The 71,580-nt window shown below is 38.6% G+C and overlaps 4 protein-coding genes across 4 annotated transcripts; all 4 read right to left on the bottom strand.

Annotated features, from left to right (window-relative positions):
- Window positions 1-603: 603 nt before the first annotated feature.
- LOC106912111 (matrix metalloproteinase-9-like) lies at window positions 604-17,237 on the bottom strand. Its single transcript, XM_088007404.1, has 13 exons — window positions 16,857-17,237; window positions 16,370-16,608; window positions 3,902-4,050; window positions 3,666-3,794; window positions 3,405-3,578; window positions 3,125-3,298; window positions 2,864-3,037; window positions 2,364-2,519; window positions 2,105-2,276; window positions 1,887-2,026; window positions 1,654-1,804; window positions 1,451-1,554; window positions 604-1,346 (listed from the first exon to the last, which is right to left on the bottom strand). The coding sequence occupies exons 1-13, from the start codon at window positions 16,992-16,994 to the stop codon at window positions 1,240-1,242; spliced, it is 2,007 nt and encodes a 668-aa protein (XP_087863530.1). The 5' UTR covers window positions 16,995-17,237; the 3' UTR covers window positions 604-1,239.
- Window positions 17,238-26,608: 9,371 nt separating this feature from the next.
- Window positions 26,609-35,945, bottom strand: LOC106912965 (matrix metalloproteinase-9-like). Its single transcript, XM_088007405.1, has 13 exons — window positions 35,507-35,945; window positions 33,209-33,447; window positions 32,135-32,283; window positions 31,899-32,027; window positions 31,627-31,800; window positions 31,347-31,520; window positions 31,085-31,258; window positions 30,586-30,741; window positions 30,324-30,495; window positions 30,106-30,245; window positions 29,873-30,023; window positions 29,655-29,758; window positions 26,609-26,737 (listed from the first exon to the last, which is right to left on the bottom strand). The coding sequence occupies exons 1-13, from the start codon at window positions 35,642-35,644 to the stop codon at window positions 26,631-26,633; spliced, it is 2,007 nt and encodes a 668-aa protein (XP_087863531.1). The 5' UTR covers window positions 35,645-35,945; the 3' UTR covers window positions 26,609-26,630.
- Window positions 35,946-44,987: 9,042 nt separating this feature from the next.
- On the bottom strand, window positions 44,988-50,554 carry LOC106928273 (matrix metalloproteinase-9-like). Its single transcript, XM_088007549.1, has 13 exons — window positions 50,096-50,554; window positions 48,731-48,969; window positions 47,667-47,815; window positions 47,431-47,559; window positions 47,158-47,331; window positions 46,878-47,051; window positions 46,614-46,787; window positions 46,114-46,269; window positions 45,855-46,026; window positions 45,637-45,776; window positions 45,404-45,554; window positions 45,198-45,301; window positions 44,988-45,094 (listed from the first exon to the last, which is right to left on the bottom strand). The coding sequence occupies exons 1-13, from the start codon at window positions 50,231-50,233 to the stop codon at window positions 44,988-44,990; spliced, it is 2,007 nt and encodes a 668-aa protein (XP_087863675.1). The 5' UTR covers window positions 50,234-50,554.
- An 11,553-nt stretch (window positions 50,555-62,107) lies between these two features.
- Window positions 62,108-67,533, bottom strand: LOC106913372 (matrix metalloproteinase-9-like). The gene is made up of 13 exons (XM_088007548.1): window positions 67,077-67,533; window positions 65,708-65,946; window positions 64,787-64,935; window positions 64,551-64,679; window positions 64,279-64,452; window positions 63,999-64,172; window positions 63,735-63,908; window positions 63,233-63,388; window positions 62,974-63,145; window positions 62,756-62,895; window positions 62,524-62,674; window positions 62,318-62,421; window positions 62,108-62,214 (listed from the first exon to the last, which is right to left on the bottom strand). The coding sequence occupies exons 1-13, from the start codon at window positions 67,212-67,214 to the stop codon at window positions 62,108-62,110; spliced, it is 2,007 nt and encodes a 668-aa protein (XP_087863674.1). The 5' UTR covers window positions 67,215-67,533.
- Window positions 67,534-71,580: the final 4,047 nt, after the last annotated feature.

The raw sequence follows: 71,580 nt of genomic DNA, 5'->3' as shown, positions 1-71,580 counted from the left end.
TAGAATTCAGAGCAAATACTGACCTTTGTACTACCAGCACACAGTAACAAACGCCAAGTACGGCGTTCTTCAAAGGACACACTTTACAAAGTTCCACAATCCAAAGATATAGTCCTTCCCCTGATGCATCTGTCTGAAGCATAAACGGTAGGTTGTAATCCGGGTAACCCAACACTGACACAGTCGTAAGTCTGTGCTTTAAGGCCAGTAATGCCTCCTCACATTCCTCTATCCATAAAAATGGTGGTTCAGAAACCAGGCCTTTTTTTCCCCTCTTTTCTTCATTCTTGGGTCACCACCAGTGAGCCGATATAAGGGAGTTGCTAGGACAGAGGTACCCACTGACATACCACCTGTAGTAGCCAGCAAACCCCAGAAATTGCAGCACCTCCCTGCGGTGTGTTGGCCTGGTCCAGTCTTTCACTCTACAAATCTTTTCTCGGTCAGTCCGGATTCCCTCAGCAGATACCAGATGACCTAGGTAGTGCACTTCTTTTCTCATTTGCTGGCACTTTGAGGGTTTAAGTCTTAGACATTGTTCCCGGAGCCGATCAAACACCATCTTGTTTTATGAACTCCACCAATTTCCACAACACGATGCTCCCACCACCATAATTAAAGTATTTGCAAATGATAAAGACTCTGACAAAGAAAGAATGTTCTCACAGAATTTTTATTGCATTGAAAGCCGAAATTATTCATTTTATAAATAATTTTAATTAAGGAGACACTGAATGTCTTCCAGTGCAGTTTATGGCTTTGAAACCATTTTCAAAAAACTCATAAAACCACACAAAACAAATAGGCTCATGACATAAAATAATAATATTAGATGTTATAAATTCCAAAAAATAAAAATATTTGAATACTGACAAGGGTCTGAACCAGTCAGATATTAATTTTTTTTTTTTATCTTGAAAGATTGTGTTGAAGTTACTTGTATGGGTCTCAAATTATAGGCCACTATGGTCATCAGTTCACAGCATGTTAGACTGAGTGCAAACAATGGTTAATTGCCTTCTGGGCCTTTGACTTGCATTCAGTCCAATGCTGTATGAGTAATAATCAGCCAAATTCAATAGAAGCTTGTCGTTCACGTTGCATAAAGCACATACATCATACCAAAGGCATGATGAACAAACACTGCATCACATTCTTTCAGACACCTGCACAAAGAAACATTTGATTGCTCCAGCCTCACTGCCCATCTGTGCATGTATCTCAGTTGTTATTTCTTGATTATTTTGGGCATTCAAGAAGATCGTATTTCACATTGCCGGTGTGGTCCACCTCCCTGCGAGAATTCAGGCGCCAGTAGAAAAGATCTCTGCAGAAATAAATGTTGCCTGAAAGACAAAACGTTGATGTTACAATGACCACAATGTATGCCATGTTTTGTTGACGTTTGTGGATTTGGTTTCCTGAGCGTTGTGGTAGAAGGTATGTTTACCTTTGTGCTGGAACACATCATGAGCATCATTAGGGACCCCTGCAAAGATGGTGTCTTTATATTTGGGGTATCCTTTGTCAATCATTTGGGTCTTAAGATCAATCCTGTAGAGATCAGAGATAGATTGAGATCTACTGTATGTCCTTTAACAGGATGGGTTAATCTACAGATTTTGTCTAAAAAAGTGGTCAATTTCTACTCACCTCCAAACGTTTTCTCCACTGAAGAGAAGCACTTTGCTCTTCCCTCTATACAGCGCTCCCTGCACCTTCTGTACACTTGGGGGCAAACCAAGCTTCTCAATACTGTGGGGACCTAGCACACTGCTTCCTGTGTACACCCAGAACCTGCTTCCTAATGTAACAATAAAATATGATTACAACTCTTTGTCTAACATTTCAGTGCTCTGATAAGCTCTTGAAAGAACACTCCTTACCTGAAAAGAAGTATATTTTTGTGGTCTGAACATCCTCAAAGGCAGAGTCAATGACAGCAGGTAGAGCTGGCCAACTCTGAGAAATGGAAAATGGTCCCGTTCGACCTCTGTCTGTCTTGCTTGATACCTCCCAGAAATGCCTGTCAACCAGAAATGCAAGATTAGCACCTCAATAGGTTATGTTTCTAGAACATAAGTAGAACTAGCTATTTGCTTACCCATCTTTGAAGAAATGCAGATGTTTCTGAATCACAGTGATGGTGTCAAACATGAGCATCTTGCAGGGGTCTTTGGTGGGATCTACAGTGGGTGACACTGTCACGACAGATGAACTAGTCGGATTAGGTATTACTGTGGCGTTGAGAGTAGGACCAGGGCCTGTTTTATTTCCTGCAAAATATGGGAATGTTCTTTAAGGCAAAGTTTTCATGTGTTTGACGAGATTCATCGTGAAAGAGTTCTGAGTGGTCCGCTCACTGTAGAGGTACTGAATGCCATCAATGTCGTCCTGATCCAGGGATAAATCCTCCACATAGCTGTACAAAGGGTACATGAGAGCTCCTCTAATGTTGGAGTGATCCAAACCCAGGGAGTGTCCGAACTCGTGGGCAGCCACCTGGAACAGGCTATAACCTGGAAGATAGCAGGTTAGAAATTTTACCATCTCATAAAATGATAAACGCAGAATAAATTTTTGCATTCATGTTGCTCACCCAGGTCAGGACAGAAACCCGATTTCTTGTCTCTATCATAGTTGTCAGTGGTGGCACACCACAATTTTAAGTCTGTCCTCCCGTCAGTCGTACATTCGTCGTATGGTATCCCCCGAAATACAAAAGGAAAGTGGCAGGGATCTCCATCTGAGTTTGTCATAATTACGGTAGGATCTGGACAAAAAGAGACAAAATAACTGTAGTTAAACAAAGCAACAAGCCACTGTGGTAGGACTTTCACATCTTGTGTTTTCTGTTACCCACCACGGTTCTGACAGAAACCCCATCTCTGGTCTCTATCATAGCTGTCAGTGGTGGCACACCACAATTTGCCGTCTGTCCTCCCCTCACTAGTACATGAGTGGTATTCCCTGCCTTGGAACACAAAAGGAAAGTGGCAGGCATCTCCATCCGAAGTTCCTCCAATTACAGCAGTGTCTGGACCAACAGAGACAAAAAACTGTGGTTAAACAAAGCAACAAGCCACTGTGGCAGGATTTTCACGCATTGTTTCCTGTTACCCACCACGTTTGGGACAGAAGCCAAATGTCTTGTCTGTGTCATAGTTGCTAGTGGTGGCACACCAGCGTTTTCCATCGATGCGACCGTCGGAGGTGCAGCTCTTATACATCTTACCCAGGATGGTGAAGGGGAAGACACAGGGGGCTCCATTCGCGTTTCCACCAATCGTGAACGAGACTGTGAGGATTACAGTTGAAAGCGTAGTTGGATGATTTCCAGTTTTCCTTCACAAGCTCATAAACATAATGGATAACTTCAGTCTTGTCATTTTTGTCATGCTTACGTTCACTTGGGCAGTTGCCAAATTTTCTGTCTTGGTTGAAGTCGGCTGTGGTTGCACACCAGGGCACGCTGTTGTTTGCACCTTCAGTGATGCAGGTGGTGTACGATTTCGTCCCGTAAGTGAAGGGGAAGTGACATATGGCACCTCCCGCATTGCCACCGTAAGTCTTCACCACTGAGAAGACAGATTGGAATGTGTTAAAGGAAAGAACACCAGAGGATGGAGGAAGGTTGAAGCACGTGATTTCTGAGGTGTAGTTACCATTTCCTTTTCCTAGAGTCCAGTCTTCGTCATCATCAAAGTGGGCGTCCCCCAGAATGTCCACACCTGGACCAAAGGCGTGAGCTAAAACCCCATCCTTACCATCAAAGGGAAGTAGATCGCCGTGGTCTAAAAAGAAGATGAAGCAGCTCATCAATGTTTGATTTTTAGAATTCAGCTTCTTAATTTGTTAGAGTGCAAATGTTTGACTTAGAAATGTAAAAAAGAGCACATACCAGCTATTTCAAAGGAGATCATGATGTCTGCATCGCCTTGAAGAAGGCGGGTAAACGTCAGAGGAGTGACATCACTCCACACCTTGAATGCTCTTGCAAAGACATCATCAATCAGTTTGCTGTCCATGTCAGAAGAATAGTTCAGGATCCTGAAGACACAGTGAACTCAAAATTACTAGCTGATCCAGTCTGATTGAAACTTATCAATACTTTTAGTTAGGGCTGTGTAATAATATCGATTTTGCGATATATATCAATATTTTCTTTCCTAGAAAAAAATCGATATTCATCTGCAAGTATCGTAACATCCAACTGTCACCTTGCTCACTCACTGCTTGCTTAACCGGGAGAGTGATTAGGTCATCAGGCTTAGAGTGATTCCTTCAGATGTTAAGTGTCAAAGTTAAAAAGGTATCAAACTATTCAGAGCAGGGTACTTGGTACACTTTACAAATGCATGTAAGCTACTGTTTGTACTGTTGTTTTCTCACCATTTCTTTGATTCATTTTGCCCAGCTGTCGACTTTAAGTCTGTGTCCATGTCCAACCAGAGCCAGGTATTGTGTAGTTGGTGCTTTTAATCAGTTTTCAGTTAAATTAATTCAATCCAACTCTATAACGGTCACAAAATGTCACCAAAATCACTGTCCCTCTAACATCTTTCAGAAAATCACAAAGGTGTATTGAATTGTATAGTTTGCTGATATATCGCATCGAATAGCAGAATATCGTGTATCATATTGTATCGTGAGATTATTGTATCACTACAGCCCTACTTTTAGTCCAGGTCGGTACCAAAACGCTGTTCATCAAGGTCCTCGGATGTCCAGTTGAGGGATCCAGGTCACGGCACCAAATTGTCGTGGAAAAAAATTATTACCTAACACTGTTCAGGTGAAATCACTCAATCAGGCTTATTCATATATTGTGCACAATACAGAGAGTTTGTGGGACAATCAATAATGAAGCAGTTCTGGATGGAAAACTCTGCCAGGCAGAGTCAACACATGAGTTTTATATCAAGGATAAGGAATTCAAAACAAATGGGTGAGACAGTCTGGTTCTTCACCTTTCACGGTCTCGCTGCTTCGCGGATTTTTTTGTGCAGTTTTTTCAAAGTGCATTGTGTTCTGCGTCCTGATTAGCTAAACAGTCTCCGAGCTCCTTCTCTACCTGTGTGCCAATAACGTTACAGTATTTAAATATAAGCAGGGGTGCTGCCAGGAATCTTGGGAGCCCTGACAAAAAATTAAATTGGGCCCCCCTCACTCAGCTGTTGTTACAATTTCTTGTGTCTATCTGACTCATCAAAAGCATCACAATTTCAAAGGCTTGCAACTGCCTTGCTTTCTTTGGTCCAATGCAGATAACTAGTACAATATTTACTGCTCATGAATTGTACATGTAAGAGTAAAATTTAGTCTGCATACAGTTTGCAAGTAAGTTGTTTAATTTTTTTATATTACTTTTAGATTACTAAAACTAGTAACATCATTACTAGTAATATTATAATAGTAATTTTATTCTCTTAGTTTTAGATTACTGAAATGTCTCTCCCCATGAGCAACAGTCAAAATATACATGAAGCAATCCAGACTTCTCAAAAATGCTATATAGTTGCATTTTATTCAAGCTGCAATATATAACTTAAATAAAAAATATGTTTTCTTCATATTTATTAAAGCTGTCACCATGTTGTGACAGTTTGTTTTGAGATAGATTCTGTGAAAACAATCAATCTCCTCCACCTCCTTCCTGAATTACTATTACTGGTTAAAATAATGCACTGTTCTGACCAAAACAATCAATCAGAACCAGTAGGAGGGTCTTAGCACTGTCAATTATCCTCATTCACTCACTGCTAAATGTGCTAATGATGGAGAAACAACTTATTGTTACAGGAAAATCATTTATCTGCTATCACTGGTAGCTACACTCTTAGAAATGGCTATTCCAAAATACGGTAGGACAGGGGTCACCAACTCCAGTCCTCGAGGGCTACCATCCTGTAACTTTTAGATGCGTCTCTGCTCAAACACACCTGGATCAAATAAACTGCTCGTTTCCTGCCTATTGCAGAGAGGAATGAATGCTGGTGAGGGAATTCAGACATTTTGGAGCAGAAGTGAATCTAAAATTAACAGGATGGTAGCCCTTGAGGACTGGAGATGGTGACCCCTGCGGTAGGATATTGTCAATTTGATGTCTTCTTCTGTTGTCACAATCAAGACTGACAACTGGCAGTAAACTACCGCAAAATAATTGTACAATATAGTGTTTTTCCTAGGCAAGATATTTTACTTGTATTTGCATCTTAGAGAACCAGCATTTAAATATAATATTAAACAGAAAGAAAAAAAATACTTTCCATAACAAATCTTTAAGGGAATGAATTGAAATATACAGAGCATAATCAAAAATGTTAGATTACCAGTGTTTGTGTTGTATGTTAAAAATACAATGCTAATTACGTTAGTCAAATTTAAAGGTAGGTTTGTCAGTTTCCCTAAAGAAATGGTGTTGGATAAAGAGTTGCTCCCACAGTTGCAACGTATCTGTGACGTCACGTGTTTGCCCTGGAGACAGCAGGCGTCTTGTCTGGAGCTTATCATAACAAGGTAAGTTCCCCAAAGCTATTAGCATGCTCTTTATGTTCTCTCTTTAATGGTGATGTATTGTCTCAATGTTTGTAACTCCCTGGCGGACATTATACCACAATGTATGCTGCGTTTATACTGTTATGTATTCTGTATCTCAATAAAGATCTATTTTAAAAAAACAAAACAAAAAAAAAACAAGGTAAGTTCCATGTTAAGACCATCATGTTTTTGATTTTGATTATTTTTTATGAATGCATTAACTTTCTGTTTGCGCAAGAGTATCAACTTATGCTTAACGTAAGTTTTTTGTTTGGATATTGTGGTACGACTGTTCAGTACAGGGGATCTCAAGTCCAGTCCTTCAGAGCTGCTATCCTGCAACTTTCAGATGCTTCCCTGCGCCAATTAACAGACCTGAATCAAATGAAAAGCTGGTTAGCAGGTCTGTTCAGAGGTCGAAGGAGGAAGAGAGGTTGAGGAGAGTGACTGTGAAGCTCACGGAATTGACAGAGCAAGATTGACCCAAAAAATTGCTGATCTTGGCGGTTGGCATAAACTGGTTTGTGACTGGACTGCTATGGCCAGTCAGGTTGAGGATGAGGGGGATGATGAAATGAATTTTGGTGACTGGACTCCACAGTACGTGGTTGTAGAGGATCAGGAAGAGAACGAAGTAGAAAAGAAAAAAAGTTTGTTAGAGGCACAACGTAGCAAACGGAGTCTAGAAGAAAATAGTTCAGATGAAAATAACGCAGTTTGCAAGAGGATTGTTGGGCAGGAATCTAAGTTAATCATAAAGTTTAGGAAGGAGGATGAAGGAATACAACTTAGTCTGATAGCTCTGTCAAGAGAATTTAAAGAGAAGTTTGGAGAGCTGACACTTGCTAAGGTTCTTAGAGATGGGAATCTATTGATCACAGTGAGGAATGAAGAACAGAAAATAAAGTGATGAGCTCCCACAGTATTTGTAAAAAACTGATTACTGAGGTAAAGACTGTGGGAGAGGATAAAGTAGTAAGAGGGGTGATCACAGGTATTCCAGTGGGTGAAGATCTAGAAAAACTCACAGTATTAATGGAGGTGAAGTAAGTAAAATCAAAGGATTGATGAGAACAGTTGAAGGTGAAAGAGTGGAAAGTCTCTCAGTAATGTTGGAGTTTCAAACACAAGTTCTTCCGGAAAGGGTAAGAGTAGGGTGTATGTGCTTTCCTGTAAGGCCACTGAAGCTGTTAAAAGAATGAAGCCTAAAGAAGTTATAAGGAAGGTTCAGCCGAATCCAACAACAAACAGAGTGGAACTGAAACTGGGTTTACAGTTGAAAAGATTCTGTTGTTCATTGCATATATAATTAATTGTGCAGATCAAGTTAAGCATAAAACAGAAAAAGTCAAAATAATTGTGAAAGTTGCAGAGAGGTTTTCTGGTATTAAGGACGTATCTTGGGAACACATAAATAAGAGGTTAGGGGCAGAAGGAAAGGCAGGAGGTCAGGAAGATAAAAACTGATCATCTTACAATGGAACGCTAGAAGCCTTATTGCAAATGGACAGGAGTTTAAAGGATTTATTAGAGATTGTAAAGATGATCTAGATATTTCAAGAAACATGGCTTAAACCAAATCTTGATTTTGTTATAAAAGGATATGAAAGCATTAGAAGAAACAGAGAGGGAGGATCTGGAGGAGGGTAAATTATTCTATATGTAATTCTATCTTTAAAGCAGCAAATCAGGCTATAAGGAAGGAAGGCGGAGGAAGAGATAGAAGGTTGGTGATATGGTGGACATCAGAATGTACTAAAGCTATAAAGAAACTAAATAAAGTCTTCAAATTATTAAAAAGAAATCATAATTTTCAGAATCTGAATGAATACAAGAAATTGCAAGCAAATGTAAGAAGGGTTATTACAAATGCAAAAAGAGAATATTGGAGGAGTTTTTGTAATTCAATAGGGAAAGATACATTTCTAAGGTCTGGGCAACAGTTAAAAGGATGAATGGGATTAAGGGAGTGAGTGGATATCCAATACTAAATGATGGAGAAATAACAGCAGTTACTGACAGAGAAAAGGCAAAAATGTTAGCAAATACTTTTGTTAAAATCCATAGTTCTGAAAATATTAGTGAAGAAGGGAAAAAAGGAAGGCAAAAGACAATATTGGAGAACAAGAATTTATTGGAGCAAATGGAAGATACAAATGATCCATTGAATGCCTTTTACAACAAATGAACTAAATAGGGCACTTAAAAATAAGCTATCAGCTCCAGGGAAAGATCAAATTTGTTATGTTATGGTTAGTAATTTAAGTGAATCTTCTAAAAATATTTTATTAGAACTGTATAACAGGATATGGGAGGATGGGGAACTACCAAAAAGTTGGAAGGAAGCAGTGATCATTCCAATCCGAAAACTGTGGAAAGATGAATGAAAACCAGAAAATTATCGTCCGATAGCGTTAACATCCAACTTATGTAAGATAATGGAGAGAATGATAAATGAAAGATTGATAATAAGGGACTTGTATCGTCGTTTCAGGAGAGGGAGAAGGACAATGGATCCAGTTTTATGTTTAGAACATGAAATTAGAAAGGCTCAAGTGAATAAAGAGAGTGTCGTGGCAATATTTTTTGATATTGAGCGAGCATATGATATGATGTAGAGGGAAGGGTTATTAATTAAAATTAGAAGAATGGGTATAAATGGTCATATTTTTAGATGGATGAAAAATCTTCTAGAAGAAAGAAAAATACAAGTGAGGATAGGGAAGGATTATTCTGAGAGTATGAATATAGAAAATGATACTGAGGATGATTTTTCTTTTTTAGAAAAGAACAACAAAGATAAATTTCACATTATGGATAGATATATAATACAAGAATACTTAAATTAATATAACTATTTTCAAATATACACAGATGCATCAAAAATACAGCTAATAAGGTAGGGATAGCATTTATTGTGCCACAGTTAAAAATTAAAGTAAATAAAAGCAAAGCAAGTATTTCTCCTCTATACACTGAGACTGTGATGGAGTCTCAGTGTATACAGGAGAAATGCTTGCTTTGCTTTTAGCAGTTCAATGGGTGGAAGAGGTAAGACCATTAAAATCAATTATTTACTCAGGTTCTAGTTCTTTGTTATTCAGTTTGCAAAATAATAAATCAGATAGTAGACCAGATACAGTATATTAATTGAAATACGACAAACACTATAGAATCAATATGATGGTGCTAACTGTAAATTTTGTTTGGGATCCAGCACATCACGGGATTAAGGGGAATGAAATGGCAGACAGAATGGCTTAAGAGAGTACTAATCGGGTAAGGATAGATATTAATGTTAGTATTAGTATAACAGAAATAAAGGGTATAATTAAACAAAAAACAAGAGAGAGGTGGCAAAAGTTATGGGAAGAAGAAAAGAAAGGAAGGTGGTTATATAAAATTCAAAAGACTTGGTCAAATGAGAACAGACAAAATCAGGAGAGAAGAGAATTATTTCACGGTTTAGAATTGGACATACTGGAGTAAGTAGGTCATTATTTCTGATAGGGAAACATCAGACAGGGAAATGTGACTGCGGGGAAGATGAGACAGTGGAACTGCCATGAAAAGATCGGATACAGGTCACATTACGTCAAAAAATCGGAATTGAGTCACTTCAGGCTGCAGTGTGAACGCACCCTTTGATGCAAAGAAATAAGTTAATTAGAAACCTTAGTAGCATGAAAATGAAATTTGATATTGTTGATTTATTGCAAAAAGATTCAGGAAGTACAGGATATGAGGCCTTATTTGATTTTTTAAAACAGTGTAAGTTTAATAGGATATATATATATATATATATATATATATATATATTATTATTATTATTATTTTTTTAATTTATTTATTTATTTATTTATTTTTTTGTCACGTGGTGACAAAAAAATATACTCCTTATCAGTTGGTGGTAGTAATGCTTTCCTAACATTTCTTGCCAACCGCCAATAAAATTCAATTAGAAGAAGAAGGTCTGTTCAGGGCTGATCCTGGTCGGTTGGAGTAAAGATGCATGGAAAAGTTGCAGAAAGGTAGCTCTCGAGGACTGGACGTGAGCACCCTTGGTTTATTATTTTTGTTAGCAGCTAAAGCTAGCCAAGCAGGTGTAGCACGGGGTGTCAGGTCGTTAAACGAACATTAAAACTATCAGAAAGGCCGTTTGATTTAACATTATTTAGCTGCGGAGTCGTTTTCTTGAAGTATTCGGCTATAGGCTGCATAAAGGGGAGAGCGGCTGTGCTGGACCGGTGGTTTGATCTATGTGATCAAAGCTAAGCTAAAATGTTTTTGTCTCTATAAATAATGATAATTAACAATGACATATCGGCTGCCTGTTTTTTTCTTCATTAGTACGTCATGTTGGTGACATAAGCGTGTTATGATGACTTCAACACATTTCTTCTGACAGGTTGGCAGAAGAAATGCTGTCCAGATTGTTTCTATAAGATGACTAATTTCTATAATGCCCAATGTCTGAGTTGTGTTCATTGTAATTATTTCTGATATTTTTATGCTTTATGTTGTAGGTGGTGAAAAATGCTTTCCAGGGTAAACCGGGTGGACAAAGTATTTTGAATGACTGTGATGGTGACACACACAGGTGGATCTGGCTAGTTTTGCTCACACTTCTGTTTAAAATGTTTATTTACTATCCTAATGTGTCTGCCACTTATCCTGTTGTTCCTCCAGGCTGGAAAAACCAGGCATTCTTCTGTTGGTTCATGTGCTTCATCCTACATCCAAAGGCCACAAGAAGAATCCAAAACAGCTCATGTCAAACTGTGGACCATGTTGTTAGATATGTGCAGGTATGTGATTATTCTAATGATCCTACTTCTTTGTAGAAGCACTTTCTCATTGGCTTTGTTTGCTATCTGAATGTAGCTGTGCTGCTAAATATATTTAATCATTTTTATTATTCGTCGTCTTATCATTATGTCAAAGATGCAAGCCAGTGTTGAAGCCTTCCTCATTGCGGTGAAACCAGGACAGCCCTTCCTCCTGCATGTTGGTGAAAACAAGAGTAGCACCAAAGACACTTCACCATCAGTGATCACAAGATCATCAAAGGTAGCTTTTGATGAACTTCCAAAGCACACTTCACTTTCAGGGCAAACTACCATGAATTCCTCTACCACCTCTGTAAATTAATCCAGCCTACAGTTTTCAACATTGATGTGACTTGCACGACAATTGAGGAGTTTAAGATCCTAGCTTTTACTTTACCTGGCAGAGTGGACACTCTTTATTATGATGGTAATTTAAATGCATACTGTATCAATAAGATAATTTGTTTTATGTTCTTCCAATTAACTTTGTTTATTACAGTCCCTGTAGCAAGCAGTTTTCTGCATGGTCAGTGTTCTGAAGGCTGTGCTGCAGTCCCCAGCTTCGCCACCAGGTGGCGCGGCCGTTTGAGGGTGGTATTTTTCCTTTCATATAAAAACATTGTTTCGAGAAGCCGTACAAGGCAGTAGCCGTCTTTGCTGGCGGCTTCGTGAGTTTGTTCGAGTGTGCATCCATACGAGTGGTAGGTTGCAGTGTATTTATGTTTGAGTGGCATTATGTATTTTAGTACCTTTAACATTTTCTGTTGGACTTAATCTAGAATAAGCAAAGGCTACGCTAAACTAATTTATATGCTAGTATGGTAACCCATAATATTTTTGGTTGCTTTCTTTTTATTTTGTTTAACTTTAATAGCAATGCAACAGACAAGGAACATGATTGTAATTTGTTTGTAAATGAGTATGTGCATTCATGATGGATTGTAATTTTTATTTATTCATTTTTTGTAGAACCACACACACTTACTCGCTGATTAAAGAGCGGAACCATCATGCAGCTTCGTTATTGCCTCGGGATCATCTAGGTATATAATCGGTGCACACTCTGCGATCATCATTCTAATAGACCCTTTTCACATGACGTCAGACAACATCCGTTTTGACTCGATCCAGTGTATCTTTAGTTCCGGTGTGTGTAGTTAACGCTGTTTCTGGACTCTAAAGCAGCTGCCACAAATACGATTTGAAGATATATCACTATTTGCAAACATTTTTTCTTCATCAACATAATCTAAACTGGACAAACTCCTCGCTGATTGATACCAGTTTGACTACGAAGGTACATGTTTTGGTTTTTTCTAGCTGTTAGTTGATATGCTAGGATAGCATTTGTCATTTGTTAGCTGGCTAACTTTACGTAGCCTTTCTGTTTTGGAAATGGAACGTATTTAGGCTCTAATCTTAATCACATTTCTATAGTATAGACTGTGGTTGCCACCTGTCACGTAAAATGCATGATTGTATTAAACCCTCCTCACTTGCGCTAGTTTGACCACCCGCTAAGTAGCGACATTACCTGTAGCCACAAGTCCAAAACTTGACAGTTATGCCAAACACCCGCTGCTCCTGAGAAGTTAAACTCTTACTACGATCAAGACATGAGGAGGAAGACGCTGTTTTAGATAGATAGATAGATAGATAGATAGATAGATAGATAGATAGAACGTTTCATTGGAGAAATGTGATTATCTATCTATCTATCTATCTATCTATCTATCTATCTATCTATCTATCTATCTATCTATCTATCGGTGTATATTTCGTATATGTTTGTATATTTTTCTTAACTGTGGCTAAAGCTGCTGCTAGCTGGTTTACTGTCTGATCGGAGGCTGGTTCCTTTAAACACAGAATGGTAAATTGACAATGACTGATAAAGGCTAATATGTAAATACTGTTTTATTACAGTTAATACAGAAAATTAACTTTTTAACGTTACAAAACTGACAGACAGCGGTGTATATATTTTCCCAACTGTGGCTAAAGCTGCTGCTAGCTGGTTTATTCTCCGATCGGAGGCTGTTTATTTTATACACAGTCAGAGAATGGTGAATTGACAATGAGTAATAACAGCTATCTAACACTTACGCTGTTATTATTTACCTTACCTTTTATTATATCCTTAAGATAATGAGTATCCGTGAATTTTTCAGTCAGGTTTCCCGAAGCAAAATCACACCGGAAGTAAAGATACACCGCTTTGAGTTATGGCGGCCATTGTCTGACGTCACTGTGAAAAGGGTCTATTCCGAACCCGGACGTGGAAACAGCACTGTAACAGTCAGCATTGAAGGCCATATTGTCTTTGAGAGGGTCCAGCCAACATTCCAGACAGGACAGTGTTCATCTTCTACATCTACATCGTCTGCCTCCAATATCAACATGAGGCACCATAGACTTTGGTTCACTCAACGGTATATATACACCGCTCAAAAAAATAAAGGGAACACTCAAATAATACATCCTAGATCTGAATGAATGAAATATTCTCATTGAATTCTTTGTTCTGTACAAAGTTGAATGTACTGACAACAAAATCACACAAAAATCATCAATGAAAATCAAATTTATTAACCAATGGAGGCCTGGATTTGGAGCCACACACAATATGTTTTGTATATATATATATATATATATATATATATATATATATATATATATATATATATATATATATATATATATATATATATATCTTGGCTGTGCCTAGAACTGCTCCCAGGCCTCTGGTAGAGGACCCGAGCTCAGAGGATGAAAGAGACCACCCACGGAGGGTGAGAGGGGAATTTATATATATATATATATATATATATATATATATATATATATATATATATATATAATATATGAGGGATCACTGTGGTTCTTTTGGTGAGAGTTCACAAGCATTTCATATAACATGATCAGCAGATTTTATAGTAATTTTCCACCACAAGCTACAAGAGAGAGTTTTCTGAAACTATACAGGTGCTGGTCATAAAATTAGAATATTGTGATAAAGTTCATTATTTTCCATAATGTCATGATAAAAATTAAATTGTCATATATTTTAGATTCATTGCACACCAACTGAAATATTTCAGGTCTTTTATTGTTTTAATTTTGATGATTTTGGCAAACAGCTCTTGAAAACCCAAAATCCCTGTCTCAAAAAATTAGAATATCATGAAAAGGTTCTCTGAACGATCAATAAAAATAATCATCTGAATCAACAAAGTGACTCTAAACACCTGAAAAAGATTCCTGAGGCCTTTAAAAACTCCCAGCCTGGTTCATTACTCAAAACCGCAATCATGGGTCAGATTGCTGACCTGACTGTTGTCCAGAAGGCCATCACTGACATCCTCAAGCAAGAGGGTGAGAAACGGAAAGAAATTTCTGAACGAATCAGCTGTTTGCAGAGTGTTATATCAAGGCACCTCAGTGGGAAGTCAGTAGGAAGGAAAAAGTGTGGCAGAAAACGCTACACAACGAGAAGAGGTGACCGGACCCTGAGGAAGATTGTGGAGAAGGGCCGATTCCAGACCTTGGGGGAAGCAGCGGACTGAGTCTGGAGTAGAAACATCCAGAGCCACTGTGCACAGGCGTGTGCAGGAAATGGGCTACAGGTGCCGCATTCCCCAGGTCAAAGGTCAAGCCACTTTTGAACCAGAAACAGCGGCAGAAGCGCCTGACCTGGGCTACAGAGAAGCAGCACTTTGGACCACTGTTGTTCAGTGGTCCAAAGTACTTTTTTCGGATGAAAGCAAACTTTGCATGTCATTTGGAAATCAAAGTGCCAGACTCTGGAGGAAGACTGGGGAGAAGGAAATGCCAAAATGCCAGAAGTCCAGTGTCAAGTACCCACAGTCAGTGATGGTCTGGGTGCCATGTCAGCTGCTGGTGTTGGTCCACTGGGTTTTACCAAGGGCAGGATCAATGCAGCAGCTATCAGAAGATTTTGGAGCACTTCATGCTTCCATCTGCTGAAAAGTTTTATGGAGATGAAAATTTAATTTGGTCTGGAATCGGCCCTTCTCCACAATCTTCCTCAAGGTCCGGTCACCTCTTCTCGTTGTGCAGCGTTTTCTGCCACACTTTTTCCTTCCTACTGACTTCCCACTGAGGTGCCTTGATATAACACTCTGCAAACAGCCGATTCGTTCAGAAATTTCTTTCTGTTTCTCACCCTCTTGCTTGAGGATGTCAGTGATGGCCTTCTGGACAGCAGTCAGGTCAGCAATCTGACCCATGATTGCGGTTTTGAGTAATGAACCAGGCTGGGAGTTTTTAAAGGCCTCAGGAATCTTTTTCAGGTGTTTAGAGTTACTTTGTTGATTCAGATGATTATTTTTATTGCTCGTTCAGAGAACCTTTTCATAATATTCTAATTTTTTGAGACAGGGATTTTGGGTTTTCATGAGCTGTTTGCCAAAATCATCAAAATTAAAACAATAAAAGACCTGAAATATTTCAGTTGGTGTGCAATGAATCTAAAATATATGACAATTTAATTTTTATCATGACATTATGGAAAATAATGAACTTTATCACAATATTCTAATTTTATGACCAGCACCTGTAGTTGTGTGTGTAGCACAACATGTCATGATATAATTTGCTTTTGATTTTAGGCTGTGAAATGGTTTTTATTAAAGATATAATCTTCCATAGTAAAAACATCTCTGGTGAAATCGCAAAAGGCATAGGGTAGTGTGTCAGTTTTTACTGTTTTCTTTACTTGCATGTTTTCAGACATTTTAAGTTAACATTATTTAAACTTCCCCTTGCATTAACCAATGCCATCTGAAAGTCTGATTCTTTTGTATAAAGAGCTATTTTCAAAAAAATTAAAATTCTGAAACTCTGCCTTAAAAATCAATGCTTTATTAAATAAAGTTTTTTATATATATATTTAACTAGAGCATATTTGGTTAAATAAAAAATATCTCACTCTGTAATCATTAATGTAATGACACATAGTATTTCTTCCTTCCACTCACCTGTATGTAATATTATTATGGTACCATTTGGGTTCCCCGCCAAATACGTTGTAATTGGCCACATCAGGAACACCACAGCGAGGTCGCTTCATGACCTTCATTGTCGGCTTGTCCAGTTTTCCAGTCTCCTTCAGACCCATCTGTCTCTGCATCTTCTTCAGAGCCTTTGCTATGGACACCTTGGACCGGAAGTCACCGTGCTGCTCCGTCGCCATGTAACCAAACTTTTTCAGATAACTCTGTCAAACAAGACAAAACACACCAGAGCTCAGCCAAACACTTCCATTCTCAATTTGTGTAATGTCACACATTTATAAATTGTTTTCATAAAAGACGTCTATAGATTTAATTTAGAGAGTAAATATTTCCATTAACATTGTGATATCAGTCTCTGTTCAGGTTATTTGTTTTCCCCGAACAACTTTATTAAAACTCTGTTCTGGGAGTCTCAGAATATGCAAAGAAGAATAAACCATCTGCTACTCACTTGTGCCAGCTCCACATCTGCCACCTTTTTGACGATGTTCCCTGGGGAGGTGACAAGGACCGACTTGACAGGACGGCTCCATCCGTTCTGCACGCCTATTCCCAAAAGTAAACACACCACTAACGCACAGCACCTCATGGCGAGCTCTGCTGCGGCACAAAATGCAACAAAAATGCAAAAACTAACTTCAAAGACAAATAATTATGTGTGAACCAAAGTCAAAAGAAAAAAAAATCTCAGAATATCGGCCAAATTTCCACTTCATTGATGCCTTCTGTGTTTTGGAAGTTGGTCCCTGTTGCTGCCTGTCTGAACTGTGATGCTGGTTGGGGTTGTAGATGTTGTATTTATACAGAGTAGAGTCTTAGTCATCAAACCCTCGTTCCCACCTACTGTAACATCAGTTCTGTGCAGAAATTTACAGGCTGGGGAAATTTCCAAAACCTCCACAGGTAACACTTTATTTGACGGGGTGTGAATAATACTGACATGATACTGTCGTAAACACTTGACGTAAACATGAATAAGTCTTCATGAATATTTATGACTTTTGTCATACAGTGTCATTCAGTAAATTATGACACATTTAATACAAAGTTGACATTATTCAAAATGTCTTTGTTATGATAACTTGATATTAACCAATAAATCATGAACTGACATAAATTTGTTATAAAAGTATTACCGATTAATCTTTAAAAATTAGCTTTACGTGGTAAAGTTATATTGCTCTGATACTTGGTTTAAATTTCTTAAATTAATTGATCCTAAAGTAGTGCAATACACCATCTCCACCAGTGAGAGGCAGCAGTGTACAAACAGGCGCAATCTATCATCTTGTGGGCCCATAGACATGAATTACTCATGTTCATGACAGGTGTTTATGACAGTGTCATGTCAGTCTTATTCACACCCCGTCAAATAAAGTGTTACTCATCCACATTTATTTCATACCTACTACTGCTACTACTACTAATAATAATAATAATCAATTTAATTTGTACCGCACTTTTCATCAGAAAAAATCTCAAAGTGCTACACAGTGCAACTAAAATCATGTGGAGGCAGAATAGGCTTGCTTAAATAAAAAAGTCTTTAAGCCTCTTTTGAAGTGAACCAGTGGTTGCGGAGCTCTCAAATAATCCGGGAGAGAGTTCCAGAGACGGGGGGCAGCCACAGCGAATGCCCGATCTCCCATGGTCCTTAATCTGGAGCGAGGAAGGTGGAGGAAGTTGCTGTCTTGTGATCGCAGAGATCTGGTGCATGAATGTGGAATGAGAAGGTCCTTCATATAATCTGGTGAAGTTCCGTTTAAACATTGATGTGTAATGAGAGCAATTTTGTACTGAATTCTGTAAGTGACAGGAAGCCAATGAAGGTCATGCAGAATAGGTGTAATATGGGCAGATTTACGGGCCCTCAATAGAATCCTGGCTGCACTGTTTTGAATGTATTGAAGCTTCTGAAGATGTTTTTTATGGATTCCAACAAACAGAGTTGCAGTAGTCGAGCCTGGAGGAGACAAAGGCATGGACGAGAGTCTCGTCATCAGAGAAAGAGAGAGATGGACGAATTTTGGAGATATTTTGAAGATGAAAGAAACAGATTTTAAATAGATGCTTAATATGATTTTCAAATGTAAGATGAGAATCCATTCTAACTCCAAGATTTGTAACAGTGGTGGAAAGGGGGATGTCTTGTCCAGAAAAGAAGATTGTCGTCAAGGTTAAAGATTGAGTGGATAATAAGGTGATGTTTTTCTTTCTTTTTAAACTTTTTCCATGTAAAGTGTGACTATTTATCTCTTGCACATCAAACATTTTTTGCTTCTTTGTATAGCACTGCTAAGAAAAAGCTGCTTATTGAGATTTTGCTATAACATTTCTCTTCTTATTAAAAACAATTTGTGTGTTCAACTACGAACTTGACAGAAAAAAATAAGAGCATCACTATTGTGGGTGATGCAAGATGGATATGTAAGATGCATGGTGGTAGACAGGGCCGACCCAAGGCAAAAGCAAACCAAGCAGCAGCGTAGGGCCCCCCCTCAGTGGAGCTGATTTGTTTTAGTAATAATTTCTATGTCATTATAATAACAAAGACACAAATTTCAATACGAAGTGATTTGTTTTTATAACAATATATATTTGATAATGTATGTAGAAATCATTATTTTATGGAAAAAGCAAAACGATGTCTCAATAAAGGACTTATCCTTCATGGAGGGAAAAAACAAAAAGAACAGAAAAACCAAGATAACCAAGATAAAGGTTTGTTTTAATGTGACTTGGTAATGTAATGTAATGTAAAAGATTAGTAAAGCTACTAGCTTGATACCGACCTGGAACGGTCCAGTTCAACAGCCAAACATTTATGCTAGGCTCTTTGTGTTTGTGTGAGACTGAGTTTAAACTTTAAATGAGTTGATTCTCATGGTTGGCTCTGTATATTTCTGAGGTATTTTTGGCTTCAAATCGTCGTGTTTGATAACGTTTGGTAACAATAATTAAAATTTCTCGATGTTTGACATTGTGTAGCAAAAGGTTTTTACTTCAGGCTACACAGCTGCTGCATCGATGAGCTGCTCTATGCTGTAGTTGGGGATATGTTGTTTGCTGCTGAGCAGAATCATTTTGTGGCTAAAAACTCACCTGGTATAAATTAAATTTTTAGCTATTGGAGTAACGCTTAAGAGAAATTTATTTAATCAAAGAATCTCATGAATATGTCTGTAGGGCTACATCGATTGCAATTTTCTGGCCGATCCCTGGTTACTGAACTTTAAAAAGCCAGACCTGCCGATTTTGATTTTAGCTGAAATAATTTCTTTTGGTCTGAAATGTCGCTGAATATAGCAAGAAAGTCAGTGAGTTGCAACAGTGGGGTGAATATCGTTAACTGTAAATGTGGAGGCCTGACCTGTTGGTTCGGTCTGTCAGTCAAACCTCTCACTGTAGAGCAGAAGAGGACGGAGGCTGATTTTTAATGCCTGATGAATATAAGATTAGGGGGATAAGATGGGCTTTGTAGTGATTTGTATTTTTTGTGTGTTTACTTAGGATTTTGTGTTCTGTTGAGTCTCCTTGTTGTCCCATTTACCCTTTGATCGTCCCCAGCTGTCCCTTATTTCTCCTGATTGTCTCCCTGTGTATTTAAACCTACCTGTGTTCCTTGTTGGGTCCTTGTCACATCCAGTCTGCCGTCAAGTCTGTCATTAGTTTTGTCTTACCAGTTCCTACCAGTTTTGAGCCTTAGCTTTCGGTGCTGCCCAGATTGTTTGTTTTCATCATTAAATTCATCATTTCATTCCCTAAAACCTGGGTCCGCTGAGTCTGCCTCACCACCTTCACTGCATATCATGACAAAAGAACCCGACCAAAAGTAACTGCGGCGAGGAATGCAAAATAGGAAAAAAAATATCATAATCTACAACATGGACCTTGCACATTGGAATGAGTTGATATCTACAATTACGGACTACGTGGAGATTGTGCCAGAACCATACTTGGTCTTCAGACGCCTTGGGGTCGCCATCAGACTCCTGTTTTTGCTCGAGGACTGTTCCGACCGTTCTGCTCAGGACTCTTTCTCTTGACTGCGTTCAGTGAACGTTTGAACACTGTTGAGCCTTCGAATAAATACTAATTAAGAATATATTCTTTGTCTGGTTCTTGAAACAGTTTTGCCTCACTCTTTGTTAAAGGAAAATTTCCACAACAATTTGCCGTTACGACCAGGATCCGGCGAGGTGGAGAGGTGAAGGGCGACGAGAGATCGAATGCATTGGCCAATCTGAGGATTTTGTCTTCAGTTCACCTCCAAATTGAACGAGGGAAGCTGGAGGTCTCGTCCCTGCGACTGCCAACCGACCGGATCCATAAGAACCTCAATACATTTATTGGGTGAGAACTGTTTCAATTGGTTTGTTTTTTTGTTTTGTTTTGTTTTTTTTCATATCTGCTGGGACAGTTTCCGACTGCTGGTGAACTAAACTTAACTATCTAAGGAGTAAATAGTGGGTATTTTTAACTTTTTTCAACCTTTAACAAAAGAAAGTAACTATCTAAAAGTCAGATAGTGGGTATTTTTAATCTTTTTCCACTTTTAACGAAAGAAAGTAACTATCTAAAAGGTAGATAGCGGGTATTTTTAATCTTTTTCCACCATTAATGAAAGAAAGTAAAGAAAGTAACGATCAGAAGATAGTGATGGTTTTCTTTTTTTCTTCTCTAAAGAAACAAAGTAACTAAGGGAAGATAGTGGGTGGTTTTTAGCATTTCTACACATTGAAGGAAAGAAAGCCAGTGGAGAGACGTCTCACTGAAAATATGGGTTCCGGAACCTCAAAGAAAAGTTCGGAGCATTTTTATTTATGACCTAATGGCAAAAAAACAAAAAACAAAATGGGAACGACTACTTTGCATGCTGAAAACATAATTATGACTTTCTTGAAGTAGGAAACTTGAGTGTTAATCAATTGAAACTGGTGCAAACACAGCCTGATGAAAAATAGATGTCAAAAAAAAAAAAAAAGTGAGCCACACTGAATGCGGCTGCCCTTTCCCCTTTCAATACACTCGGCTTGGTAGGTCGTTGTCAGTTTCATTTTGCCGTGAGATATTTGACCAAAAGGAAACTGAATTCAGTCGCGAACAAGGCAAAGCTACATCCATGATGCTGAGCACCTAAAACTTTAATGGGTAGAGTCCAACTTCCTTTCAAAATGTGGCCTCTGAGGCGGACATCAAAAGAAAATAAGATCTTGATAAAACTGTTCCATTAACCCCAACTTCTCTTGGCTGTGTTGACCCTGTGGTCTTTCATTTAGTGAAGCAAAATTGTCCTGTCCAAAGTGTCTCATTTGAGCAAATCCTTTCATCTGAGTCCTTTTTTATGCTTTATTTTTCTGTGCAGAATGATATGAGCAGAGTCTTTTATTTCGGTGGCTGAACCTATACAACTTGAGATGCTATTGGAATAATAGAAAAGTTCCATCAAAGTGTCTCTTAGATTTCTGCATATTTTTATGACTATAAACAATGCAAACAAACAGTGGTTGGCAAAACAGTCTGAATTAATTTGCTGTTCACAAGTTAAACAACCAAAAGCAGAAAACAATTTCTTATATCGGGAAAGAAAAGTCTTATCTCCTGAAATACAAAAAGATTCTTTAAAGTGGTTGTTAGTGTCCACACACAGCTCTGGAAAAAAAAAAATTAAGGGACCACTTAAAATGATCAGTTTCTCTGATTTTACTTTTGTGTTTGAGTAAAATCAACTTTGTTTATTGATTCTATGAAGTACTAACACCATGACTCAGAAGTTTCAAGCAAAAATTATTTGCAGAAAACTGGAAATGGTCAAAATAACGACAAAGATGCAGCGTTTTCAGACCTAGAATAATGCAAAGAAAGCAAGTTCACATTCATGTAGAACCAACAACACTAATGTTTTAACTCCAGAAGAGTTCAGAAATCAATATTTGCTAGTTCTGTACAAGTTATATTGCAAAAAAATTGCAGAACAAATTGAAACACTGACATTTATAGAGGATGAATTGTATCACATGCAATTTGATTTGTTCTATATAATCAGAGGTAACAATATTCCTTTAGATTCTCCTTTTTTTGCTTCTGCTGTAGCATGAATGGAGAAATCTTTAAGCCACACGTGTCAAACTCCAGTATTAATTAGACCATTAACAGGACTCCACAGAACATGATTCAGGCCTTTGATTCTGATGTGTTGGATTTGGGACACATCAAGCTTGTAGGAAACAGGATTTGAATGCCTGGAGATTGACACCCCTAGTCTAAAGTCAGTATGATAAGATAAACTGTGGATGTTACTAAATACATGAGCCGTTTTCCACAACAAATGTCTGCACCTATGTTACACAATAGCTGAACATAGTCAGGGACCACATGCAGTACATACACATGATTATTTTATTGTTTCTATATATATATCAGTACCAGACAACCACAAAGCACATGTACTGAAGTTATGTAAAATTGTCCCTTTCTGAGTCCCTCAATCCTGAAAACACAAAATATGATGATTTTTGATTGTATGAAACACTAGAATGGGTTCAAAGTGGCTGGAATGAGCCCATCAAATACTTAATGGCAAGGTAGGCAATAAGCAATTATCTCCATACTTAATCCGTGTGATTACAAGCAGCTAATGTGTCTTAGAACATCATGGGGAAATGCCCAATTGTGGGCACAAAACCAAATACTTGTGGCTGCCAAATGCTTTTACTCCATTAGTTTTAGTTTGGATTTAAAAAAAAATTGCCTTGCAACGATTCACAGCTTCTACGAGGAAACTAGGTAAATTTTGGTCTTCCTTTCAATCAGATTATGAGACACCTACCTTGACCAAGGTTTTATGTATTTATTTTTTCTCGTGGAAGCTGGATGACAGCCTGGTAATGGCTTGTGTTGGTTCTCCCTTGCTAAACCCAGCTGTAAGTCCCTCAGACCCTGGGACCTGAACTGTCCATCTAAAAGCTCCCATTAGATAATTCTGAAGTGTGGCTGCAGCCAGCAAAGCAGAGCAGAGCAGAACTATGACTAATACAGTTTCATGCATGGTAGTGGAGTGTGCAGCTTAACTCACACTGGGTTCACCATGCAAGAAAAAAAAAAAAAACAGAACTAGCTCCAACACTAGTTTGAGCAGAGATATTTTAAAATGCAACACTGAATTCATATTAGATACACCTCAGAAAGTAGATCTCAACCACATGTTTTTTTCTTTTTGCAGCTATCAATCGGCCTCTGGCATAATTCTGGTAGAAAGTTTTATTCTTTGCATTTGGTAAATTTCCTTCAAATTTGGTATTTTTCTAATCTTTAAGGAAATCGGCACCCAGAAATAAACTGGTCAATAAGTCAGTTGGCCAATAGATGTTTCCTATATTATACATGTATATAATGTAAACAGCACTACTAGACATGCAATAAGCACTGTGTGATGACCTAATGATCAGACTGCTGATTGCAGCCAGTCCACATTGAACTAGAGATGCCCCAAAACCAAATTTCGCTTAGGGCCCCATGGAGGCTTGGGCCGGCCCTGTCTGTTCTTCGCTGTAATTGTTGTAGGTCCCAGGTGGAGGGACAGGCGGGCAGATCTAAATAACCTGTTTTAACAGGAGAAACGAGTGAGCCAGAGGAGAAGGTGATGCTGTGCTGGTAGCTTTCATCCGAATGGAGGGGAGATTTTTCCGCACAGAACTGTTGCACCATCAGTCCCGTAATATCCCTCGTCTGCCATCTCGTGGCGCATTTGTGCTACTGCGTGACCTTGCCCCAAACATTTCAAAACAGGGTAAAATCCAAAACTAAAATCACAATTTAACCAAACAAATGTGACTACACTTTGGTCACATAAACAATGTGGGGGTCACATAATTTCAATGTTTGAATTTCAATTCTTATTTCTAGAAATGCCTTGTGGTTTGTACAATTTATTAAATAAAATACAGATATGTGTTAATCAAATTCCTTTGGTGCATTTCTCTGATCAGATTCAAAATTTCATCAGAGAATTTAAGGCTTCACTCTAAAGAAGCCTGATATAGAAAGTTATAAAGTCTGTCAGTTTGCAGTAAAAAATGAAAATGAAAATAATAATATACCCAATCCGTGCGAGATGAGTCCTCGCTGTTCCCTGGACTCTGCGTTGTGTGTTCTTAAGGGTTTTTGTCGGAAGGAAACGAGACAGGAATCTGACACACACGGTGGTTGAAATCGTGGTTGGGACCGTTTATTCGGACCACCCGACAGAGCAGCGGCTTCGCCTTTAGAATTCAGAGCAAATACTGCGTGTCAACATGTGTCATTAACGCAGTTATTTTTTTGATTTACAGATACAGCATATATACAGAAAAAGACAAAATGATACAAAACTAACAACTTGAACATTAAAAGTAACATTTGGCTACATTGAGGAGCTGGCGATCAGTGTTGCCTACCTTTAGAATTCAGAGCAAATACTGACCTTTGTACTACCAGCACACAGTAACAAACGCCAAGTACGGCGTTCTTCAAAGGACACACTTTACAAAGTTCCACAATCCAAAGATAAAGTCCTTCCCCTGATGCATCTGTCTGAAGCAGAAACGGTAGGTTGTAATCCGGGTAACCCAACACTGACGCAGTCGTAAGTCTGTGCTTTAAGGCCAGTAATGCCTCCTCACATTCCTCTATCCATAAAAACGGTGGCTCAGAAACCAGGCCTTTTTTTCCCCCTTCTTTTCTTCATTCTTGGGTCACCACCAGTGAGCCGATATAAGGGAGCTGCTAGGACAGAGGTACCCACTGACATACCGCCTGTAGTAGCCAGTAAACCCCAGAAATTGCAGCACCTCCCTGTGGTTTGTTGGCCTGGTCCAGTCTTTCACTCTACAAATCTTCTCTGGGTCAGTCCGGATTCCCTCAGCAGATACCAGATGACCTAGGTAGTGCACTTCTTTTCTCATTAGCTGGCACTTAGAGGGTTTAAGTCTTAGACCGTGTTCCTGGAGCCGATCAAACACCATCTTGTTTTATGAACTCCACCAATTTCCACAACATGATGCTCCCACCACCATACTTAAAGTATTTGCAAATGAAAAAGACGCTGACAAAGGAAGAATGTTCTCACAAAATTTTTATTGCATTGAAAGCTGGAATATTTGTACAAAATTATTAGTTTTATAAATAATTTTAATAAAGGAGACACAGAATGTCTTCCAGTGCAGTTTATGGCTTTGAAACCATTTTCAGAAAAACACATAAAACCACATAAAATAAATAGGCTCATGACATAAAATAATATTAGATGTTGTTATAAATACCAAAAAAAAAAAAAAATTGGTAACACTTTATTTGAAGGGGCTTGAATAAGACTGTCATGACACCGTCATAAACATGACATAACACCTGTCATGAACATGAATAAGCCTTCATGAATATTTATGACTGTTGTCATAAAGCATCATTCGGTAAATTATGACACTTTTAATACAAAGTTGACATTATTCAAAATGTCTTTGTTATGACAACTTGACATTAACCAAGAAATCATTACTGTTTAAACTTTACCTTTAATAACATAAAGTTACCTGATTTTTAAAGTGCAATCAGTAATACTTTTATAACAAATTTATATCAGTAATGATTTCTTGGTTAATGTCAAGTTGTCATAACAAAGACATTTTGAATAATGTCAACTTTGTATTAAAAGTGTCATAATTTACCGAATGACGCTTTATGACAACAGTCATAAATATTCATGAAGACTTATTCATGTTCATGACAGGTGTTATGTCATGTTTATGACAGTGTCATGACAGTCTTATTCAACCCCCTTCAAATAAAGTGTTACCAAATATTTGAATACTGACAAGGGTCTGAACCAGCCAGACATGAAATTTCATCTGCAAATCCGGAGTTTTATCCAGAAAGCATGTGTTGAAGTTACTTGTATGGGTCTCAAATTATAGGCCACTATGGTCATCAGTTCACAGCATGTTAGACTGAGTGCAAACAGTGGTTAATTGCCTTCTGGGCCTTTGACTTGCATTCAGTCCAATGCTGTATAAATAATAATCAGCCAAATTCATTAGAAGCCAGTTGTTCACATTGCATAAAGCACATACATCATACAAAAGGCATGATGAACAAACACTGAATCACATTCTTTCAGACACCTGCACAAAGAAACATTTGGTTGTTCCAGCCTCACTGCCCATCTGCCTGTATCTCAGTTGTTATTTCTTGATTATTTTGGGCATTTCAGAAGATCGTATTTCACATAGCCGATGTGGTCCACCACCCTGCGATAATTCAGGCGCCAGAAGAAAAGATCTCTGCAGAAATAAATGTTGCCTGAAAGAGAAACGTTGATGTTACAACGACCACAATGTATGCCATGTTTTGCTGACGTTTGTGCCAGGGGCGGATCTATAAAAATATTTATGGGGTGACAAGAGGGGGGTAGCAAATTTTTCAGGGGTGGCAATGCCAGCATACACTCCTGATCAAAATCTTAAGACAGTTAAAAAACTGCAAGAATTTGCATTTTGCACTATTGGATCTTAAGAAGGTTCTAAGTAGAGCTTCACAATGTTAAAAGAAGAAATCAGCGTAAGAGAAAAAAAACTTTAGAGCAGGAAATTAATTGAAAACTGCATTTACACTCAAACACGATTTTTCAGCTGATCAAAAGTTTAAGACCATAGATCAAAAATCCCCAAAAGGCCCCAAAACAGAAATCAAAGTGTCAAAAAAAGGACTCAGTAATGAGTAGCTCCACCATTCTTGTTGATGACTTCAAACAATCGTTTAGACATGCTTGATGCCAGTGCTTCCAGGAGGCTAGTGGGAACGTTGCTCCAAGTGTTGAAGATGGCTTCATGAAGGGCATCCACGGTCTGGAACTGATGTCCATTTTGTAAACTTCCCTTGCCATCCATCCCCAAATGTTCTGAATTGGGTTTAGATCTGGGGAACATGCTGGATGGTCCAAAAGAGTGATGTTATTCTCTTGGAAGAACTCCTTTGTCAGGCAGGCATTGTGAACTGCAGCATTGTTCTGTTGAAAAACCCAATCATTACCACACAGACGAGGGCCCTCAGTCATGAGGGATGCCCGCTGCAACATCTCCACATAGCCAGCTGCTGTTTGACGCCTCTGCACAACCTGAAGCTCCATTGTTCCATTGAAGGAAAACGCAACCCAAATCATGATGGCGCCCCCACCACTGTGCCATGTAGAAAACATCTCAGGTAGGATCTCCTTGTTATGCCAGTAACGTTGGAAGCCATCAAGATAAAATTTTTTCTCATCAGAGAAGACAACTTTCTTCCACCTTTCAATGTCCCATGTTTGGTGCACCCTTGCAAAGTCCAAACGGGCAATTTTGTGGCGTTGAAGAAGACGTGGCCTTTGAAGACGTTTTTTGTTTCTGAAGCCCTTCTCTCGCAGATGCCGTCTGATGGTTATTGACTTTTTTGTTCCATAACCCTCAGGATCATTTAAAAAATGGAAAATGACTGTCTTACTGCATCCAACCTCAGCAGCGATGGCATGTTGTGAGAGGCCTTGCTTATGCAGCTCAACAATCCTACCACATTCAAAGTCAGTGAGCTTTTTTGCTTTTGCCATCAGGAGGTCTTGACAGCGTAAAGACTTGACAGAAAAATACATGGAATCCAGATTTTTGCACAGCTTTTGGCATTTAAAGACTAGGGTCTTAAACTTTTGATCAGCTGAAAAAATCATGTTTGAGTGTAAATGCAGTTTTCAGAAAATTCCCTGCTCAAAAGTTTTTGTCTCTTGCAATGATTTTTTCCTTTAACATTGTGAAGCTCTACTTAGAACCTTATTAAGATCCAAATGAGCTTCATTTAGCACTGAAGATTAAATATAATTTCTTAATATAGTATAGTTAATTATTTTTATCTTTCATACTTCTGCTAATTGATATGCATTACTGGACTGGACAGTGCCTATTATTCGCTATGTGATTCATTGAGTCCAGAAAACTATTTTATCCCAATGCAGGACGAGCAGAAATCTGTCACAAAAATATTCGTAGCGCCATCATTTGTTATCAGATATATCTATTAAATATGACTTAAAATAAAGAGGAGAAACTAGTGTTTGACAAATTCTCCGTGATACAAATCTATAAATAATTTTGTTTCTGTTAGTTCTGTGTCAAGATCCAAGAAGGGGCAAATTTCTCTTATACTGGTCAATCGTTTTATTTTAAATATGCTGTAGGAACCTAGTTCAATGATTAGTTCAGTTTTTGTCACTTGATTAACTTTTATGAATTGCAGCGGCTGCAGACAGTTCGCCACATTAAAGGTACAATAAAGCTGAGACACTTCTATTCTGCCTGTGTGTCTCTGTGTCGGCTTTACACGGACCCGTTGCCATGGCAACCGACAGACAACAGCTTAACGAGCGGATAGAGCAGAGATGACCGATCAGGGGAATCAACACCAAAAAACAAATATTTCCCACACAAAAAAGTAGCAAAAACACCAAAACAGAACATTCAGTCTGTTACTGTCAGGCTTGATGTCTATATTGTCATTATTAAGGTTTCGCCTGAGCACAGTGGTGGTTGATTAGTTGATTTAAACAGCTGCTCTACTGATGACTTGGTGGGCGGGTTGACCTGTTTTAGTGCTAACGGAACCAAAACACACCGCGCAGCACATGTTAGGTTATCAAAGTCAATAGAAGGCTAGCAACAGTTAGGCTAGTATAACTGACCCACTGCTCATTTCTTCAATGTTTTCTTTAAGTTAAAACTTTTTCCTCAACTGTTAAATCTGAAGCCCTTGTTATCTAATTCATAGGATTGAAGTAACCGCTAAACATTTTTCAGATTCTTTGCTTGACTATGGTAATTTCCTGACCACACATAATGTTGACTCAATGGACAGCAATGACGCAGGTGTGGCGCACGATAAGTTACGTAATGTCCAGTCCAGTAATTTATATCCATCCATATCAATGCTGCTGTCTGGCGCACTTCTCGCTACTCAGCAGTATGTGTCAGGTTACATTGTGTTGCATTCAATGTTGTCGGAAAAAAGAGATTTGTGCGCTTAATGTTCGATTTCCCATAACCATTTATTGAATGGTTATGGGAACAGGGGTGGCCACCCCTGTTGCCACCCCTTGCAACAGGGGTGGCAAGGCTCTCATTTGGGGTGGGAACTGCCACCTCAGTAGATAGGGGTCCAAATTTGGGTTCCTGAGCTTAGTGGTAGAAGGTATGTTTACCTTTGTGCTTGAACACATCAGAAGGATCATCAGGGACACCTGGAAAGATGGCCCTGATATATATAGGGTATCCTTTGTCAATCCTTCTGGTATTGAGATCTAACCTGTAGGGATCAGCGATAGAATGAGATCTACTGTTGGTCCTTTAACACAAAATGTGTTTAAGGATGGGTTAAATTACAGATTTTGTCTAAAAAAAGGGGGCAATTTCTACTCACCTCCAGATGTCCTCTCCACTAAAGAGAAACACTTTGTTTCTCCCTCTCTGTAGCGCTCCCTCCACCTTCTGCACACTTGGGGGCAAACCAAGTATCTCAATACTGTAGGGACCTAGCACACTGCTTCCTGTGTACACCCAGAACCTGGTTCCTAATGTAACAATAAAATATGATTAAAACTCTTTGTCTAACATGTCAGTGCTCTGATAAGCTCTTGAAAGAACACTCCTTACCTGAAAAGAAGTATATATTTTTGGTCTGAACATCCTCAAAGGCAGAGTCAATGACAGCAGGTAGAGCTGGCCAACTCTGAGAAATGGAAAATGGTCCCTTTTGACCTTCGTCTCCCTTGCTTGGTACCTTCCAGAATTGCCTGTTAACCAGAAAAGCAAGATTGGCACCTCATCAGGTTATGTTCCTAGAACATAAGTAGAACTAGCTATTTGCTTACCCATCTTTGAAGAAATGCAGATGTCTCTGAATCACAGTGATGGTGTCAAACTTGAGGATCTTGCAGGGGTCTTTGGTGGGATCTACAGTGGATGGCGTTGTCACTACAGATGAAACAGTTGGGTCCGGTTCTGCTGTGGTGCTGAGAGTAGGACCAGGGCCTGTTTTATTTCCTGTAAAATATGGGAATATTCTTGGTTAAGGCAAAGTTTTCATGTGTTTGATGAGATTCATCGTGAAAGAGTACTGAGTTGTCCGCTCACCGTAGAGGAACTGAATGCCATCAATGTCATCCTGATCCAGGGAGAAATCCTCCACATAGCTGTACCAGGGGAACATGAGAGCGTTTCTAACGGTGGAATGATACAAACCCAGGGAGTGTCCAAACTCGTGGGCAGCCACCAGGAACAGGCTAACACCTGGAAGATAGCCGGTTAGAAATTTCATAAATCTCATAAAATGATAAATGCTGAACAAATTCTTCCATTCATGTCGCTCACCCAGGTCAGGACAGAAACCCCATCTCTGGTCTCTATCATAATTGTCAGTGGTGCTACACCACAATTTTAAGTCTGTCCTCCCGTCAGTCGTACATTGGTAGTATGCCCGGCCCTGATGTACAAAAGGAAAGTGGCAGGGATCTCCCTCTGAGTTTCCTCCAATTACGGTAGTGTCTGGACAAACAGACAAAATAACTGTGGTTAAACAAAGCAACAAGCCACTGTGGCAGGACTTTCACACCTTGTGTTTTCTGTTACCCACCACGTTTGGGACAGAAGCCCCATTTCTGGTCTCTATCATGGCTGTCAGTCGTGGCACACCACAATTTGCCGTCTGTCCTCCCCTCACTAGTACATGAGTGGTATTCCTTGCCCTGGTACACAAAAGGAAAGTGGCAGGCATCTCCCTCCGAGGTTCCTCCAGTTACAGCAGTGTCTGGACAAAAAGAGACAAAATAACTGTGGTTAAACAAAGCAACAAGCCACTGTGGCAGGATTTTCAAGCATTGTTTCCTGTTACCCACCACGTTTGGGACAGATGCCATATTTCTTGTCTGTGTCATAGTTGCTAGTGGTGGCACACCAGCGTTTTCCGTCAATGCGGGTGTCGGTGGTGCAGCTCTTATACATCCTACCCAGGAAGATGAAGGGGAAGACACAGGGGGCTCCATCCGCATTTCCGTCAAATGTGAACAAGACTATGAGGATTACAGTTGAAAGTGTAGTTGGATGAGTTCCAGTTTTCCTTCACAACCTCATAAACATAATGGATAACTTCAGGCTCGTCATTTTTGTCATGCTTACGTTCACTTTGGCAGAGGCCGTATTTCTTGTCTTTGTCGTAGTCGGCTGTGGTTGCACACCAGGGCAGGTTGTCGGAACGGCCTTCAGTGATGCAGCTGGTGTATAATTTCCCGAAGTAAGTGAAGGGGAAGTGACACACGGCGTTTGCTTCACTGCCAAAGTAAGTCCTCAGCACTGAGAAGACAGATTGGATTGTGTGTTAAAGGAAATATGTGCAACAACACCAGAGGAAGGAGGAAGGTAGAAGCACGTGATTTCTGAGGTGTAGTTACCTTGTCCTTTTCCCAGAGTCCAGTATTCATCATCGTCAAAGTGGGCGTCCCCCTGAATGCCCTCACCAGGAGCAAAGGCGTGAGCTAGAACGCCACTCTTACCATCAAAGGGAAATTGATCCCTGTGGTCTAGAAAGAACATGAAGCAGCTCATCAATGTTTGATTTTTAGGATTCAGCTTCTTGATTTGTTAGGGTGCAAAAGTTTGACTTAGAAATGTAAAAAAGACCACATACCACCTGTTCCAAAGGAGATCATGATGTCTGCTTCGCCTTGAAAAAGGCGGGTAAACGTCAGAGGAGTGACATCACTCCACACCTTGAAGGCTCTTGCAAAGACATCTTCAATCAGAACGCTTTCTATGTCAGGAGAATAGCTCAGGATCCTGAAGACACAGCGAACTCAAAATTACTAGCTGATCCAGTCTGATGGAAACTTATCAGTACTTTTAGTCCAGGTCGGTACCAAAACGCTGTTTGTCAACGTCCTCGGATGTCCAGTCAAGGGATCCGGGTCACAGCACCAAATTAACGTGGAAAAAATTATTACCTAACACTGTTCAGGTGAAATCACTCAATCAGGTTTATTCATATATTGTGCACAATACAGAGAGTTTGTGGGACAATCAATAATGAAGCAGTTCTGGATGGAAAGCTCTCCCAGGCAGAGTCAACACAAGTTTTATATCAAGGATAAGGAATTCAAAACAAATGGGTGAGACAGTCTGGTTCTCATGCAGCTGTGGGGAACAACTTCCAACCTTGTACACGTAACCCAAATAGTTATTTTGGTGAGAGTTCACAAGCATTTCATATAACAGATTTTAACTTATAGTAATTTTCCACCACAAGCTACAAGAGAGAGTTTTCTGAAAGTATAGTTGTGTGTGTAGCACAACATGTCATGATATAATTTGCTTCTGATTTTAGGCTTTTTGATTTTAGGTTTTTATTAAAGATGTAACCTACAAAGGCAAAAATATTTCTGGTGAAAACGCATGAGGCACAGGGTATTTCAATTTTCATTTTTCTCTTTATTTGCAGGTTTTCAAGCATTTTAAGTTATCATTATTTAAACTTCCCTTTGCATGCCATAGCATTAATCAATGCCATCTGAACATCTATGATTTGTTCTTTTGTATAAAGTGCTATTAAAAAAAATTGAAACGTTGCCTTAAAAACCAATTTATTAACAAGCAAAAGTTTTTTATATATATATATATATAACTAGAACATATTTGCTAGAATAAAAAATATCTCACTCTGTAATCATTAATGTAATGACACATAGTATTTCTTCCTTCCACTCACCTGTATGTAATATCGTTATGGTCCCATTTGGGTTCCCCGCCAAATAAGTTGTAATTGGCCACATCAGGAACACCACAGCGAGGTCGCTTCATGGCCTCCAGTGTCAGCTTGTCCAGTTCTCCAGTCTCCTTCAGACCCATCTGTCTCTGCATCATCTTCAGAGACTTTGCTATGGACACCTTGGACCGGAAGTCACCGTGCTGCTCCGTCTCTATGTAACCAAATTTTTTCAGATAACTCTGTCAAACAAGACAAAACACATCAGAGCTCAGCCAAACACTCCCATTCTCAATTTGTGTAATGTCACACATTTATAAATTGTTTTCATAAAAGACAACTGTAGCTTTAATTTAGAAAGGACATATTTTCATTAACATTGTGATATCAGTCTCTGTTCAGGTAATTTGTTTCCCCCGGACAACTTTATTAAAACTCCGTTCAGGGAGTCTCAGAACATAGACATAATATAAGGATAGACGCCTCATGGACCGCTCTCGCCTATTGTGGCTGACGAGATTTAGAGCGGCCATCTTGGAGCGGTCCACCACTCCACTCAGTGTTATGTGTTTAGCAGGCACAATAACGCATTTTATCCATCATAACACACTTTTTTGTTACTGGAAACCTTATTCAAACATCTATCAAAGCAACATTTATAAACAATTGTATTTTTAATTATGTTTTTAATACATAATTCATCATATTTAAATATGCTTAGTGGCTATAGCAAAAGAATAGGAATGGAATATTCTAATATCGATGTATGAAGAGCATATTACCAAGCACACAGCCGTTCATAATTTATTTAATACATTATTTAGTAATATCAGTGCATATTTATATAACTACACAAACACTAATAAATAAAGATTAATAATGATACAAATAAATAATGATTAATACTGAATTTTATATATATATAAACATGTATGTCTATGTTTTTCAGCCGACGAGTCCAAAATCCGATGTGAGATTCATCCATGCTGCAGTGAATCCGTCTCTCTTTATAGATATCTCCCTCTTCTTCCTCACATCGTCTTTATGAAACTTTCAAAACAAAAACGGAAGATTTAGGATGTATCTTACTTTTGACAGAGTATTGGTTAATGTTATAACACATAATATAAGTTTTATAATATGTGTTATATTGTTTCATTTCTAATATAGGCTCTTGTGTCAGATAATCTAAGTCAATGTTAGAGAATAATTAATTTTTTTAGATTTACGGAATCTCAGTTAGCCTTCATAGCGGGGCTGAACCCCGGTGTTACACCAAGCACTGTAGCTAATATTAGCTGCTATCTCGCCGGTGGACATAAATACAGTAAAGTAATATTCTAATCACAATATATACACAACAATATGTCCATCTTACTTGTGAAATGTTGTCTGTGGCGCCCTCACATCAATAATCCACAGATCCGAACAACAATATCCCTCAGTGCTGAGGCATCTTCTGCTGTTTTGATTGAGCAAAGTAGGAGGGTATACCGCTCCAAGATGGCCGCCGTATTTCCTGCGCCGGAGCGGCCAATGCGAGGTCTACCCTTATATTATGTCTATGATGCCCACGCTCCAAGCGGGCGGGTAACGTCCTCTCGAGATATATCGAATACTCCGCGATACTTTAAGGAACTTCAACATTTCGGTTGAAAACCTCAGAGTTAAGGTTTCAGTCATCACATTTGCTAGAGTTTTTATTATATAATACCTCTAGATAGCCCGTAGTCAGACGAAGAAGTTCACCTGCTATACTGTAAAGATGTAAGTCTTATTTATTTGTGTACTAGCAGTCGCTTGTTGCTTCTCAGTGTTCATAAGAACGTTATTTACCGTCAGGGCATTGCCTCAATTGCTATATTTATTGGTGCAGACAGCAGTGGTTTCTGACATGAGCAATATGGGCAAACGCCCAGGGCATTATATTTTTAGGTATGGCATGAGACCACCTCAGATTTGAAGCGCAGAGATGGAAGCAAAGCAGAACAAAGAGTGTTCTGCTTTTAATATTGGTAAAATTCATTAAGTATTTAATATCTAGGTGTTTTATGGAAATATGGATCTTTCAGATCAATGTGAGACGCAATTTTGATCAAATTTCACATTTTATCGTGTAATTTAGCTCGAGTCGCTGGTTTTGGTCTTGACTCGGTATCTGACCCTAAAAGTCTTGGTCTTGTCTCGGTCTCGATTCACTCTGGTCTTGGTCTTGACTTGGTCTCAACATCCCTCAGTCTTGGTCTTGACTTGGTCTCGGGTTAGGTGATCTTGACCACAACACTGCCATCTGCTACTCACTTCTGCCAGCTCCACATCTGCCACATTTTTGACGATGTTCCCTGGGAAGGTGACAAAGACTGACTTGACAGGACGGCTCCATCCGTTCTGCACGCCTATTCCCAAAAGTAAACACACCACTGACGCACAGCACCTCATGGCGAGCTCTGCTGCGGCACAAAATGCAACAAAAATGCTAAAACTAACTTCAAAGACAGATAATCAAGTGTGAACCAAAGTCAAAAGAAAAAAAAATCTCAGAAGATCGGCAAAGTTTCCACTTCAGTGATGCCTTCTGTGTTTTGGAAGTTGGTCCCTGTTGCTGCCTGTCTGAACTGTGCTGCTGGTTGGGGTTGTAGATGTTGTATTTATACAGAGTAGAGTCTTAGTCATCAAACCCTCGCTCCCGCCTACTGTAACATCAGTTCTGTGCAGAAATTTACAGGCTGGGGAAATTTCTAAAACATCCACAGGTAACACTTTATTTGACGGGGTGTGAATAAGACTGACATGATACTGTCGTAAACACTTGTCGTAAACATGAATAAGTCTTCATGAATATTTATGACTGTCAAAGTGTCATTCTGTAAATTATGACACTTTTAATACAAAGTTGGCATTATTCAAAATGTCTTTGTTATGACAACTTGACATTAACCAAGAAATTATGATCTGACATACATTTGTTATAAAAGTATTACCGATTAAACTTTAAAAATTAGCTTTACGTGGTGATGTTATATTGCTCTGACACTGTTTACATTTCTTAAATTAATTGATCCTAAAGTAGTGCAATACACCATCTCCACCAGTGAGAGGCAGCAGTGTACAAACAGGCGCACAGTGCCTTGGTCTTCTTGGTAAAGAAGAAATCTATCATCTTGTGGGCCCCATAGACATGAATTACTCATGTTCATGACAGGTGTTTATGACAGTGTCATGTCAGTCTTATTCACACCCCGTCAAATAAAGTGTTACTCATCCACATTTATTTCATACCTACTAACTAATGAGTGGATAATAAGTTTATGTTTTTCTTTCTTTTAAAACTTTTTCCATGTAAAGTGTGACTATTTATCTCTTGCACATCAAACATGTTTTGCTTCTTTGTATAGCACTGCTAAGAAAACGCTGCTTATTAAGATTTTGCTTCTTACTCTGACAGATATGTAAAAATAGAATTAACCCATGTATAGTTGATTAGATGATCAAATCAACTTGCATAGATTGTTTACATAATTATGTGTAGCAAATATCTGCTTCCACATTTTTCTATAGAGTTCTGCTTCCTCTGTTTTAGAAGCTGGATGCAGAATTGCAAAATTAGGTCAAGGATAAAGCAGAATAAGAAAACTGTGTTCTGATGCTTTATGTACTCAGTCTCTTGAGTGTCTTTACTTTTGTTTGATTAATAGCAATAGTGATGAAAACTTTACTCAATTTCATTAAATAGACTAAAAGTAAGAGATAGAAAAGGGAATAAAACAGCTACCAAATGAATCAAACATTCTTATTAATTTTTTTCTCACAGTTTCCCTACATCATTGTGTGTTTGGTCTGATTTTTGAGAACTATCTATCTCCTCACTGTAGCTGTTGATGCTATAGTCCACTAACTTCACTCAGAAATTACCCAGATCATAAATAATGACGCATACGTGTTATTTAACAGCATATATTACCTCTCCTGTTTTGGTGATGTGCCTTCAGTCAAAAGAGTCTTTCTCATGCAAGTTTCTTCCCATATATTTCAATAACATTTCTCTTATTAAAAACAATTTGTGTGTTCAACTATGAACTTGACAGATAAAAATAAGAGCATCACTATTGTGGGTGATGCAAGATGGATATGTAAGATGCATGGTGGTAGACAGGGCCGACCCAAGGCAAAAGCAAACCAAGCAGCCGTTTAGGGCCACCCCTCAGTTGAGCTGATTTTATTTATTTATTTAGTAATAATTTCTATATCATTATGATATCAAAGGCACAAATTTCAATATGAAGTGATTTGTTTTTACAAAAATATATATTTGATAATGTATGTAGAAAACATTATTTTATGGATTAAAAAAATAAAAATTTCTGGGGCCCCCTGGTGGCCACGGCAGGTACCGCACACTTCACCGGTAACATGAGCTGCTGTGCAATGAGCAGAGCGCATCCAAACATCCAAAGCTCCGGTCATAAAAAGCAAAACGATGTCTCAAAAAAGGACTTATCCTTCAAGGAGGGAAAAAACAAAAAAGATCAGAAAAAAGCCAAGATAAAGGTTTGTTTTGATGTGCCTTGGTAATGTAATGTAATGAAAATGATTAGTAAAGCTACTGGCTTGATAGCGACCTGGAACAGTCCAGTTCAACAGCCAAACATTTATGCTAGGCTCTTTGTCTTTGTGTGACACTGAGTTTAAACTTTAAATGAGTTGATTCTCATGGTTGGCTCTGTATATTTCTGAGGTATTTTTGGCTTCAAAACGCCGTGTTTGATAACGTTTGGTAACAATAATTAAAATTTCTCGATGTTTGACATTGTGTAGCAAAAGGTTTTTTACGTCAGGCTACACAGCTGCTGTATCGATGAGCTGCTCTATGCTGTAGTTGAGGATATGTTGTTTGCTGCTGAGCAGAATAATTTTGTGGCTAAAAACTCACCTGGTATAAATTAAATTTTTAGCTATTGGAGTAATGCTTAAGAGAAATTTATTTAATCAAAGAATGTCATGAATATATGTGTAGGGCTACATCGATTGCAATTTTCTGGCCGATACCTGGTTACTAATCTTTAAAAAGCCCGACCTGCCGATTTTGATTTTAGCTGAAATAATTGTTTTTGGTCTGAAATGTCACTGAATATAGCAAGAAAGTCAGTGAGTTGAAACAGTGGGGTGAATATTGTTAACTGTCAAACCTCTCACTGTAGAGCAGAAGAGGATGGAGGCTGATTTTTAAATCTTTGCTGATGAATATAAGATTAGGGGATAAGATGGGCTTTGTAGTGATTTGGGTTTTTTGTGTGTTTATTTAGGATTCTGTGTTCTGTTGAGTCTTCTTGTTGTCCCATCTACCATTTGATGGTCCCCAGCTGTCCGTTCTTTCTCCTGATTATATCCCTGTGTATTTAAACCCACCTGTGTTCATTGTTGGATCCTTGTCTTGTCGCATCTAGTCTGCCGTCAAGTCTGTCATTAGTTTTTTAACAGCCTTGTCACTCAGGTGGATTATACTTCCAAAAATTACTAAATGCAATATTGTCACAGTTTTCATCAAGCTCATGTTTAGTGACAGGAGAATCAATGAAACCATATTTAATTGTCATCTGTTTTAATTATTAAAAGGATTTGTCTAATTCTGGTTTATGTTGAACGTCAGTGGTTGTGTTGAGTTTTCTTTTATGTCATAGACAGATTTGACAATAAAGACATTTGATGTTTTAGTGTCTTGAGAGTGCAGTGCCTGTTGGGGCGTTTGCTTTTTCTTGGATTTCTAATTGGCTCCGATCCCTTATATTTGGCTACATGTTGAATTTTAGTTCTGCAACAGGATTAAATCTGTTTCTGCTGTGCAAAACTGATATATCTTTGCTAATCAGACTACAAATAATAGTGAAACTTTCTAAAGTCTAAGTCATAAAAAACACCATAATCTACAATTAAGAAAACCAGTAACAAACATTACATTTTGATGGGAGCCATCATCAATACACATCAGATATGTTGGTCAGTGTTCATTTTATTTTGACCACTGAAGACAAATATCCTCCTCTGATGCACGACCAAATGGTCAACAACCCATGACGCAGCATGGCTCATCGCGCTTTTACTTTGGAAACCGAAACGCAAAATGAAGCACTCCCGTGATCCAGGTAATGCGAGGCATTGTTTGTTGCCAGTCACGTGGTTCTCAACAAGATGACACAAGCCTTGAAGCGGGGCTTCATCGGACACGCCCCCTTTTTACTTGGTACAAACCTCGAATCCTGGATTCATTTAGCCCATCACTATTAAATTAATCATTTAATTCCCTAAAACCTGGGTCCGCTGAGTTTGCCTCACCACCTTCACAGCATATCAAGAACCCGACCAAAACTAACTGCGGTGAGGAACTCAAAAAAGGAAAAAGAAATATAATCTACAACATGGACCTTGCACATCGGAATGAGTTGATATCTACAATTAAGGACTACGTGGAGATTATGGCAGAACCATACTTGGCCTTCAGACACCTTGGGGTCGCCATCAGACTCCTGTTTTTGCAGAAGGACTGGTCCGACCATCTCCCGTCCGTGGGGTTGGTGGAGCTTGTAGTGGGAAGATTTAAGGTTACTATAATTAGCTGAATCATTAAGATCCTTCTGAAGCAGGTTTTCTGAGCTTAACATGACAATGGCGCCATTGACTTTAGCAATACAATGAAGTCATTGAATTGTTCCTTTATCTCTCCTGGCTCCTAGTGAAGAAGACACATGTGTCTGTTGTCCAGTCTGCTTTCTGTCCTGTAACCAAGTAGATTACCAAACTATGTTATCTGAATGAACCTCTACCTATAAAACTGTAAGTTGTGTTCTGCTCGGGACTCTTTCTCCTGACTGCGTTCAGTGAACGTTTGAACACTGTTGAGCCTTCGAATAAATACTGATTAAGAATATTTTATTCCTTTATTTAACCAGGTAAACCCCATTGAGATCTAGATCTCATTTTCAAGGGGGACCTGGGCAGAGGTCTGCAGTACATACACACACCTAGGGAGAATTTTAGAGAGACCAATTAACCTGACAGTCATGTTTTTGGACTGTGGGAGGAAACCGGAGTACCCGGAGGAAACCCACACATGCACAGGGAGAGCATGCAAACTCCATGCAGAAAGACCGGGGCCGGGAATCGAACCCAGAACCTTCTTGCTGCAAGGCAACAGTTCTACCAACTGCGCCACTGTGCAGCCAATATATTCTTTGTCTGGTTCTTGAAACAGTTTTGCCTCACTCTTTGTTAAAGGAAAATTTCCACAACAATTTGCAGTCACGAACAGGATCCGGCGAGGTGGAGAGGTCAAGGGCGACAAGAGATCGAATGCATTGGCCAATCTGAGGAGTTTGTCTTCAGCTCACCTCCAAATTGAACGAGGGAAGCTGGAGGTCTCGTCCCTGTGACTGCCGACTGACTGGATCCATAAGAACCTCAATAAATTTATTGGGTGAGGACTGTTTCAATTGTTTTTTTGTTTTTTTTTTGTTTGTTTTTTTTCATATCTGCTGGGACAGGCTCCGACTGCTGGTGAGCAAAATTTAACTATCTAAGGAGTAGATAGTGGGTATTTTTAATCTTTTTCCGCCTTTAACAAAAGAAAGTAATTATCTAAAAGTCATATAGTGGGTATTTTTAATCTTTTTCCACCTTTAACGAAAGAAAGTATCTATCTAAAAGTCAGATAGTGGGTATTTTTAATCTTTTTCCACCTTTAACGAAAGGAAGTAACTATCTAAAAGGCAGATAGTGGGTATTTTTAATCTTTTTCCACCTTTAACGAAAGAAAGTAACTATTTAAAAGGCAGATAGTGGGTATTTTTAATCTTTTTCCACCTTTAACGAAAGAAAGTAACTATCTAAAAGGCAGATAGTGGGTATTTTTAATCTTCTTCCACTTTTAAGGAGAGAAAGTAAAAAAAGTAGATAGTTACTTTCTATCTTCTGATAGTGGTTTTGTGTTTGAATGCGGCTGCCCTTTCCCCTTTAAACACACTCGGCTTGGTAGGTCGTCGTCAGTTTAATTTTGCCGTGAGATATTTGACCAAAAAGAAACAGTGAATTCAGTCGTGAACAAGTCAAAGCTACATCCATGATGCTGAGCACCTAAAACTTTAATAGGTAGAGTCCAACTTCCTTTCAAAATGTGGCCTCTGAGGCAGACATCAAAAGACTGATTTGGGCCCCATGGAGGCTTGGGCTGGCCCTGTCTGTTCTTCGCTGTAATTGTTGCAGGTCCCAGGTGGAGGGACAGGCGGGCAGATCCAAATAACCTGTTTTAACAGGAGAAACGAGTGAGCCAGAGGAGAAGGTGATGCTGTGCTGGTAGCTCTCATCCGAATGGAGGGAAGATTTTTCCACACAGAACTGTTGCACCGTCAGTCTCGTAATGTCCCACGTCTGCCGTCTAGTGGCGCATTTGTGTTACTGCGTGATATTGCCCCAAGCATTTCAATACAGGGTAAAATCCAAAACTAAAATCACAATTTAACCAAAGAAATGCGACCACACTTTGGTCACATAAACAATGTGGGGGTCACATAATTTCAATGTTTGAATTTCAATTCTTATTTCTAGAAATGCCTTGTAGTTTGTACAATTTATTGAATAAAATACAAATATGTGTTAATCAAATTCCTTTGGTGCATTTCTCTGATCAGATTAAAAAATTTCATCAGAGTATTTAAGGCTTCACTCTGTGTTCATTTTATTTTGGCCACTGAATAAAAATGGCCAAAATAAAGGCCAATATATATATATGTGTGTGTCTGTGTGTGTAATATATATATACACAATTTATGGAAACCCAGCATGTTAAGTCTTCTGGTAAATAGTTTTTGTACAACGACCTGTCTCGGAAAGCTAATTGTACTATAATTGATTTTAAGAGATTTTTTTATTGAGTTTTTCACCATAATCCTCATTATGCCATTTAATATAGTTGATCGGTGGAACTCTGTTACATTTGTAGTAAAGAATGAATAGTAATCATGTTTCTTATGCACTTTTCAGCTGCTTGAAAAAAACAAAACAGATTTTACATTTTTCAGTCTATATCAAGAAAATACACAGGCAGATGAAATTAAGCTGCAATTTCATTAAGACTCAGAAGTCATTGTGGTGTTTAAACACTAGGGGGAGATGTGCGCACATTTGATGATGATGAACACAGGCTTTTGTCTTAGTTACCCTACGTTACCTGGTATCTTTCAGTATCTGTTTAATAAAGCAATGCAAGGAAGACAAAGTAGGGAAGAAAGAAATTGATTTGCCATATACAGTTTTTTTTTCTTTCCAGATATCATTTCAGCCCTGTCACTCGCAAATTAGAAGTTTCTCATGAAAGTAAATTTATTTACTGGTTTATTGAATGAAGGCAGATGTGTATCATTTTCTTGAAAAAGTACAATATTGTATAAGTAGGATGAAAACTTATTTTGAGTAGACTGGTTTGTTTGGTTGTTGCTTGTTTGAATGGCGACAATTGTTGAGTATACATAATACCCAAAACTGTAACATTTATAGCCTGAGCTAATTTGCAATGCATCTATGCAGTCGGCGGTCCTTAACATAGTCAGTCATTGTTAATGAAGCTGGCTGCACAGAGCGTACTGTCTCAAAGCATAATAATGTGAAGTTTATTGGAAAAAAAAGGGTGGGACGGAAGAAGAGTGCTAAGATGCAAAGATCGACCTAAATAATAAACATGACTAAAGTAAAGCATATTGTTACTATTAACATTCTTATAGTTTGGCATAGCTTTAGAATTGATAAAAGCATCATGTTCACCCATGTGTTAGCTGTTGTTGCTGTTGTCATTGTTCCCCATTTGTAGCTGATTCAAAGAGCTGAAGTCCCCAGAGTAGAAAAGTTTGGAAAATAAACCACTCCTGAAACAGAGACAACTTCAGAAAAATAGTACCTGAGCTAAAAAGAGGGCTTGTTTATGGAACCAACTAGTTTATTATCGTCTTAAAAATGATCAGTTTTTAACCTGAAAATAAAGATTGCATTGCCTTACATGCCTTAAATGCAGAAGGAGCTTCAAGCAAGAACAGAGGAAATGTATTGTGAGGCACATAGAAATATTTTTCACTGAATCAATATTTTTATTATAGAAATAAAAGGTGAATGGACTTATACAATATTTGGATTCTCTTAAACTTTTTCATATTTTCTTTTGTATCAAAATACAAGCTTGGTGTTTATTACCACGTGCTCATGAAGCCATTTTGGTTTTCTGCAATATTAACATTCCTTCTTTGCCTTTGAGGGGCATTTATAATCTGAAGTGAAACTCTCTCATGGTTTAAATGTAAAAAATAAACATTCATTAACATTGCGACACAGATTTCTGTAACAGGTCTTTAGTTTCCTGCGCAGCTTGACTGAATCTGGTTTTGGGAGTCTGTGTCTATGAAGACAAAAAGAGCCATCTGTTTACTCCCAGCTCAGTATCAATCACAGTTTTGATGTCGCCACAAAGAGGGAAACGCAAGATGCTGAACACGCATTCACGCAAATGAAATCTGAAGGACAGAATCTTATAATAAGGCACAGGAAAGTTTAATATTTTAACCAGGAAGGGTCAGACAAAATTTATGTTTGTGTGTGGAAGATTTAGCTTTTTTTTTTCCACACTACCCACACAAGGCAATATGGATTCATGCTATTTTATTATTCTGAGTCTATTGTCTGAGTGTTGCAGCTGAAATTGAGATTCATTTGACAAGGCAACATATTTCCAATTTGTCGCTGTCCAATTTTGGTGAGTCTGTGTGAATTGTTGTCTCACTTTCCTGTTCCTACTTGACACGAGTGCTTGGTGTGACAGTTTGCTGTAGCCAATCTACTTCAAGATTCAGTGTGTTGTGTGTTTACAAATGTACATAAACATTACTTGCTTAATTATTTATCTTTATTTTAGTCTGCCATTCTCCTCTAACATCACCAATGTATATTTGTATACATTCACCTGCTTCTCACTGACCATCTTCATTTTGTCTTATTTCTTTCTAAGTTTTTCTAAATAATATCTTGCTTCATTGTTTCCATGGAATGTTCTTGTTTTATGAACTCCACCAATTTCCACAACATGATGCTCCCACCACCATACTTAAAGTATTTGCAAATGATAAAGACGCTGACAAAGGAAGAATGTTCTCACAAAATTTTTATAGCATTGAAAGCTGGAATATTTGTACAAAATTATTAGTTTTATAAATAATTTTAATTAAGGAGACACAGAATGTCTTCCAGTGCAAGTTTATGGCTTTGAAACCACTTTCAGAAAATCACATAAAACCACACCAAACAAACAGGCTCATGACATAAAATAATAATATTAGATGTTGTTATGAATACCAAAAAAATGATTTGAATACTGACAAGGGTCTGAACCAGTCAGACATGAAATTTCATCTGCAAATCCCGAGTTTTACCCAGAAAGCATGTGTTGAACTTACTTGTAAGGGTCTCAAATTATAGGCCACTACGGTCATCAGTTCACAGCATGTTAGAATGAGTGCAAACGATGGTTACTTCCTTCCGGGCCTTTGACTTGCATTCAGTCCAATGCTGTATGAGTAATAATCAGCCAAATTCAATAGACGTCGGTCGTTCACATTGCATAAAGCACATACATCATACAAAAGGCATGATGAACAAACACTGCATCACATTCTTTCAGACACCTGCACAAAGAAACATTTGGTTGTTCCAGCCTCACTGCCCATCTGCCTGTATCTCAGTTGTTATTTCTTGATTATTTTGGGCATTTCAGAAGATCGTACTTCACATTGCCGGTGTGGTCCACCTGCCTGGCAGAATTCAGGCGCCAGTAGAAAAGATCTCTGCAGAAGTAAATGTTGCCTGAAAGAGAAACGTTGATGTTACAATGACCACAATGTATGCCATGTTTTGTTGACGTTTGTGCATTTGTGTTCCCGAGCTTAGTTCTAGAACGCATGTTTACCTTTTTGCTTGAACACATCATGAGCATCATTAGGAACACCTCCAAAGCTGGCCTCGGTATATTTGGGGTATCCTTTGTCAATCATTTGGTTCTTGAGATCAAACCTGTAGGGATCAGAGATAGATTGAGATCGACTGTATGTCCTTTAACAAGATGGGTTAATTTATAGATCTTTTGTCTTAAAAAGGGGGGCAATTTCTACTCGCCTCCAAAAGTTTTCTCCACTGAAGAGAAGCACTTTGCTCTTCCCTCTCTGTAGCGCTCCCTCCACCTTCTGTACACTTGGGGGCAAACCAAGCTTCTCAATACTGTGGGGACCTAGCACACTGCTTCCTGTGTACACCCAGAACCTGGTTCCTAATGTAACAATAAAATATGATTAAAACTCTTTGTCTAACATGTCAGTGCTCTGATAAGCTCTTGAAAGAACACTCCTTACCTGAAAAGAAGTATATTTTTTTGGTCTGAACATCCTCAAAGGCAGAGTTAATGACAGCAGGTAGAGCTGGCCAACTCTGAGAAATGGAAAATGGTCCTGTTCGACCTCTGTCTGTCTTGCTTGATACCTTCCAGAAATACCTGTCAATCAGAAATGCAAGATTAGCACCTCAATAGGTTATGTTTCTAGAACATAAGTAGAACTAGCTATTTGCTTACCCATCTTTGAAGAAATGCAGATGTCTCTGAATCACAGTGATGGTGTCAAACTTGAGCATCTTGCAGGGGTCTTTGGTGGGATCTACAGTGGGTGACACTGTCACAACAGATGAACTAGTCGGATTAGGTATTACTGTGGTGTTGAGAGTAGGACCAGGGCCTGTTTTATTTCCTGCAAAATATGGGAATGTTCTTTAAGGCAAAGTTTTCATGTGTTTGACGAGATTTATTGTGAAAGAGTACTGGGTTGTCCGCTTACCGTAGAGGAACTGAATGCCATCAATGTCGTCCTGATCCAGGGAGAAATCCTCCACATAGCTGTACCAGGGGAACATGAGAGCTCCTCTAATGTTGGAGTGATCCAAACCTAGGGAGTGTCCGAACTCGTGGGCAGCCACCAGGAACAGGCTAACACCTGGAAAATAGCCGGTTAGAAATTTTACCATCTCATAAAATGATAAATGCAGAACAAATTCTTGCATTCGTGTTGCTCACCCAGGTCAGGACAGATACCCGATTTCTTATCTCTATCATAGTTGCCAGTGGTGGCACACCACAATTTGAAATCTGTCCTCCCGTCAGTTGTACATTCATCGTATACCTTCCCCCGAAATACAAAAGGAAAGTGGCAGGGATCTCCATTTGAGCTTGTCACAATTACGGTAGTGTCTGGACAAAAAGAGACAAAATAACTGTGGTTAAACAAAGCAACAAGCCACTGTGGTAGGACTTTCACGCCTTGTGTTTCCTGTTACCCACCACGGTTGGGACAGTAGCCAAATTTTTTGTCTCTATCAAAGTTATCTGTGGTGGCACACCACAATTTGCTGCCTACGAAACCGTCACTAGTACATGAGTGGTATTCCTTGCCCCGGAACACAAAAGGAAAGTGGCAGGCATCTCCATCCGAGGTTCCTCCAATTACAGCAGTGTCTGGACAAAAAGACACAAAATAACTGTGGTTAAACAAAGCAACAAGCCTCTATGGCAGGACTTTCACGCCTTGTGTTTTCTGTTACCCACCACGTTTGGGACAGATGCCATATTTCTTGTCTGTGTCATAGTTGCTAGTGGTGGCACACCAGCGTTTTCTGTCGATGCGACCGTCGGTGGTGCAGCTCTTATACATCTTACCCTGGAAGACGAAGGGGTAGACACAGGGGGCTCCATTCGCGTTTCCGTCAAATGTCAACAAGACTGTGAGGATTACAGTTGAAAGTGTAGTTGGATGAGTTCCAGTTTTCCTTCACAAGCTCATAAACATAATGGACAACTTCAGGCTTGTCATTTTTGTCATGCTTACGTTCACTTGGGCAGAGGCCGTATTTCTTGTCTGTGTCGTAGTTGGCTGTGGTTGCACACCAGGGTATGCTGTTGTTTACGCCTTCAGTGATGCAGGTGGTGTACGATCTCCCACGGAAAGCGAAGGGGAAGTGACATACGGCACCTCCCGCATTGCCAGCATAAGTCTTCACCACTGAGAAGACAGATTGGATTGTGTGTTAAAGGAAATCTGTGCAAAGAACACCAGAGGAAGGAGGAAGGTAGAAGCACATGATTTCTGAGGTGTAGTTACCTTTTCCTTTTCCTAGAGTCCAGTATTCATCATTGTCAAAGTGGGCTTCCCCGTCAATGCCCACACCAGGAGAAAAGGCGTGAGCTAGATCGCCATGCTTACCGTCAAAGGGGTATGGATCCCCGTGGTCTAAAAAGAACATGAAGCAGCTCATCAATGTTTGATTTTTAGAATTCAGCTTCTTAATTTGTTAGAGTGCAAATGTTTGACTTAGAAATGTAAAAAAGAGCACATACCAGCTGTTTCAAAGGAGATCATGATGTCTGCATCGCCTTGAAGAAGGCGGGTAAACGTCAGAGGAGTGACATCACTCCACACCTTGAGGGCTCTTGCAAAGACATCATCAATCACATTGCTTTCCATGTCAAGAGAATAGTTCAGGATCCTGAAGACACAGCGAACTCAAAATGACTATGTGATCCAGTCTGATGGAAACTTATCAACACTTTTAGTCCAGGTCGGTACCAAAACGCTGTTCGTCAATGTCCTCGGATGTCCAGTCAAGGGATCCAGGTCATGGCACCAAATTGTTATGAAAAAAAATTATTCCCTAACACTGTTCAGGTGAAATCACTCAATCAGGTTTATTCATATATTGTGCACAATACAGAGAGTTTGTGGGACAATCAATAATGAAGCAGTTCTGGATGGAAAGCTCTGCCAGGAAGAGTCAACACAAGTTTTATATCAAGGATAAGGAATTCAAAACAAATGGGTGAGACAGTCTGGTTCTCATGCAGCTGTGGGAAACAACTTCCAACCTTGTACATGTAACCCAAATAGTTATTTTGGTGAGAGTTCACAAGCATTTCATATAACAGATTTTAACTTACAGTAATTTTCCTCCACAAGCTACAAGAGAGAGTTTTCTGAAACTATAGTTGTGTGTGTAGCACAACATGTCATGATATAATTTGCTTCTGATTTTAGGCTGTGAAATGGTTTTTATTAAAGATGTAACCTGCCAAGGCAAAAACATTTATGGTGAAATCGCACGAGGCACAGGGAAGTATGTCAGTTTTTATTTTCTCTTGATTTGCATGTTTTCCAACAATTTAAGTTATCATTATTTAAACTTCCCTTTGCATGCCATAGCATTAACCAATGCCATCTGAACATCTATGATTTGTTTTTTTGTATAAAGTGCTATTTAAAAAAAAAATCTGAAAAGCTGCATTAAAAACCAATTTATTAACAAGCAAAAGTTTTTTTATATTACTAGAATATATTTGGTAGAATAAAAAATATCTCACTCTGTAATCATTAATGTGATGACACAGTATTTCTTCCTTCCACTCACTTGTATGTAATGTTGTTATGGTCCCATTTGCGCACTCCACCATATACGACGTAATCTGCCACATCAGGAACACCACAGCGAGGTTGCTTCATGGCCTTCATTGTCGGCTTGTCCAGTTTTCCAGTCTCCTTCAGACCCATCTGTCTCTGCATCTTCTTCAGAGCCTTTGCTATGGACACCTTGGACTTGAAGCCACTGCGCTGCTCCGTCCTCATGTAACCAAACTTTTTCAGATAACTCTGTCAAACAAGACAAAACACACCAGAGCTCAGCCAAACACTCCCATTCTCAATTTGTGTAATGTCACACATTTATAAATTGTTTTCATAAAAGACGTTTGTAGCTTTAATTTAGAGAGTAAATATTTCCATTAACATTGTGATATCAGTCTCTATTCAGGTAATTTGTTTCCCCCAAACAACTTTATTAAAACTTCATTCTGGGAGTCTCAGACTAAGAAAAGAAGAATAAACCTTCTGCCAGTGTTGTAACACTTGAGATCGGTCTTGGTTTCACGACCATTTTTTGATGGTCTCGGTCTTGTCTTGGTCTTGGGCGCTGAGGACTCGGGATTTTATTTCAAGACATCAAGACTGCAACTGTGAAAATATCACTAAACGTACAGCATAGTGTCCAGTTTATTTGTTAACATCTTTGTTTTCAGGGGAAAACGCACCGATTAAAATCCAAGCAATGATGTGTTTCTGTTACTCTCCCTCCACTCCCCTCTCTTCACTTCCACGTGGCGCTCTGAGAGCAGTGGTTTTCTCTGAGCAGTAGAATATGTCTGTCTAATCGTCAGTAATAGGACAGCGCTGCAATAATAATAAGAAATCCGATGGCCACAGCTAACTCAGCAGCACTTTGCTTTCACAGATGGTGGGGACAACTAGAGCGAGGGTATGTTTTCTACGCTCCTTCACCTCACATACATTACTTCCTCCCCCGCCCCACATACATCTTTCAACCAGACGGCTATTTGTAATCCATAGATGGGGCACAGAAAATGTTTGGGCGTTATCTTTTTAGGGATGGCACGAGACCATTGCAGATTTGTAGCACAGAGATGGAAGCAAAGTAGAACAAAGAGTTTGTTCTCCATTTGATATTTGTAAAATCCATGAAGTATTTAATATCTAGGTGTTTTAATGGAAATATGGATCTTTCAGATCAATTTGAGAAGCAATTTTGATCATATTTCACATTTTATAGTGTCATGTAGCGTGGGGGGCTGGTTTTGATCTTGACCCAGTCTCGACATCCCTCAGTCTTGGTCTTGACTTGGTCTCAACATCCCTCAGTCTTGGTCTTGACTTGGTCTCGGGTTAGGTGATCTTGACCACAACACTGCCATCTGCTACTCACTTGTGCCAGCTCCACATCTGCCACATTTTTGACGATGTTCCCTGGGGAGGTGACAAGGACCGACTTGACAGGACGGCTCCATCCGTTCTGCACGCCTATTCCCAAAAGTAAACACACCACTAACGCACAGCACCTCATGGCGAGCTCTGCTGCAGCACAAAATGCAACAAAAATGCTAAAACTAACTTCAAAGACAGATAATCAAGTGTGAACCAAAGTCAAAAGAAGAAAAAAATCTCAGAAAATCGGCAAAGTTTCCACTTCAGTGATGTCTTCTGTGTTTTGGAAGTTGGTCCCTGTTGCTGCCTGTCTGAACTCTGCTGCTGGTTGGGGTTGTAGATGTTGTATTTATACAGAGTAGAGTCTTAGTCATCAAACCCTCGCTCCCGCCTACTGTAACATCAGTTCTGTGCAGAAATTTACAGGCTGGGGGAATTTCTAAAACATCCACAGGTAACACTTTATTTGACGGGGTGTGAATAAGACTGACATGATACTGTCGTAAATACTTGTCGTAAACATGAATAAGTCTTCATGAATATTTATGACTTTTGTCATAAAGTGTCATTCGGTAAATTATGACACTTTTAATGCAAAGTTGACATTATTCAAAATGTCTTTGTTATGACAACTTGACATTAATCAATAAATCATGATCTGACATAAATTTGTTAGAAAAGTATTACCGATTAAACTTCAAAAATTAGCTTTACGTGGTGATGTTATATTGCTCTGACACTGATTACATTTCTTAAATTAATTGATCCTAAAGTAGTGCAATACACCATCTCCACCAGTGAGAGGCAGCAGTGTACAAACAGGCGCACAGTGCCTTGGTCTTCTTGGTAAAGAAGATATCTATCATCTTGTGGGCCCATAGACATGAATTACTCATGTTCATGACAGGTGGTTATGACAGTGTCATGTCAGTCTCATTCACACCCCGTCAAATAAAATGTTCCTCATCCACATTTATTCCATACCTACTAACTAATGAGTGGATAATAAGTTGATGTTTTTCTTTCTTTTTAAACTTTTTCCATGTAAAGTGTGACTATTTATCTCTTGCACATCAAACATTTTTTGCTTCTTTGTATAGCACTGCTAAGAAAAAGCTCCTTATTTAGTTTTTGCTATAACATTTCTCTTCTTATTAAAAACAATTTGTGTGTTCAACTACGAACTTGACAGAGAAAAATAAGAGCATCACTATTGTGGGTGATGCAAGATGTAAGATGCATGGTGGTAGACAGGGCCGACCCAAGGCAACAGCAAACCAAGCAGCAGTTTTGGGCCCCCCCTCAGTGGAGCTGATTTTTTAGTAATAATTTCTATGTCATTATAATTACAGACACACAAATTTCAATATGAAGTGATTTGTTTTTACAAAAGTATATATTTGATAATGTATGTAGAAATCATTATTTTATGGAAGAAGCAAAACGATGTCTCAAAAAAGGACTTATCCTTCATGGAGGGAAAAAACAAAAAGAACAGAAAAGCCAAGATAAAGGTTTGTTTTATTGTGACTTGGTAATGTAATGTAATGTAAAAGATTAGTAAAGCTACTAGCTTGATAGCGACCTGGAACGGTCCAGTTCAACAGCCAAACATTTATGCTAGGCTCTTTGTCTTTGTGTGACACTGAGTTTAAACTTTAAATGAGTTGATTCTCATGGTTGGCTCTGTATATTTCTGAGGTATTTTTGGTTTCAAAACGCCGTGTTTAATAACGTTTGGTAACAATAATTAAAATTTCCCGATGTTTGACATTGTGTAGCAAAAGGTTTTTTACGTCAGGCTACACAGCTGCTGCATCGATGAGCTGCTCTATGCTGCAGTATATGTTGTTTGCTGCTGAGCAGAATCATTTTGTGGCTAAAACAAACATTGTTACATCAATTTCTAAGTTATGTGAAACTTCTGTTAAAATTATTTGAACGCTCTGAATCAGTCCAGTACCGGTACTGGTCCACATTCTCAGGGGAGAAAGACTCACCTGGTATAAATAAAATTTTTAGCTATTGGAGTAATGCTTAAGAGAAATTTATTTCATCAAAGAATGTCATGAATATGTGTGTAGGGCTACATCGATTGCAGTTTTTTTCGCTGATCCCTGGTTACCGACCTTTAAACAGCCTGACCAGCTGATTTTGATTTTAGCTGATATAATTTTTTTGGTCTGAAATGTCGCTGCCTAGCTGCAACTGTATCGATAGCAGCTCTTCTGTTCAGTGTTTGTAGCTTTTGGCGCAGCTCCACTCCTGCTAGTAGTAGCTTCGCCATTTAGTTCAGCGTTAAACCGGCTGATGGCGGTGCTGTGATTCACTTTGTCTGGTGTCTGATTTTATAATATTTTATGTTTTATTGAGGATTTTTGTACATATGTTTTGGCAGTTCTGTGATCATGTTAAAGCAGCAACTTATATTAAAAAGTGTTTTATTTCCGTCTGGATGCTGCTGCTTCCATGGAGGACAACAAAAAATCGCTCTTATAAACATGTAATTACTAAAATCACGATACCCTGACTTTGTATCCCTCTGAAAAATGAACCCATTTAAATAAAGAAATCCCTCCATGTGTGATACCACGATAGAGAGCATTCATTTTATAGCGTTAACACTGGAGCTGTAAGTGGTCCGGTATGAAACGGGTGTGAACAACGGAACCATAGCATTTTTAAATTTCAATAATCAAAATACCGAAATTGTTTCCTTTGTTTTAATATGTCAGTCTGCCTTTGCCCCATTGATACGCCCTGCACCTTAGCGGGTAATAAAAAAAAAAACCCGTCGCGCACTATGGCAAAACTCTGAAACATGAGAAACTGAATATAAAACGGAGCGACGAACTAGATGTGAATTATGGCATAAAAACAGAGAATCCGACGCTGAACAGTGAAAAAAATCAACACATGATATGAAACACATGATGATTAGGAGGCGCAGCAGATGATGAGATTACTGAGCGTCAATAAACGATAAAATAAATCTAGCAACAGGAAAGAAACTAAAGTGGACATAGCAATAAACCAAGAGAGGATAATACTAATCAAAGGAAACTAAATGGAAATGAATGAAGAACAAAATGCAAGAATAAACTAAGAAACTAAAGTAAATTCAGAGGAATAAACTGGTATGACAAAACCTTTCGAGCAATAATTGATACAGAGGACTGTATGGCAAGAATAAACAGACACTATTTCCAGATAAAAGGTAAAATATTGTTGAAGTGCCATGGGTTTGTTGAGACCACATCTAGCACTGAGAATAAATATGTCTTACAGACCATAACAGTAAAGAACTGATCACTTATTTATGTTTTTAATTAGATTTGATGTATTTATTTCTTCAGTATTATTTTTCATGTCAGTGTTAATGTCATGAGGCTGACGACTCCATGACACTTTCAATTTGACTCATTAGGATTTGATTAAGAACCAGATTTGTTCTTTGTAATTTCTGTCCAGTAATATTTAATCAATAGACAGGTCTATATAAAGATATAATCCATGTTTCTGTCTATGGCATTAAAAGGACCTGGAACTTTTGTTTTCTGCACCACCAGAAACCGACAGAAACACTGAAGAGAAAATGAGCTATGATTAATGTAGTTACAATTCTATCAATGTTTTAATGTTCCAGAGCTCAGTCGTTTTGCAAATAGTTCAAAGTTTAAACTGGCATTGCTGTACATTTTTTATCTGGTCATTTTGTATATTTAACAACTAGAAAATGGCAAGGAACAAGAATATTTTTCCACTCTGATTGGCTGCTGTTAGGCCTACCAATTTTAACTTGAATGTTCATTAAATTTTTCATAGACGACTGTGAAAATAATTTCTATTCCCATGACTTTTTGTTCTCTGGGAAATTATCTTGATGATAAATACAGAAACGAGCATAAAAATCAAAACATCTACAATAGTGATAGTAATATTAAGGATAAAATAGTCAGTGCAAAGTAGCCTGCAAATTCTTTGTTGGGGGGCAGTGAGGGACCTGGATAAAGGCTAGGGGGGCGCCGGCCCCAAAAAAGTTGAGAAACACTGATTTAGTTGGTATTGTTGCATGTTCTAAATTACTTGCAAAAACATTGACTGAAAGGACTCTTATTTAATGTTGAGGGATTTTTGCCTAAAAGGCTAACCTTTAGGGCACAGACATTTTACATTTTGTTTTGAGTGGAAATGTACTGAAGTCTTATTTAAGTTTGAGGGTTTAGCTTCTTAATTGTATTGTTAAAAGCAATTGTTTGCACTATTCAAAGACACTTTTTATTAAACTGTGGCAATAGAAACGGCATAGTAAATTTCTATCATAACTATAAGTTTCAGGCCAATCACGATCCCCCAAAATTAAGGAAATCGGCACCCAGAAATCAACTGGTCGATATAAATCTTTCCTGTATTATACATGTATATAATGTAAACAGCACTACTAGACATGCAATAAGCACTGTGTGATGACCTAATGATCAGACTGCTGATTGCAGCCAGTCCACATTGAACTAGAGATGCCCCGAAACCAAATTTCGCTTAGGGCCCCATGGAGGCTTGAGCCGGCCCTGTCTGTTCTTCGCTGTAATTGTTGTAGGTCCCAGGTGGAGGGACAGGCGGGCAGATCTAAATAACCTGTTTTAACAGGAGAAACGAGTGAGCCAGAGGAGAAGGTGATGCTGTGCTGGTAGCTCTCATCCGAATGGAGGGGAGATTTTTCCGCACAGAACTGTTGCACCGTCGGTCCCGTCATGTCCCACGTCTGCCATCTAGTGGCGCATTTGTGCTACTGCGTGACATTGCCCCAAACATTTCAAAACAGGGTAAAATCCTACACGAAGATCACAATTTAACCAAAGAAATGCAACCACACTTTGTTTGGTCACATAAACAATGTGGGGGGCACATAATTTCAATGTTTGAATTTCAATTCTTATTTCTAGAAATGCCTTGTGGTTTGTACAATTTATTAAATAAAATACAGATATGTGTTAATCAAATTCTTTTGGTGCATTTCTCTGATCAGATTCAAAATTTCATCAGAGTATTTAAGGCTTCACTCTAAAGAAGTTATAAAGTCTGTCAGTTTGCAGTAAAAATACCTACCTACCTACCCACCCACCCACCTACCTACCAGTGACGTGCGGTGAGGTTCACTGCTGGTGAGGCACTGACTTAAGACTTAGACACCATGCACCTTGCATGTTATTGGACGTACGGAAATTTCGCGCAAGCATACAATGCTGGAGGGCAAAACGACTAATCTTTTACATGCCATCCATAGCCGCGTTAACTCAGTGAAACTTAGAAATGTAAGTATTGATTTTGTGCTATGATCCACAGCAAAGTTATCTGTATTCGCCAAGCTATGCAGATTCGTTGCCATAGCAACTGACAACAATGCCACTTCATATTTTAGGATTTAACACCAAAAAACATTCAAGAATTTTGCACACAGAACAGAACATCCAGTCTGTTGTTGTATGTTTTAGGCTTAATGTTTAATTAATAAATAATTGCTGTGATAGATTAGCTACCGCTTCTACTTTACTGAATTATTTAGACATACAAACTGCCCACAAAACGCATATTTCATAAAAAAAAACATCTTATTGCTGTCTTACCTTTATGTATCAATGAAATCCATGCACCGCTAATTCTGCACAAAAATATCCGTTCATCCAAAGCCAAGTCTATCCTCAGCATGTCTTTTCTACTCCGTTTGAGAATCATCAAACTGTCTCGAAGCAAAACCTTCAGCTCCGGTGTTGGTCTTCCTTTAGTTATTATCTCCTGCTTCAACTGAAAATCCACTTTAGAAAACTGTTTAAGAAATGTAGTCTTTCATGTTGACGTCGGAAGAAAGGAGAAAACAAATATATCGCTGTACTTTACTTATTTACTGTGTGGCTAGCTCCATGGCTAGCTCACTGTGTCTTACTCTGCAGTTGTGCGGTCACAATATCTGGGATCATGAGCGCCCCCTGACATGAGGCAAGAGAACTGCCTGCCTCCCCTGGAGTCTGTTTTCTGTCGTTTCTGATCGCTCCTCCGCACACAAAACACGATACACACACAGTTGGTGACAAAAAACACTGTACATTATATACATAAGCGAAATGATGGAAAATCAGTCCATATATTAAATGTTTTTTAGCCATTTCATTGCTGGCGTACAGACAGGACGAACATGCTCTCATAGAATGGCAGCCAGTGTAGTTAGCGAGAGGTTGTGCAATCCCAGGTGAGGCTCAGCTCGCTGCTGCCTCACCGGCTTCGCTTCTGAGCATTTGAATGGGAAAATGCGAAAATCCAGCGATTTTGAAGAAAGAATCATCAAAATTGGTTAAGCTAAGTAAAAAATAGATACTTTATAGGACAAACCACAGGGTGAAAATAGCAATATAAATGGTTTTATTATTATATATTATTTTTCCATGACGACAGGGAAGGCTCTGCCTCACCTGCCTCCCCTGACCGCACGTCACTGCTACCTACCTACCTACTTTTATTTTTTATAATAATTTCTGGAAACCTATGTTAAAAAGTCTTCTGGTAAATGGTTTTTGTACAACGACCTTTCATTCCTGTCTCGGAAAGCTAATTGGACTATAAGGGATTTTAAGAGATTTTTTTTTATTGATTTTTTCACCATAATCCTCATTATGCCATTTAATATAGTTGATTGGTGGAACTCTGTTATATTTGTAGTGAAGAATGAATAGTAATCATGTTTCTTATGCACTTTTCAGCTGCTTGAAAAAACAAAACAGATTTTACATTTTTCAGTCTATATCAAGAAAATACACAGGCAGATGAAATTAAGCTGCAATTTTATTAAGACTCAGAAGTCATTGTGGTGTTTAAACTAGGGGGAGACGTGCACACATTTGATGATGATGATATGGAGGAATTAAAAGGTGCTAAACTCATGGAAATAAAGAAGCGATACACAAACTCCATTCTCTCCAGCTCATAGACAAACAGGAAGACATTTAATGCACATCTGTGGATTCACACATTACATTTTCATCGTCTCATTTTCATCGTCTCAGAATCCAAAATGTCTTGTCTCTTACTTCTGACATCAAGTTTTTATACAGTTCCAGCTCTACTGTTGTGCATTGAAAAGCTTTGACCAATGGCATTACTGGACCTCGCTTACGTAGCAATTCTGGCTCCGTCTTACACTGGATGTGTGTTGGAAGTTCAGAGAATTAGGGGTTGACCTCCTGGAAATTAAATCTGCTCCATCAGAAGAACTATTAGTCAAGTTGTTGGTTTCTTATCTGTCCAAATACAGATTCTTTCCCAGTCCTGGCCGACTTCCTCGCACGCAAGCAGGAAAAGACATTTGCCAGAAGTTTCTTGCACAACAACTTAACCTTTCCCTCTTTAGTGATTGCTTATTCCACATCTCTCCATTCTGAGTTCCTTTCTGACTTCTAGGTCAGATTGACCCAGTACATTTGACACAGTACATTTCTTTCCAGTCAAAACATATCTTAATGTGAATCAACCAACAACATGCCTTTTAGTATAGTTATATTCTTCTACACGAACACAGGCTTTTGTGTTAGTTATCCTACGTTACTTGGCGTCTTTCGGTATCTGTTTAACAAAACAGTAAAAGGAGGAAAAAGTAGAAGAGAAAGAATTTGATTTGCCATATACAGCTTTTCTTCAGATATTATTTCAGCCCTGTCACTCGCAACTTAGAAGTTTCACATGAATGTGTCATCCATCAGAGATCATTTTCTGGAGAAATGTTTAAAGATTCATGTAGAGGTGCATCTCTACATCAGAATAACATTGCTAAGTAAATTTATTTACTGGTTTATTGAATGAAGGCAGACGTGTATCAGTTTCTTGAAAAAGTACAATATTGTATAAGACGGGTGAAAACTTATTTTGAGTACAGAGTGGTTTGTTTGTTTATTGCTTCTTTGAATGGGAACAATTGTTGAGTATACGTAACATTTATAGCCTTAGCTAATTTGCAATGCATCTATCCAGTCGGCAGACTTTAACATACTCAGTCAATGTTAAAGAAGCTGGCTGCACAGAGCGTTCTGTGCAGCCAGAACGCTCTGTGAAGTTTATTAACGTGAAGTTTACTGGAAGAAAAAGGGTGGGATAGAAGAAGACTTGCAAGGCGTGGAGTTAGTGCTTCACGAGCTACCAGACATATCCATGAATGGGCAACAACTAGCACTTTACTTGAGTTAAGCCAGTGGAACCCAAAGTCTGGTTGGAGACCCCACTTTGGGTGTTGCAGCTGAAATTGAGACTCATTTGACAAGACAACATATTTCCAATTTGTCGCTGTCCAATTTTGGTGAGTCTGTGTGAATTGTTGTCTCACTTTCCTGTTCCTACTTGACACGATTGCTTGGTGTGACAGTTTGCTGTAGCCAATCTACTTCAACATTCAGTGTGTTGTGTGTTTACAAATGTACATCAACATTATTTGCTTAATTATTTATCTTTATTTTAGTCTGCCATTCTCCCCTAACATCACCAATGTATATTCATATACACTCATCTACTTCTCACTGACCATCTTCATTTTGTCTAATTTCTTTCTTAGTTTTTCTAAATAATGTCTTGTTTCCATGGAATGTTCTTGTTTTATGAACTCCACCAATTTCCACAACATGATGCTCCCACCACCATACTTAAAGTATTTGCAAATGATAAAGACACTCACAAAGGAAGAATGTTTGGTAACACTTTATTTGAAGGGGGTTGAATAAGACTGTCATGACACTGTCATAAACATGACATAACACCTGTCATGAACATCAATAAAACTTCATGAATAGTTATGACTGTTGTCATAAAGCATCATTCGCTAAATAATGACACTTTTAATACAAAGTTGACATTATTCGAAATGTCTTCATTATGGCAACTTGTCATTAATCCAGACAAAATGTCTTCGTTATGACAACTTGTCATTAACCTCGCCAAAAATGTCTTCGTTATGACAACTTGTCATTAACCAAGAAATCATGATCTGACATAAATTTTTATAAAAGTATTACTGATTAAACTTTAAAAATTAGCTGTATGTAGTAACATTATAAAGCTCTGCCATGTTGTTTAGTCTTAATTTTCTTAATTTAATCGATCCTAAAGTTTTACAGCAAGATGTCTACAAAGCACTTATGAACTTAGCATTTGAAACATTATTTAAGGCTGTTTTAACCCTTGTGCATGCGAGGACTGAGGCAAACGTAGAGAACTGTGGCAAATGATAAAAGTTTTACGTGTGTGGGGTCGGTTGGTATGGACCCCATTTCTAAACACAAAGGCTAAGTAGTGCAATACACCATCTCCACCAGGAGAGGCAGTAGTGCACGAACAGGCGTGCAGTGTGTTGGTGAAGAAGAAATCTTCCATATTGTGGTGCAAACCTAACACAAGTTATAACGGCCAGACCTCCAGTTTAAAAAGAAGCCGAAGTTTGATACCTAATTAATTACCTAATAAATACATATGAGGTATGTGTCTTATTAACTTTACATTTTCTTTGAGAAAATAACATTGACTATGTTCTCTTTCTCTGTAATGTTAGCTATAAGCAATTCAAGCCCATCCTACCTTGCTGTAAGTTAATGTTAGCTAAAGTTATTAAACACAATTACTGTAACGCTAGCCCTTGATATTAAATATATTTTAAAGACAGGCAAATTTTTCCCCCCGCCCCCCAATTTTAATCTAGCAAATTAAAAGCTAATATATTAGTCAAAGTTATCCTTCATGTGCATTATTTAGCGACTTGGCTGATGTGACACAGTGCTTGTGTTCTTTGCTTTGGCAAGTTTAGCCACGTGAAGACCCAGGCTAGCCTAAGGACACATGGTGGGGAGGACAAAGTTGGCTAATGAAGACATGCTACGAGTGTGGAGGATGATAAGGATCAGCCACCAGAGAAAGAAGTTCCTGTTTGACCAAAGATAAAGAAGCAGATGAAATATTCCCCAAGAAAATTAGGTAAGTCGTTTTTGTGTTAATATTTTCACCATGTGAAGTGGGGTGGGACAGCCAGGTAAGTGGGGAATGGGGAGCAGGAATCAACATTCCTGACAGTTTTAGTTGTCAGTTTTAGACAACTAAAACTGATGTTAAATCTATTTATTTATTAATAAGCTTCTTGCAAACAACCCTAAGTTAGATTATCTGGTTAGAAATAATTTAGAATGCTCATTAAGTAAAAAGATGCATTCATGTGCCTTAAACTGTATGTTAAATGATGCATTCGAATAACAGTGGCAGTCTGTCTGAACTTCTGCCAGACAAATATTTGATCAGAATAATTTTGTTCAGCTCCAGTTATTATTCCACTTGTACTAAGAAATAATTGTATTACACTTTATAACAACCAGCCATGTTAACTAGGCATTTGTCTGCCAGTCTACCATTCTGACAGTGTGCAGCAAGGGACATTTTTGAAATGGTATTTAAATAAATGCTGGAATATGATGACATTGTTTTTTGTTTTTGTTCTTTTTTTAAGTGACCACAATGAATTGAGTCATCACCGACTATGAGAATGTCCAGAAGAGATTCACCAAGTTTGAATTCATGAAAAGGCTTTCGCCATGATTAACTATTGCAAGAACAGCTGTAATTTCTGAGCATTTCTGGACACCTTCAAAGAGCTGCTTCCAGGAAATGAAGACAAGAAGAAGATCTCCTGTTTTCAGAGCATTACAGGAAGACTATTACGAAGGAGATGGCTGACATAATCAAAGCAAAAAATGTTACTGTTGAAAGAACTTATTTTCTTAAGTTAAAGAATAAGTAATTCTGTTTTATTTTACCAATCAGCATTTCAGAGTAACAATATACTGACCAGATGTTAAACCCTCTGTTATCTTAAAACAAGTTATCTTTTGTTTTATTCCAATGTACAAAGGGTTTGTTCTACAGTTATGATGGTAGTTATAAATAGTCCAGTGTGTTTCACTTCATTTGAGGTAAGACTTAATATCAATAACTCTGTTAGCATTGCATTTGACACTGTGATACTAAATTACATCTTTATAATTGTTGCTACTAGCTTCAATTTACTTGAGGTAAAAAGTTACTATTAATGACACTTAATGACTTTGTCATAACTGTTGTAACTTGTTTCACTTTACTTGAGGTAATAGTTAATATTAAGGACACCGTAGTGACACTTAATGACTTTGTCATAACTGTTGTTACTTGTTTCACTTTACTTGAGGTAACAATTAATATTAATGACACTGTAATGACACATTCATAATTGATGCTACTTGTTCCACTTTAGTTGATGTAAAATAAATTGTTAATGAGTCTGTTATTAAATCATTTGACTGTGTAATAAAGCTTAATGAAATCTTTATTGCTTGTCCTACTTGTTTTGCTTTATTTCAGGGAGTGGAAATATTAATCATTGTTTTGTTAAAGCTTTTGCTAGTGTAATAATTAAATCATTATGACTACTATTATGACAAATTTATGTTAGATCATGATTTCTTGGTTAATGACAAGTTGTCATAACGGAGACAATTTTGTCTATGTTAATGACAAGTTGTCATAACGAAGACATTTTGAATAATGTCATCTTTGTATTAAAAGTGTCATTATTTACCGAATGACGCTTTATGACAACAGTCATAACTATTCATGAAGACTTATTGATGTTCATGACAGGTGTTATGTCATGTTTATGACAGTGTCATGACAGTCTTATTCAACCCCCTTCAAATAAAGTGTTACCAAGTTAACTAATTTAGAAATTCTTCCTTAACATTGCCTTCTGGGCCTTTGACTTGCATTCAGTCCAATGCTGTATGAGTAATAATCAGCCAAATTCAATAGAAGTCAGTCGTTCACATTGCATAAAGCACATGCATCATACAAAAGGCATGATGAACAAACACTGCATCACATTCTTTCAGACGCCTGCACAAAGAAACATTTGGTTGCTCCAGCCTCACTGCCCATCTGTGCATGTATCTCAGTTGTTATTTCTTGATTATTTTGGGCATTTCAGAAGATCATATTTCACATTGCCGGTGTGGTCCACCACCCTGCGAGAATTCAGGCGCCAATAGAAAAGATCTCTGCAGAAGTAAATGTTGCCTGAAAGAAAAACGTTGATGTTACAACCACCACAATGTATGCCATGTTTTGTTGATGTTTGTGCATTTGTGTTCCTGAGCTTAGTTGTAGAAGGCATGTTTACCTTTTTGCTGGAACACATCATGAGCATCATTAGGAACACCTCCAAAGGTGGCTCCGGTATATTTGGGGTATCCTTTGTCAATCATTTGGGTCTTGAGATCAAACCTGTAGGGATCAGAGATAGATTGAGATCTACTGTATGTCCTTTAACAGGATGGGTTAATTTACAGATCTTTTGTCTAAAAAGGGGGGGCAATTTCTAGTCACCTCCAAAAGTTTTCTCCACTGAAGAGAAGCACTTTGCTCTTCCCTCTATACAGCGCTCCCTCCACCTTCTGTACACTTGGGGGCAAACCAAGCTTCTCAATACTGTGGGGACCTAGCACACTGCTTCCTGTGTACACCCAGAACCTGGTTCCTAATGTAACAATAATAATGATTAAAACTCTTTGTCTAACATTTCAGTGCTCTGATAAGCTCTTGAAGGAACACTCCTTACCTGAAAAGAAGTATAATTTTGTGGTCTGAACATCCTCAAAGGCAGAGTCAATGACACCAGGTAGAGCTGGCCAACTCTGAGAAATGGAAAATGGTCCTGTTCGACCTCTGTCTGTCTTGCTTGATACCTTCCAGAAATACCTGTCAACCAGAAATGCAAGATTAGCACCTCGATAGGTTATGTTTCTAGAGCATAAGTAGAACTAGCTATTTGCTTACCCATCTTTGAAGAAATGCAGATGTTTCTGAATCACAGTGATGGTGTCAAACTTGAGCATCTTGCAGGGGTCTTTGGTGGGATCTACAATTGGTAAGACTGTCACAACAGATGAACTAGTCGGATTAGGTATTACTGTGGCGTTGAGAGTAGGACCAGGGCCTGTTTTATTTCCTGCAAAATATGGGAATGTTCTTTAAGACAAAGTTTTCATGAGTTTGACGAGATTTATTGTGAAAGAGTACTGGGTTGTCAGCTCACCGTAGAGGAACTGAATGCCATCAATGTCGTCCTGATCCAGGGAGAAATCCTCCACATATCTGTACAAGGGGAACATGAGAGCGTTTCTAACGTTGGAGTGATTCAAACCCAGGCCGTGTCCGAACTCGTGGGCAGCCAACAGGAACAGGCTATAACCTGGAAGATAGCCAGTTAGAAATTTCATAAATCTCATAAAATGATAAATGCAGAACAAATTCTTGCATTCGTGTCGCTCACCCAGGTCAGGACATAAACCCAATTTCTTGTCTCTATCATAGTTGTCAGTGGTGGCACACCACAATTTGCCGTCTGTCCTCCCCTCTCTAGTACATGAGTAGTATACCATTCCCCGAAATACAAAAGGAAAGTGGCAGGGATCTCCATCTGAGCTTGTCACATTTACGGTAGTATCTGGACAAAAAGAGACAAAATAACTGTGGTTATTCAAAGCAACAAACCACTGTGTTAGGACTTTCACACTTTTGTGTTTTCTGTTACCCACCACGGTTGGGACAGAAGCCAAATTTCTGGTCTCTATCATAGCTGTCAGTGGTGGCACACCACAATTTGCCGTCTGTCCTCCCCTCTCTAGTACATGAGTGGTATTCCTTGCCCCGCGACACAAAAGGAAAGTGGCAGGCATCTCCATCCGAGGTTCCTCCAATTACAGCAGTGTCTGGACAAAAAGACACAAAATAACTGTGGTTAAACAAAGCAACAAGCCACTGTGGCAGGACTTTCACACCTTGTGTTTTTTGTTACCCACCACGTTTGGGACAGATGCCATATTTCTTGTCTGTGTCATAGTTGCTAGTGGTGGCACACCAGCGTTTTCCGTCGTCGCGACCGTCGGTGGTGCAGCTCTTATACATCCTACCCTGGAAGATGAAGGGGTAGACACAGGGGTCTCCATTCGCGTTTCCGTCAAATGTGAACAAGACTGTGAGGATTACAGTTGAAAACGTCATTGGATGAGTTCCAGTTTTACTTTACAAGCTCATAAACATAATTTATAACTTCAGGCTTGTAATTTTTGTCATGCTTACGTTCAGTAGGGCAGAGGCCGTATTTCTTGTCTGTGTCGTAGTCGGCTGTGGTTGCACACCAGGGTATGCTGTTGTTTACGTCTTCAGTGATGCAGGTGGTGTACGATCTCCCATGGAAAGTGAAGGGGAAGTGACATATGGCACCTCCCGCATTGCCAGAGTAAGTCTTCACCACTGAGAAGACAGATTGGATTGTGTGTTAAAGGAAATCTGTCCAAAGAACACCAGAGGAAGGAGGAAGTAGAAGCACATGATTTCTGAGGTGTAGTTACCATTTCCTTTTCCCAGAGTCCAGTATTCATCATTGTCAAAGTGGGCGTCCACAATAAAGTTCATACCTGGAAGAAAGGTGTGAGCTAGAATGCCACCCTTACCATCAAAGGGAAATCCATCCCCGTGGTCTAAAGAGAACATGAAGCAGCTCATCAATGTTTGATTTTCAGAATTCAGCTTCTTAATTTGTTATAGTGCAAATGTTTGACTTAGAAATGTAAAAAAGACCACATACCACCTGTTTCAAAGGAGATCATGATGTCTGCATCACCTTGAAGAAGGCGGGTAAACGTCAGAGGAGTGACATCACTCCACACCTTGAGGGCTCTTGCAAAGACATCATCAGTCACAGTGCTTTCCATGTCAAGAGAATAGTTCAGGATCCTGAAGACACAGTGAACTCAAAATGACTATCAGATCTAGTCTGATGAAAATTTATCAACACTTTTAGTCCAGGTCGGTACCAAAATGCTGTTCGTCAATGTCCTTGGATGTCCAGTCAAGGGATCCAGGTCACGGCACCAAATTGTCGTGAAAAAAATTACCTAACACTATTCAGGTGAAATCACTCAATCAGGTTTATTCATATATTGTGCACAATACAGAGAGTTTGTGGGACAATCAATAATGAAGTAGTTCTGGATGGAAAGCTCTGCCAGGAAGAGTCAACACAAGTTTTATATCAAGGATAAGGAATTCAAAACAAATGGGTGAGACAGTCTGGTTCTCATGCAGCTGTGGGATACAACTTGCAACCTTGTACACGTAACCCATGTAACATGTAGTTATTTTGGTGAGAGTTCACAAGCATTCCATAACCTACCAAGGCAAAAACATTTGTGGTGAAATCACACAAGGCACAGGGTAGTATGTCAATTTTTATTTTTCTCTTGATTTGCATGTTTTCCAGCAATTTAAGTTATCATTATTTAAACTTCCCTTTGCATGCCATAACATTAACCAATGCCATCTGAACATCTATGATTTTTTCTTTGTATAAATGCTATTTAATGCTATCTGAAACTCTGCCTTAAAAACCAATTTATTAACAAGCAAAAGTTTTTTTTTATATTACAAGGACATATTTGGTAGAATAAACAATCTCACTCTGTAATCATTAATGTAATGACACATAGTATTTCTTCCTTCCACTCACCTGTATGTAATATCGTTATGGTCCCATTTGTGTATCCCGCCAGCTACGAGGTAATTGGCCACATCAGGAACACCACAGCGAGGTCGCTTCATGGCATTCAGTGTCGGCTTGTCCAGTTTTCCAGTCTCCTTCAGACCCATCTGTCTCTGCATCATCTTCAGAGCCTTTGCTATGGACACCTTGGACTTGAAGTCACCGTGCTGCTCCGTCCCCATGTAACCAAACTTTTTCAGATAACTCTGTCAAACAAGACAAAACACATCAGAGCTCAGCCAAACACTCCCATTCTCAATTTGTGTAATGTCACACATTTCTAAATTGTTTTCATAAAAGACGTTTGTAGCTTTAATTTAGAGAGTAAATATTTCCATTAACATTGTGATATCAGTCTCTATTCAGGTAATTTGTTTCCCCCAAACAACTTTATTAAAACTTCATTCTGGGAGTCTCAGACTAAGAAAAGAAGAATAAACCTTCTGCCAGTGTTGTAACACTTGAGATCGGTCTTGGTTTCACGACCATGTTTTGATGGTCTCGGTCTTGTCTTGGTCTCGTGCGCTGAGGACTCGGCATTTAATTTCAAGACATCAAAACTGCAACTGTGAAAATATCACTAAACGTACAGCATAGTGTCCAGCTTATTTGTTAACATCTTTGTTTTCAGTGGAAAACGCACTGATTAAAATCCAAGCAATGATGTGTTTCTGTTACTCTCCCTCCACTCCCCACTCTTCACTTGCACGCGGCGCTCTGAGAGATTCGCAGTGGTTTCTCTGAGCAGTAGAATATATCTGTCTAATCGTCAGTAATAGAACAGCGCTCCACACATAATAAGAAATCCGATGGCCACAGCTAACTCAGCAGCACTTTGCTTTCACAGACGGTGGGGACAACTAGAGCGAGGGTATGTTTTCTACGCTCCTTCACCTCACATACTTTACTTCTTTCCCCGCCCCACATACATCTTTCAACCAGACGGCTATTTGTAATCCATAGATGGGGCACAGAAAATGTTTGGGCATTATCTTTTTAGGGATGGCACGAGACCATTGCAGATTTGTAGCACAGAGATGGAAGCAAAGTAGAACAAAGAGTTTGTTCTCCATTTGATATTTGTAAAATCCATGAAGTATTTAATATCTAGGTGTTTTGATGGAAATATGGATCTTTCAGATCAATTTGAGAAGCAATTTTGATCATATTTCACATTTTATCGTGTAATGTAGCGCGGGGGGCTGGTTTTGATCTTGACCCAGTCTTGACATCCCTCGGTCTTGGTCTTTACTTGGTCTCAACATCCCTCAGTCTTGGTCTTGACTTGGTCTCGGGTTAGGTGATCTTGACCACAACACTGCCATCTGCTACTCACTTGTGCCAGTTCCACATCTGCCACATTTTTGACGATGTTCCCTGGGGAGGTGACAAGGACCGACTTGACAGGACGGCTCCATCCGTTCTGCACGCCTATTCCCAAAAGTAAACACACCACTAACGCACAGCACCTCATGGCGAGCTCTGCTGCGGCAAAAATGCAACAAAAATGCTAAAACTAACTTCAAAGACAGAAAATCAAGTGTGAACCAAAGTCAAAAGAAAAAAAAATCTCATAATATCGGCAAAGTTTCCACTTCATTGATGTCTTCTGTGTTTTGGAAGTTGGTCCCTGTTGCTGCCTGTCTGACCTGTGCTGCTGGTTGTTGTTGTAGATGTTGTATTTATACAGAGTAGAGTCTTAGTCATCAAACCCTCGCTCCCGCCTACTGTAACATCAGTTCTGTGCAGAAATTTACAGGCTGGGGGAATTTCTAAAACATCCACAGGTAACACTTTATTTGACGGGGTGTGAATAAGACTGACATGACACTGTCGTAAACACTTGTCGCAAACATGAATAAGTCTTCATGAATATTTATGACTGTCATAAAGTGTAATTCGGTAAATTATGACACTTTTAATACAAAGTTGACATTATTCAAAATGTCTGTTATGACAACTTGACATTAACCCAAAAATCATGATCTGACAGAAATTTGTTAGAAAAGTATTACCGATTAAACTTTAAAAATTAGCTTTACGTGGTGATGTTATATTGCTCTGACACTGTTTACATTTCTTAAATTAATTGATCCTAAAGTAGTGCAATACACCATCTCCACCAGTGAGAGGCAGCAGTGTACAAACAGGCGCACAGTGCCTTGGTCTTCTTTGTAAAGAAGAAATCTACCATCTTGTGGGCCCCATAGACAAGAATTACTCATGTTCACGACAGGTGTTTATGACAGTGTCATGTCAGTCTCATTCACACCCCGTCAAATAAAGTGTTACTCATCCACATTTATTTCATACCTACTAACTAATGAGTGGATAATAAGTTGATGTTTTTCTTTCTTTTAAACTTTTTCCATGTAAAGTGTGACTATTTTCTCTTGCACATCAAACATTTTTTGCTTCTTTGTATAGCACTGCTAAGAAAAAGCTCCTTATTAAGATTTTGCTTCTTACTCTCAGACAGATATGTAAAAAAAAAAAGTAACCCATGTATAGCAGAATAAGAAAACTGTGTTCTGATGCTTTATGTACTCAGTCTCTTGAATGTCTTTACTTTTGTTTGATTAATAGCAATAGTGATGGAAACTTTACTCAGTTTCATTAAATAGACAATGAATAAGAGATTTTAAAAAGGGAATAAAACAGCTACCAAATGAAACAAACATTATTATTAAGTTTTTTCTCACAGTTTCCCTACATCAGTGTGTGTTTGGTCTGATTTTTGAGAACTATCTATCTCCTCACTGTAGCTGTTGATGCTATAGTCCACTAACTTCACTCAGAAATTACCCAGATCATAAATTATGACGCATACTTGTTATTTAACAGCATATATTACCTCTCATGTTTTGGTGATGTGCCTTCAAAGTGTCTTTCTCATGCAAGTTTCTTCCCATATATTTCAATAACATTTCTCTTATTAAAAAACAATTTGTGTGTTCAACTATGAACTTGACAGATAAAAATAAGAGCATCACTATTGTGGGTGATGCAAGATGGATATGTAAGATGCATGGTGGTAGACAGGGCCGACCCAAGGCAAAAGCAAACCAAGCAGCCGTTTAGGGCCACCCCTCAGTTGAGCTGATTTTATTTATTTATTTAGTAATAATTTCTATGTCATTATTTTATCAAAGGCACAAATTTCAATATGAAGTGATTTGTTTTTACAAAAATATATATTTGATAATGTATGTAGAAAACATTATTTTATGGATTAAAAAAATAAAAATTTCTGGGGCCCCCTGGTGGCCACGGCAGGTACCGCACACTTCACCGGTAACATGAGCTGCTGTGCAATGAGCAGAGCGCATCCAAACATCCAAAGCTCCGGTCATAAAAAGCAAAACGATGTCTCAAAAAAGGACTTATCCTTCAAGGAGGGAAAAAACAAAAAGATCAGAAAAAAGCCAAGATAAAGGTTTGTTTTGATGTGACTTGGTAATGTAATGTAATGTAAAAGATTAGTAAAGCTACTAGCTTGATGGCAACCTGGAACGGTCCAGTTCAACACCCAAACATTTATGCTAGGCTCTTTGTCTTTGTGTGACACTGAGTTTAAACTTTAAATGAGTTTATTCTCATGGTTGGCTCTATATATTTCTGAAGTATTTTTGGCTTCAAAACGCTGTGTTTGATAACGTTTGGTAACAATAATTAAAATTTCTCGATGTTTGACATTGTGTAGCAAAAGGTTTTTTACGTCAGGCTACACAGCTGCTGTATCGATGAGCTGCTCTATGCTGTAGTTGAGGATATGTTGTTTGCTGCTGAGCAGAATCATTTTGTGGCTAAAACAAACATTGTTACATCAATTTCTAAGTTATGTGAAACTTCTGTTAAAATTATTTGAACGCTCAGAATCAGTCCAGTACCGGTACCGGTCCACATTCTCAGGGGAGAAAGACTCACCTGGTATAAATAAAATTTTTAGCTATTGGAGTAACGCTTAAGAGAAATTTATTTAATCAAAGAATGTCATGAATATGTGTGTAGGGCTACATCGATTGCAATTTTCTGGCCGATCCCTGGTTACCGATCTTTAAAAAGCCTGACCTGCCGATTTTGATTTTAGCTGATATAATTTTTTTTGGTCTGAAATGTCGCTGAATATAGCAAGAAAGCCAGTGAGTTGAAACAGTGGGGTGAATATTGTTAACTGTAAATGTGGAGGCCTGACCTGTTGGTTCGGTCTGTCAGTCAAACCTCTCACTGTAGAGCAGAAGAGGACGGAGGCTGATTTTTAAACCTTTGCTGATAAATATTAAGATTAGGGGATAAAATGAGCTTCGTAGTCATTTGGGTTTATTGTGTGTTTATTTAGGATTCTGTGTTCTGTTGAGTCTCCTTGTTGTCCCATCTACCATTTGATCGTCCCCAGCTGTCTGTTGTTTCTCCTGGAATGAGAATCAATGACACTATATTTAATTGTCATCTGTTTTAATTAATAAAATGATTTCTCTAATCCTGGTTTATGTTGAACGTCAGTGGTTGTGTTGAGTTTTCTTTTATGTCATAGATTTGACAATAAAGACATTTGATGTTTTAGTGTCTTGAGAGTGCAGTGCGTGTTGGGCCGTTTGCTTTTTCTTGGATTTCTAATTGGCTCTGATCCCTTATTTGGATACATGTTGAATTTTAGTTCTGCAACAGGATTAAATCTGTTTCTGCTGGGCAAAACTGATATATCTTTGCTAATCAGACTACAAATAATAGTGAAACTTTCTAGAGTCTAAGTCTAATTCATAAAAAACACCATAATCTACAATTAAGAAAACCAGTAACAAACATTACATTGTGATGGGTGCCATCATCAATACACATCAAATATATTGGTCAATGTTCATTTTATTTTGGCCAATGAAGACAAATATCCTCCTCTGATGCACGACCAAATGGTCAACAACCCATGACGCAGCATGGCTCATCGCGCTTTTACTTTGAAAACCGAAACGTAAAATGAAGCAGTCCCGTGATCCAGGTAATGCGAGGCATTGTTTGTTGCCAGTCACGTGGTTCTCAACAAGATGACAAGCCTTGAAGCGGGGCTTTATCGGACACGCCCCCTTTTTATTCGGTACAAGCCTCGAATCCTTGATTCATTTAGCCCATCACTATTAAATTAATCATTTCATTCCCTAAACCTGGGTCCGCTGAGTCTGCCTCACCACCTTCACCGCATATCATGACAGAAGAACCTGACCAAAAGTAACTGCGGTGAGGAATGCAAAATGGGAAAAAAATATCATAATCTACAACATGGACCTTGCACATTGGAATGAGTTGATATCTACAATTAAGGACTACGTGGAGATTTTGGCAGAACCATACTTGGCCTTCAGACACCTTGGGGTCGCCATCAGACTCCTGTTTTTGCAGAAGGACTGGTCCGACCATCTCCCATCCGTGGGGTTGGTGGAGCTTGTAGTGGGAAAATTTAAGGTTACTATGATTAGCTGAATCATTAAGATCCTTCTGAAGCAGGTTTTCTGAGCTTAACATGACAATGGAGTCATTGGCCTTAGCAATATAATGAAGTCATTGAATTGTTCCTTTATCTCTCCTGGCTCCTAGTGAAGAAGACACATGTGTCTGTTGTCCAGTCTGCTGTCTGTCCTGTAACCAAGTAGATTACCAAACTATGCGATCTGAATGAACCTCTACCTATAAAACTGTAAGTTGTGTTCTGCTCGGGACTCTTTCTCCTGACTGTGTTCAGTGAACGTTTGAACACTGTTGAGCCTTCGAATAAATACTGATTAAGAATATATTCTTTGTCTGGTTCTTGAAACGGTTTTGCCTCACTCTTTGTTAAAGGAAAATTT

The sequence above is a fragment of the Poecilia mexicana genome, unplaced genomic scaffold (genome assembly GCF_051168715.1).
Source record: "Poecilia mexicana isolate PSO_F unplaced genomic scaffold, ASM5116871v1 scaffold_7, whole genome shotgun sequence".
NCBI classification, from domain to species: Eukaryota; Metazoa; Chordata; class Actinopteri; order Cyprinodontiformes; family Poeciliidae; genus Poecilia; species Poecilia mexicana.
Note: the sequence above shows the minus strand (reverse complement) of the source record. Positions and strands in the feature narration are given on the sequence as shown.

Bases quoted from the DNA above. Each gene is read 5' to 3' on its own strand.
- LOC106912111 (XM_088007404.1), bottom strand. From the start codon at position 16,994: ATGAGGTGCTGTGCGTTAGTGGTGTGTTTACTTTTGGGAATAGGCGTG. The intron at 3,795-3,901 runs GTATGTGCTCTT...TCTTCTTTTTAG, and splicing joins GATCTCCTTTGAAATAGCTG to ACCACGGCGATCTACTTCCC. The intron at 3,038-3,124 runs GTGGGTAACAGG...CTGTTGGTCCAG, and splicing joins TGGCTTCTGTCCCAAACGTG to ACACTGCTGTAATTGGAGGA.
- LOC106912965 (XM_088007405.1), bottom strand. From the start codon at position 35,644: ATGAGGTGCTGTGCGTCAGTGGTGTGTTTACTTTTGGGAATAGGCGTG. The intron at 31,521-31,626 runs GTAAGCATGACA...TAATCCTCATAG, and splicing joins CGGCCTCTGCCAAAGTGAAC to TCTTGTTCACATTTGACGGA. The intron at 30,024-30,105 runs GTAAGGAGTGTT...TTGTTACATTAG, and splicing joins AAATATATACTTCTTTTCAG to GAACCAGGTTCTGGGTGTAC.
- LOC106928273 (XM_088007549.1), bottom strand. From the start codon at position 50,233: ATGAGGTGCTGTGCGTTAGTGGTGTGTTTACTTTTGGGAATAGGCGTG. The intron at 47,816-48,730 runs GTGAGTGGAAGG...CTGTGTCTTCAG, and splicing joins CATAACAACATTACATACAA to GATCCTGAACTATTCTCTTG. The intron at 46,270-46,613 runs GTGGGTAACAGG...GCTATTTTCCAG, and splicing joins TGGCTACTGTCCCAACCGTG to GTGTTAGCCTGTTCCTGGTG.
- LOC106913372 (XM_088007548.1), bottom strand. From the start codon at position 67,214: ATGAGGTGCTGTGCGTTAGTGGTGTGTTTACTTTTGGGAATAGGCGTG. The intron at 65,947-67,076 runs GTGAGTAGCAGA...CTTGTTTGACAG, and splicing joins CAGATGTGGAACTGGCACAA to AGTTATCTGAAAAAGTTTGG. The intron at 62,675-62,755 runs GTAAGGAGTGTT...TTGTTACATTAG, and splicing joins AAAATTATACTTCTTTTCAG to GAACCAGGTTCTGGGTGTAC.